General features: G+C 38.2%; 1 protein-coding gene across 2 annotated transcripts; it reads left to right on the forward strand.

Annotated features, from left to right (window-relative positions):
* The first annotated feature begins 36,606 nt into the window (after positions 1-36,606).
* On the forward strand, positions 36,607-57,441 carry LOC311072171 (uncharacterized protein). Of its 2 annotated transcripts, XM_084096961.1 has the most exons (11): positions 36,632-36,843; positions 43,196-43,670; positions 44,526-44,818; positions 45,422-45,629; positions 47,104-47,211; positions 47,291-47,424; positions 48,276-48,449; positions 50,868-51,100; positions 53,549-53,767; positions 55,841-56,377; positions 57,015-57,149. In XM_084096961.1, exons 1-10 carry the CDS (start codon positions 36,821-36,823, stop codon positions 56,371-56,373), a joined length of 2,400 nt encoding a protein of 799 aa, XP_083953087.1. In that variant the 5' UTR covers positions 36,632-36,820; the 3' UTR covers positions 56,374-56,377; positions 57,015-57,149. The 2 variants fall into 2 exon arrangements, with proteins under 2 accessions (XP_083953086.1, XP_083953087.1); XM_084096960.1 differs by having other exon boundaries at positions 36,607-36,843; positions 55,841-57,441.
* Positions 57,442-64,302: the final 6,861 nt, after the last annotated feature.

Raw genomic sequence — 64,302 nt, forward strand, 5'->3', positions numbered from 1 at the left:
GTCTTCCCCGATTTAAACATCGCAAGCGCAGCTCTTACTGGTTCATGTGAAGGCATGTTTCAGGTCCAACATATTAGTAATAATTTCAGCTGTGTTGCGTTTGTCTTTATGAAAATGTGCCTTTCCGCATCACAATGCTCTGTTCACTTTGATGTGTTCATGACCTGTTTAATCTTTGAAGGTATAAATGCAGTGAATTTTGGCTTTCACTTCTGTAACTAAAGCTGCATTTCTTTTCCCATGGCTCTCGCGCCAAACTCTCGCTATACGTTGAGCTATATATAAAACATCTTACATACTTCACCTTTAACTGTTTCTGTACATAGCCTTTGCTTTATGTGTGTGTTTATCAATGTTATCAATATTATTCACACACCTTTGGATAATTTTGGGTTCTGAAATGTAACTTTGGCTTGTGTGATTTCCGTTAAATTGCGAAAAGGAGAACATCCGTTCACCATCTCGTACAGCAACACTCCTAGAGACCAGACGTTTGCTGGGACGGCGTGGAATCGAGGTTCTGTCAAGACTTCAGGTGGGCAGTAATCGTCCATTCCTGTAAGAAAGACATTTGCACATTGTTGAGCTTTTTTTAAAAGCATCAAATAATTAGTAAGTCACTACATTCAGGTTTCCACACTCCCAGATGCTCACCCATGTATATTTCGCTGTCGTAGCCATTGCTACTAAAAAGCTGACCGCAGCCAAAGTCTATCAGCTTGAGCTGTACCGGGGATTTCTTCAACAGGAAATTCTGCGCATGAATGTCATTATGAAAAACACCACGATGGATGCATTGTTGCACTGCTAGCACAGCCTCTCTCATGATGAACTGTGCTGTTGCTTCAGACAAATGATGAAAACGTTTGATGAAGTAGAGCAAGTTCTCGTAGGGTTCAGGATACTCCATAACCAGAGTGAAATCTCTAGGATCTTCAAACCACTCGTATAGTCGTATGACGAAGGGGCTTATGGGTTCTCGCCTCATCATCATCAGCATCAGCGCCACTTCTGTAACGAGAGGTTCGGGATTCCCAGGCTAGAGAGAAGTAGCAGATGGAAGGTTAGCTGGGTAAAAATCTGAAGAAAACATATCATTTTGAAATGTACTTTTCTTTGATCTTTTTAGATGTGTTCAAAAGTTATTTTGGTGCCTCTAGGCTTATTTGTTGATCACATTTACACCTAATGCTTCCTACGGGCAGTGTTGTGCCTGAACGCGTTCATTGAACGATAGTTCATGAACTTGTTCATATTTTGGGCGAACGTGAACTGAACGTACTGTATTACTGCCTGATGAATGTTACTGTGAACTCGTTCATTCTGGTGTCTGTAAACCCCACGCTCTCTCAGTTTAACTTCGTTCAATAGAGTGCCAGATTTCTATAGAGCCTTCCAGGTGAAAACCCGGCTAAAACACACCGTAAACCGGCCTTAAAGGGTTAGTTCACCCAAAAATGAAAATTCTGTCAGTAATCACTCACCTTCATGTTGTTCCAACCCCGTAAGACTTTCGTTCATCTTCGGAGCACAAATTAAGATATTTTTGATTAAATCTGAGAGCTGGATCACTCCTCCATAGGCTTCTATGGGATTGAAACTTACAAACCCAGAAAGTTAGTAAAGACATCGCGAAAATCGTCCAAGTGACTACAGTGGCTCAACCATAAGTTTATCAAGCGACGAGAATACTTGTGCGCAAAAAAACAACAACAAAAATAACGACTTTATTCAAGTATTAATTTTCGTCTGTGTGGGCCTGAATGAATTCACGTAGTGTAACAGCACAGGGCGTCTGTGTTGTACGTCACACGCATCACACACATGACCAGCATCGGCCAATAGTGAGCCTACGTGTGACGTACAACCCAGATGCGCTGCGCTGTTACACTACGTGAATTCATTCAGGCCCACGCAGACGAAAATTAATACTTGAATAAAGTCGTTATTTTTGTTGTTTTTTTGCGCGCAAAAAGTATTCTCATCGCTTGATAAGCTTGTGGTTGAGCCACTGTAGTCATGTGGAATATTTTAACTTTTCTGGGCTGGCAAGTTTCGATCCCATAGAAGCCTATGGATGAGTGAGCCAGCTCTCAGATTTCATCAAAAATATCTTAATTTGTGTTCCGAAGATGAACGAAAGTCTTACGGGGTTGGAACAACATGAGGGAGAGTGATTACTGACAGAATTTTCATTTTTGGGTGAACTAACCCTTTAATATGTAGTGGAAAAAAACACCCAATCTGGCAACACCAGCCACCACTGTCTACTGACTCTCTTGTTCGATCTCGTTCATCAAAATGAACAAATCTTTTTTCGAGTCATTTCATTCATTTAATGGGCTTTAAATGTTATACTATTAACTGGCAAATTCCCAGAACACATCCACCTACGCAATCTTGATCATATTCTGAATTAAGAAATCATTATAATGCAGTCAAAAATCGTTTACAGGGAACATAAATAATTACTTTACCTTCTGAGTCTTTCGTTCATTTGTCACGTGACAAACACAATGAATGGATCGTTCATGAACGACTCATCACTTGCGTTGCAAATCAAAACAAAAAGCAGCAAGGATGCGTCGTATGATCATTTAAACAAGTTTTATGACAAGGTCGGTGAGGATGGGGAAAATCTGACGCATAGTTTCAGTGTTAAAACTGATAAAATAATTGTCTATGGTTCTATATGGGCTGTGGCAATCATTTTGAAAAATTATATCTCGCAGCAACATGGAAAAAAAGAACTATGAACTAGTTCATTTTTGGAACTGTGAACTCAGAGTAAAATTTTGAGTATGAACTATGAACTGAACTAGTTCATTTTAAAATTTGTGAACTGAACTTTGAACTAGTTCATGTAGAAAGTGAACTTTCCCAACACTGCCTACAGGTGTATTAACTACAGTAATCTGCACTTAAACAACTCAATACACATTCAGATTTTGGCCAACTTACAATATTAAGATAACGATCGTTGTCTAGCTTGCATATCCGCTTGATGGCAACCTGCAAAACAAAAACCCACTTTCAATAACAGTAACAGTATTCAAGCGCCTGATCTTGCACTAAGTATTAAACCATCTGTACATTGTTTTAAATGTGTTTTGCAAGAGCAAAATGTTTGTACAATTAAGTAAGATTGACCTTTTTGCCATCAAATCTGCGTGTTCCCAGGTACACCTTGCCAAATCCTCCGGATCCAATCATCTTTCCCACGTTATAGAGAGACTCAAAGGACTCTGAAAAACAAACAGAAAAATATGAGACAATTATTAGCTTGCTAGATCCATTGTTTGTTGTTTTTTTTTTTAAATATCAGTGCTGGTCGAGAAAACAATATTATAATGGGTGAAATGATTTTAATATTCTCTAAAAACAAGCCTTACTTTGAGTGGAAAACAAGATAATACTGTTTAAAATAATAGAAGAATAAGAAATAATGATTTGAAAAGAATTGAAAAGAAAAAACAATTGAAAACAACTATTAGACACATCTCTGATGTCAAATTAAGCAATGATATAATGACATAACTTACATTTTACTGTCTTATCTGTAATGATACAAATCTAAAGTAATGGGATTTTTCACACTATCCCCCTGACTTCTGCTTAATGCCTGCATAAATGTCCCAACATCTTATTTCACAATATTAATATTAATAGTCATTTTATTTCACAATTATCACGATTACGAGGGCGGAGCCTGGTGATTCCGTGTCAACGATAAAGTTATTTTTCTTATTTTATCTGATCTTTTATTAAAAAGAAAACATACATTCCCAGGCTTCATTTGGCCAACTCTGGCACATGTGGCTCAGTTCTGGTAATGGCAAAGATCATATGGGCCATATCTTAAAATATATTTATATTATATTAAGCATTGACTTTTATTAAATGCATAGCAATGTCTTATTTATGACATAACCGACTCTGTAATGCTCGGCACGACAGCCATTTTGACGATTTTGCATGTATTTGACAATTCAAGAGAAATAAGTGGTGAAATTGAATTATTTTCTGGATCGTATGCTGTCTGAGAAGCAGCTTTCTGTGCGTGTGTTTCTGGTGTGTGTCAGACAGCGCTAGTGCCATCAAGTTCATGCCTTATTGAGAGCGTTTCGCTAACATTTCCATTAAATTAAGAAAACTTTATTTCTAAATGTTCCCTGAACGTTCAAAACGTCCAGTTTTTTCAACGTTTCAAAAATGTTTTTTCTTGGTTAAAGGAACATTCTATTTTATAATTTTGCATTATGGGAACGTTACTTTTCAACATGCTCGGTATATTCTGAAGATTTTAGATGAACGTCCAATTAAAAATAAATAAATAAATAAATATAGGTTTCACTTTATTTTGATGGTCCCTTTAACACATTCTGTTGACTATAAGTGACATTGCACCTACAAGTCTACTAACTCTCATTAGAGTATTAGTAGAGTATTAGTAGACTGGTAGGGTTAGGGTTAGAATAAGTTGACATGTAGTTGTAAAGTTACTTGTAGTCAGTAGAGTGTCTGTTGGAGGAGCTGAGCATCACAATAAAGAGTTTGCAGATATTAAAGGGCACCTATTATGACTCTTTTCACAAGATGTAAAATAAATCTCTGATGTCCCCAGAGTATGTATGTGAAGTTTTAGCTCAAAATACCCAACAGATCATTTTTTACAGCATGTTTAAATTGTCATTTTTTGGGGGCTCAGAAAAACGCGCTGTTTTAGTGTGTGCCCTTTAAATGCAAATTAACTGCTGCTGCACGGCCCAGGGGGCGGAGCCTCACGAGCTCGCGCTAGTGGTGGAAAGTTTGATTCTTTTCAGAGACTCGTTCACTTTCAGTTCGTTCACCAAAATGATTCGTTCAGACTCGTTCACTGATTCGTTCAGTGATAATTTCTTCATATTAGATATATACTGCAGCAGGTGGCGAAAAAGAGTGTATTTTATGTTATGTTTTAATGAACGTATTTACTTGTTACAAAAAAAAGTGATTTGGCTTTGTTAAAATGTGTGCCTTATTTACTAAATTAATAACATAAGTCTAAATAAGTGGTTCAGATGACCAAACCAAGGTTTTCTTGCATAATATTAACATTTTAATTATTTAGTCAGACATACACATTCATAAATCTGGGATTATATTAAACGTTGATGTTCTGTATGTTGAATATGAATATAAACAATTATATGTGCACACCTATAACTGCGCTTTGAATGAGATTAAATCACATGCTAAATGACCGACCTACCCAGTACTCTCATTCACGAACGAAAGTACCAGTTCAATTCGTTCACGAACGAGATCTCTCTCTCGTTCAGACTCAAAACAGAGCGATCTCAGCAGTGATAGGCAAATTCGTTCAGTAGATCCAACCAAATACATGCCCCTTCACAGCCCGAACTGAAATGCTATTTGCTGACGTTATGAGACCTATAATACTGTCATATTTTTTTGGTTTGTTTTAGTTTTTAGAGAAGTGCATATGACATGAATAAAACGTAATGAATTCATTTTGATAATACAAAATGAACACAAGTAGTCAAGTAAATTGTCCAAAGTGCAAAATACCACAAAACTAAGACTAAAACACAACCAAAATATAAGAAAAGCAGGTAACGAGAAGTGTAAATTTAAATCAAGTAAACAGTCAAGTGCGCCCCCCTTAACTCAAGCCAAGTAAAAAATGACGATGTTAATTTGTCTTTGTTATATTTAACCAATATATTGCGTTATTAACCTGTTTTCATTACAATGGTAAAGTGTGAATTTGATTATTTGATGCAAACATGCTAACTACACAAACCTAGCTCTATCGGTTCGCCATCATTATCGTTCAAACAACTGGTTATTTTCGTTCATGAACGACATACCAGTTCGTTCAACTCGTACACAAACGATAAGATCTCTCTCTCGTTCAGACTCAAAAGCAACTCGGTCAGTCAGTGAAGGGCGTATTCGTTCACTACATCCAACAAATCACATGCTCCGTCACATCTCATACTCGAAGGCTATTGGCTCGAGGTTCATTCTTTGACAGGTTGAAAACACCGGTTCACTGAGCTGCGCATGCGCTACTAATAGCGCCGCGCTGCTGTGGAGGGAGGGATTTCAGTGAACGAGAAATATGAGTCAATTGATTACGTGAACGAGAACGATTCGTTCACCTAAAGGATTCGTTCAAAAAGAACGATTCGTTCACGAACGTAACATCACTAGCTCGCGCTCAGAAGAACCAGAAGGACAATCTCAACAGAAACTCTGAGTTGCGGTGTTCATTTCGACTCGGCGTCGGACAATAATGCCCACAGAGCCAGAGAATATATGCTGTATGAGATAGAACAGGTATAGTGTAGTTTAATTATGGTTATAACTTATTTGTCATCTGCTTTTATCCACTATTAATTCAAGCCTGCTGTAGCAAACCCCGTCCGAATGATGACCAAAATAACGTTATACTGATGAGTTCAGTGAAGTTTACTGTACATCACACAAAAGATGAGTGTTAGTTTTACTCCAGAGAATCACTGTAAGAGCTGAATAAACACAGTATAAGAAGTGTGTATTAAAGTCTTATCCATTAACTCTCGCTCTCTCTCCCTTTCATTATCAACAACATACACAGCGAAGTACACAAAACACTCGTTACAACTAACAGTAAACAAATATATACACACCTTTTCAGTGGGTGCTTAATAAACTGGTAAACCTTATATCCGTAAAATGACTCGATGAGCTGTCATAAAGTGCGCGCTCTCACTTTCATTTCTCCCGTGGTCAGTAACATTAGTCCTGTCGCTCTGGAGACCGTAAGCTGGATCACAAACAGTAGCCTACAGATCCATCCTCGAGTAACAACGAGAGTAAATGAAGACTGCTATGTTCATTCTTACATCCAACAACAGCACACCTCAATCGCTTAGGAGACATTCTTGTCTACAGCTGCTCCAGCTTCGAACAATGGCAGACTCTGTGTCCAGCTCACTCAGGGCGGGTCTATGCTCAAACTGCAGTGTCAATCAAGGAGTCGTGGGAGGGGCTTGCGCAATTCTACGTCACATTGCACCGAATCTGAGAACAGCTCATTCTGAGACAGTGCTTATGATTTATTGAGATTGTAAAAAAAGCACTGGGTGGATTTTTATCATTCTAGGGTGGTTTTGCTCACACACTGCCAACACGCATTTATGTTCAAACACCATGTAAAAGTGAATTTTGCATAATAGGTGCCCTTTAAGCAGAGAGTCTACTAATGCTCTAATTAGTGGTGCAGGAAAAAAATCGATGATTTTTCACGCAATTATATCGATACAGTAGCGCAAAGTATCGCAATATTTAATTATAAAATTATCTGTTTTACTTTCGGGTTTTCTCTGAGTTTACTCTGATCATTTACATTTGCGTATTACATCCACAATGAAGCGCTTGTTGCGGTGCTTTGTTGTCGTGCATTCAATTGGAAATTCAAATGAAAATGTAGATGCCAAGTATAAGTTTAGCATAGATATATTTCCACTCGCTGAACACTGACTGAGCACTTGAGAGTGTCGCTGAGAGTGTCGCTCCGTCAAGCGAGCATTCAGCTCAGCGTACCTGTGTGTGACAGGCGCGCGCTCGCCGTCGCGTTTCTCTCACGCACGCAAAGAGAGTGAGAGAGAGTCTTACATTATACCACGCAAAATCGTAAACGATATTCTTGTTTGTATTTTCCTGTCAAAATAACTGAGTTGATCTGGGATTATTCAGAAGAGATGCCGGTTTCTCCGGTAGTGGGCGGAACTAATGCGCAAACGGCAATCTTTTCATTTCAGCAAATCAGAGCGAACGAACGCTGTCAAGGTGATTAACATTCATGAACCCAGCAGCTCATGTGTTGTAGGCCTATACTATATATTTTTTTTATAGACTATGGTTGTATATTGTCATTATTAGTAGTAGAATTAGTAGTAGAATTATCTTTTAATAATAATTACTATTATTTTTTTATTTTTTTTACAGAAACACTGAATGACCAACAATATCTTAAGCACCACCAGTTGAGTTTAAGTATGTTTAAATATGCATTCATGCAAGATTATCAAGTTTTAGTTCTAATTACTGAAGTTATATCATTAAATAGACTAATGCTTGATTATCATAATATAATGCTTGATTTACTGATTTTAAGAGTGTACATTTAGATAAATAAAAAGCTGTGCCATTTTACAATGATAAGCTGATTTTGTGGAATTATATATATTAAAGTTTTTGCACTTCAGTTAATGTGTAGAAGATAATGTTCACAGAATTAAATGTGACATTTGAAGTGAGTTGAGCAGTCTTATTTTCCTCATTTTTTTCATGACAAATCAGCCATTGAAAATAGAAATAGAAACTAAGCCATTACTTCTTTATTAAAAGCCTATTCTGACCTCTGCGAGATGAAGTGGGCGGACGTCCACAATCTGGGCTCTGCTTCACCCTCGTCCCCTGAGCCAGGTGCGGATGCTGATCATGGTCATCAGACCTGGGTCTCGAAACCTCCACCGTCCTCTTAGAGAAAGCAGCTCTCCTGGATCTGGAGCGGTCTGAAGATGGAAAATTTCACACATTGAATAACAATAGCTTTAAAAGCATGTTAGTGGGCAGTAGCATCAATTATTTGTCAAGCAGATAACAGATTCTTAAACATGAGAATGAGGATAAATGTTGAAATGAATGATCCACACAACAAAATGGAAATGCTGAATGTTTCTGCTTATTGTTGACAATACACAATCACATATTCCAAACAGGAATGGCCTTAAATGAGAAATCTTTCAAGGATTATTTTGCATAGATGTTACATTTCAATCAAACACAAGTGCAATCTTTTTGTGTCCAGAGGCAAATGAGCAATTTATATATTAGCATTAAAGGAACACTCCACCGTTTTTTGAAATAGGGCTTATTCACTTTCTTTCCTACATTTAGATAGGTGGGCAAATTCATTTTTGTCTCAGTGCATGCATTTTTTTAGTTTGACAGGGTCGGCGCTAGCTTAGCTTAGCATAATGAATGGAATCCTTTGTTGCCAGCTAGCATGTCCTGAGTAAAAGTGATATAAAAAAAAAAAAAAACGAATTACTTCTTGTGGCCTGCGTATTCACAACAAGTACAAATAGCGATGCAGATTAACACTAGGTGATTTCCTAGGCAGATATTGACTTGGGACTATAGTAGGGGGAAGCACAGGCAAAGCACTGCTACTTGGGCGCAGAGATATCACGCCCAAGTAGCAGTGCTTCGCCTGTGCTTCCCCCTAATATAGTCCTTAATATATAAGTCAGTATCTGCCTAGGAAATCGCCTAGTGTTAATCTGCATCGCTATTTGTACTAGTTGTGAATACGCAGGCCACAAGAAGTAATTAGGTGGTTTTTTTTGTTTTTTTTTATATCACTTTTACTTAGGACATGCTAGCTGGCAACAAAGGATTCCATTCATTATGCTAAGCTAAGCTAGCGTCGACCCTGTCAAACTAAAACAATGCATGCACTGAGACAAAAATGCATTTGCCCACCTATCTAAATGTAGGAAAGAAAGTGAATAAGCCCTATTTCAAAAAACGGTGGAGTGTTCCTTTAAAGACTGGTTTCAGCAACTGGTTTCTTTCTTAAATTAATCAATGTTTTGGCACTAATCAGTTCAATTAAATTTCAATTGTTCACTCATAAAGACAGTCACTTGTCGCCACCTACTGGCTTAATGATACAAGTTGCGCAAACACAGACAAGCGGAGTGATACAAACAGTGAAAAGGCTGATACGGGTGAAATATTCCAACACATTCGAGGACCATACAAATATATATATATATATATTTATACATTTTAGAAATATATATTTATACTAAATATACCATCTGAAGTCTCTGTTGGCTCGGCAGGAACTTGACCCGGCAGCGGAGGACACAGAAACCCTTCAAGGTTGTCGGACCTGGACAAACCCTGTTGGTTTGGGCTCTCCAATCCATCGACGCTGTTCGAGCCTCGGCTGCTCAGACTCAACGAATCTCTACATCTCCTCTCGACATGGACCTCAGAGAGGAACGAACCTGAGGATGACGTGATGCCCAGAGAAGAATCTGTGGAAACAGTTCTCCAGGATCCTGAGGATGGAACATTTCAGACATCAAAAACTGTTTTTGTTTTATATATTTTTTATAATATTAATAATCAGTCAGTGGTCACATCAAATTGTTACTTTGGTTTCACTTTATTTTGGTCCCTTTAACACATTCGGTTGTCTATAAGTGACATTGCACCTACAAGTCTACTAACTCTCATTAGAGTATTAGTAGAGTATTAGTAGACTGGTAGGGTTAGGGTTAGAATAAGTTGACATGTAGTTGTAAAGTTACTTGTAGTCAGTAGAGTGTCTGTTGGAGGAGCATCACAATAAAGAGTTTGCCGATATTAAGCAGATAGTCTACTAATGCTCTAATGAGAGTTAGTTGACATGTAGTTGCAAAGTTATTTATAGTCGACAGAATGTTCAAAAGGGACCATCAAAATAAAATGTTGAAATGAATGATCCACACTACAAAATGGAAATGCAGAAAGTTTCTGCTTATTGTTGACAATACACAATCACATAGCCTATTCCAAACAGGAATGGCCTTAAATGAGAAATCTTTCAAGGATTATTTTGCATAGATGTAACATTTCAATCAAACACAAGTGCAATCTTTTTGTGTCCAGAGGCAAATGAGCAATTTATATATTAGCATTAAAGATTGGTTTCAGCAACTTGTTTCTTTCTTGAATTAATCAATGTTTTTGGCACTAATCAGTTCAATTAAAGGTGAACTAAGTAACTTTTTTACCTTAACCGAACAGCTTCGGAGTCATTGGAATAGTTATATGACTTTTTTCGGGTTGAATGGTGGTCGTCTTGTACCCCCCGAGCGCCTGTGAGCCGAAAAACCACCCTTGCAACTTTGAGCCGGCGAGCCGCCGGCCTCAGCGTCAGGAAGTATCGCGTGATGTCAGGTCTCGCGATGTAACGAATTGCTTTACGTTATTTAGTCAGACTCGAATAAATATCGTTCTTGTAAGATGGACTAGTAGACATCTTCAGAGGTTATCTGTGCCTGTTCGATGTCTGACGCTTTGTAACGCGTTGTGTCAGGAGGAGAAATAGGGATAGCTCACAGATGAAGTTATTACAGAGGCCAGACAGACTCACGGAGGCGATTGGCATCTCACAACTTGCACTTTATTCCCCAATCGAACTCATGTAACTGTCACCCGTTCTACCATCCACAGCTTTACTTGATGAACAAAAGTAGGATAAGAATGAGCATCAAACTGAAATAACCCGCATACATAGGGTGTTCGAGGTGCAAATACAATACAGACTGCCGACAGTTCAACAGGGCGCGCGCAGCTCTTAAAGGGGCCACACCTTATTTCCACTCATTACAGTTTCCATCCTACTGAACAGGTACCGGTATAGAGGGCGGAAGGGATCAGGCCGTGAGTGCAGAGACGGCTCTGCGCGAGTGGTATTTACGACAGTAATGTTAAATACAAGTACTCCACAGCGACTCTAGGGGTCACTGTTTGACAAAAACGGAAAGATGAATAGTGTGCCTTTAAATTTCAATTGTTCACTCATAAAGACAGTCACTTGTCGCCACCTACTGGCTTAATGATACAAGTTGCGCAAACACAGACAAGCGGAGTGATACAAACAGTGAAAAGGCTGATACGGGTGAAATATTCCAACACATTCGAGGACCATACAAATATATATATATATATATATATATATATATATATATATATATATATATATATATATATATTTATACATTTTAGAAATATATATTTATACTAAATATACCATCTGAAGTCTCTGTTGGCTCGACAGGAACTTGACCCGGCAGCGGAGGATACAGAAACCCTTCGAGGTTGTCGGACCTGGACAAACCCTGTTGGTTTGGGCTCTCCAATCCATCGACGCTGTTCGAGCCTCGGCTGCTCAGACTCAATGAATCTCTACATCTCCTCTCGACATGGACCTCAGAGAGGAACGAACCTGAGGATGACGTGATGCCCAGAGAAGAATGACTGGTGAAATACTCAACACATTCGAGGACCACACAAATATATATATACATACTGTATATAATTATACATTTTAAAAATATAAATTTATACTAAAGAATTTTGCTTATAGTTTCTGTAATTAGCAAAGAACATCTGTGTTATATAGGTATAAATTGTAATAATGTTAATCAAGCTGACTAAATCACACTCACAATAAAAATATAAGATAATTGAAAACAAAGACAAGCTCATTATACAAAGGAAATAATATTACAGATCTAGACAAATTGAGTTGCTTATAGTTAAAAGAATCTCATGAACGATGTATTTTTCACATTTTTGGTCACAAAATTACAATTACAATGATTACAATGAATTACAATGTTATCAGCGCGCCCCCTGCCTCGAATGTCATAAGCGCGACGCTTATGTTGCAGCACACCGAAGCCCCTCTGTTGCTAAGCGACCAGAGCGCGCTCCGCATTCAACCCCTAGCCATTCGTGCAGATGCATGGGCAAGGCTACCCGGGGTTTCGAAGTGGGTGCTAGACATTATAAAGAGAGGCTATTCGCTACAGTTTCGTCGACGCCCTCGTCGCTGTGCGACACGCGTCAAAACTACGGTAAAAACAGAAGTAGCACACCTACTTCGAGCAGAAATTTTTAAACTGTTGAGCAAAGGGGCCATAGAGCCTTTATCTCAAGGTCAGAGCGAAGGAGGGCTATACAGCAGATACTTCCTGGTACCGAAAAAAGATGGGGGTCTCAGACCCATACTAGATCTAAGGCAACTGAACAGAGTGCTTGCGAAGCGACAGTTCAGAATGCTCACGACCAGAAAAATCCTCGCGCAGATTCGCCGAGGAGACTGGTTTGTGTCAATAGATCTGAAAGACGCGTATTTTCAAATTCAGATGGCGTCACGTCACAGGCGATATTTGAGATTCGCCTTCGAGGGCCAGGCATATCAGTACACAGTCCTACCGTTCGGCTTGTCCCTAGCACCCCGTACATTTACAATGTGCATGGACGCAGCGCTCGCACCCCTCAGACTCCAGGGCATGCGAGTATTGAACTACTTGGACGATTGGCTGATTCTAGCTCAATCTCACTTGGAGCTCATAGGGCACAGGACCATTTTACTCGATCACCTCGAGAATCTAGGTCTCAGAGTCAATTGGGCGAAGAGTTCTCTGTCTCCCAGAAATTTCAGAGGATGCTAGGTCTCATGGTCTCAGCATCATCAGTACTTCAGCTGGGCTTGCTTCGCATGCGCCCGCTACAGTTCTGGCTGAAAGCGCGAGTACCGCGCCGAGCGTGGGCTTCCGGTCTGCTTCGTCTCAAGGTCAATCAGAAATGCATCGCAGCTCTGAAACCTTGGAAAGCAAACGACTGGTACCGATCAGGTGTAAGCCTGGGGACTTCCTCGAGTGTGAGGGTGGTGTCTACGGACGCATCCACCTCAGGATGGGGAGCGCTGCTCGAGGGCAGACCGTTCTTCGGCCAATGGTCAGAACGAGAGAAGCTTCTGCACATAAACTGCCTCGAAATGTTGGCAGTAGACAACGCGCTGACACGTTTTTGTCCCCAATTAAGAGGACACCACGTCCTGGTCCGCTCGGACAACACCTCCTGGTGTGGGCTCAGCGCAACCTGCTCTCGCTGAGAGCAGCGCACGTGCCAGGGCTCCTAAACGTAGGACCAGACAGACTGTCCAGGAACAATGTTCCGACAGGCGAGTGGTCTCTACACCCACAGACAGTCCAGCTGCTGTGGAAGAAATTCTGCAGAGCGGAAGTAGACCTGTTTGCGTCTCAAGAAAACGCTCACTGTCTGGAATTTTTCTCCAAGAGCGGGGACGCTCTGGCTCATATATGGCCCCGCTGCCCGCTCTATGCTTTTCCTCCTGTCTCTCTCCTGCCTCAGGTGATAGAACGGATCAGGAAAGAAGGATGCTCAGTGCTACTCGTAGCGCAGTTCTGGAAAAACCAACCCTGGTTCCCAGTTCTGATGCAGCTAGCGAGCACTGCCCCATGGCCAGTGCCAGTGAGGAGGGACCTCCTCTCTCAGGCCAGGGGCTCGATTTGGCATCCTCACCCAGAGCTGTGGTCCCTTCATGTTTGGGCCATCAACGGGTACCCGCTGACCTCCCAAGAGGAGTGTTAAACACAATCACGCAGGCTAGAGCCCCGTCTACGCGACGGCTCTACTCCTCGAAATAGTCAGTGTTCTCCAGCTGGTGCACAGCTCGTGGCATGTCACCCCCAGACTGTGGGGTGACGGAGGTTCTCTCCTTCCTACAAGAGCTGCTGGATAAGGGCAGGACCCCTTCCACGCTCAAAGTTTATGTGGCGGCCATAGCAGCATTCTCTAAAACAACGCTTGGTCAGTCAATAGGAAGGAACGATTTAGTCATCCGCTTCCTTAGAGGAGCTAAGAGACTGAATCCTCCCAGACCTCCCTCAGTCCCTGTATGGGACCTTTCTACGGTGCTGGAAGCCATGAAAGGTGACCCATTCGAGCCTATACAGACGATTGATCTTAAACACCTGTCTTTCAAGACAGTGTTTCTTCTGGCTCTCGCTTCAGTGAAGCGCATAGGGGACTTACACGCGCTCTCAGTCAGCGCGACGTGCATGGAGTTTGGGCCGAATGACTCAAGAGTTATACTCAAACCTAGGCACGGTTATGTTCCAAAATCCCTCAACACACCGTTTAGGGCGCAGGTCATTTCCCTGACAGCCCTACCGGTCTCTGACGAGGAAGGGGACACGAGCTTCCTTTGCCCAGTCAGGGCATTAAGAGCTTATGTGTCTCGCTCGTCTGCCTTCAGACAGACGGAGCAGCTCTTTGCTTCGTTCAGCGGGCGTTCCAAGGGACTAGCCGCGTCGAAACAGAGCCTATCCAGATGGATAGTTGACACCATTGCGCTGGCGTACACTTCCAAAGGCATGCAGTGCCCGTTGGGTGTCAGAGCGCACTCCACGAGAAGCATGGCTTCATCGTGGGCCTGGTCAAGTGGGATTGCCTTGCAAGATATATGTATGGCGGCAGGCTGGGCCTCCACGTCTACATTTATAAGGTTTTATAACCTTGAGGTTCCCGCCTTACAGGCCAGGCTGTTGTCGGTCTAAATAAACCAGTACTGTCTGTTCTGATGCTATCGGTTCAGAATACTGTGTCCGCTGAGCACTGTTCGCTGATCGAGCATAAAATGCTTATGGGCAAAGTGAATAAGACCCACAATTTTCCATCAGTTCAGGCCGAACTCCGCCCTGTCTGTATGATGTAATTTGCGTCTGAGGGACGCTGCTGTATGTGGAAGAGCGCGGCTCCGCCCCTCCCTCTTCCCGGACTCCCTGTGAGTTCCCTTGGTGATTGTGCACTATATGAACCCCAGGCTTTCGCCCTTGGGTCTTTGGTGTCAGATCCCAGCACGCACGGCGTTTTACATTAGGTCCCCTAGCGTAAGATACTTACGCAGTACGAGAGACCTCTCGTAAGAGAACGTACTCGGTTACTAACGTAACCTCGGTTCTCTCTAGAAGAGGGAACGAGTACTGCGTATCTTGCCGTGCATGCACACGCTCTGGTTCGCTTCGGCGATGAAAAACCAGATATCAGCTGCCTGCGAGCTGGATTTATATGCCTAAGCCACGCCCGTTTCAGCGGGACGTGACGCAGCGGGCGCGAAACACCCTCATTGGGTCTGACGTCACGCTAGGCCTCGCTCGATAGGCTGCTGCAGTTGCCGCAAAACAGCCAATAGGCACGCAAGCCGTCTCGCCTATGTCTGTATGCTGCCGCAACGCGTTTTACAATAATACAAAATTATGGTGTGGGGTTGTTTTACAGGGGTTGGGCTTGGCCCCTTAGTTCCAGTGAAAGGAACTCCTAATACTTCAGTATAAGAAAACATTTTGGACAATAAGTGTCAAACAATGAAGATAAATCTTTCTCATGCTATTTGTATATTATTAAGAGATTTTTTTTTTTTATATGCCATAAGACACATTTACAGTACAGTTCAGTAAAAATGTAACAAAAAGAAAAACAGAAAGAATTCTCAACCATCACACTTCACTACATAAATATATGGGTTTTTAAAATGGTGTTTAACAAAACAAACAAACAAAACATTTAAATGCATATTTGAGGAGCCAGCAGGAGTAGAGAAGGAAAAATGAAGACTAACACCAGAAACATCAGGCTGAAATGGCCATGAATCAGGGTGGTAATAACTGGAGACTCACCATCTAGCGGCTCTACGCTGGATGTGTATGGATGAACCTGTGATTCCTGCTCAGCCACAAGAGGAAACACTGTGGTTTTGAGGGTTTTGAAGGAACGTTTCACAGCCTTACATCCTCTCGAGAGAAAGTTACTCCCTTTTGTCTTTTTTTCTGCAAACAACAAATATTGATTAGAAACGTCTGTTTTATTAGCACAGATTACAGCTCAATGATTCACTAGTTCATGTTCTAAGAACACTAGAGAAATGGGCTCGTTGCAAATGGCCGCCATGTTGGATTTCTGATCTAGCGAGTTTGTGCAGACGCCAGTGCAGAGAGCCAGAGAAACCAGAGAATGATCTTTAATAGTTGTTTATAGATTATGATACATCACTTAAAATAATACTAAGATCTATATTACTATTCCATGAGTAAATGACATTTAAATGCACGCATGTTTAAATCAGGTGAATGAATACACTTTCATTAGATACACTTTGTCCATGAAGAGTAAATTGACTCATGGTGCATGAACATACACATGTGTGATTCCCCGACCAATTATGCCTACTGTAAATATACAAATATGCAAATATAACTACATTTAAAAATAAACTATAGCACAGAAATACATCAAATAAAAATAAAATATCCATTTAAAGAATCTTAAAAGAATTTCTGATCTTCTGCAAATCAAAGTTACTTTACGTGATGTCAGAGTATGAGAATTATAGTCTAGTAGAAAAGTAGAAAATAACAGATGTTTCTGGTGTGTGTCAGACAGCGCTAGTGCCATCAAGTTCATGCCTTATTGAGAGCGTTTCGCTAACCATTAAATTAAGAAAACTTTATTTCTAAATGTTCCCTAAACATTCAAAACGTCCAGTTTTTTCAACGTTTCAAAAATGTTTTTTCTTGGTTAAAGGAACATTCTATTTTATAATTTTGCATTATGGGAACGTTACTTTTCAACATGCTCGGTATATTCTGAAGATTTTAGATGAACGTCCAATTAAAACATAAAAAAATAAATAAAATAGGTTTCACTTTATTTTGATGGTCCCTTTAACACATTCTGTTGACTATAAGTGAAATTGCACCTACCAGTCTACTAACTCCCCTTAGAGTATTAGTAGTGTATTAGTAGACTGGTAGGGTTAGGGTTCGAATAAGCTGACATGTAGTTGTAAAGTTACTTGTAGTCAGTAGAGTGTCTGTTGGAGGAGCATCACAATTAAGAGTGTGCCGATATTAAGCAGAGAGTCTACTAATGCTCTAATGAGAGTTAGTCGACATGAAGTTGCAAAGTAGAGCCCGACCGATTTATCGGCCGGCTGATATTATCGGCCGATATTAGGCATTTTCCAAACTATCGGTATCGGCATTTGTAATGGCCGATAAATGAATATTTCAAAAATAAAATAAAAACGGACGAAACACCCTTCAACCATGTCATGAGTGTTGGCGTTGTATAGTTTGTCCACCAGAGGGCACTCTACACCGTCCCTGTTGGCAACACTCGTGTATAAACGCGCCACACATCCTGCAACCTGCTGATCCAGAGAGAGTCGGGCTCGGGCAGAGAGAACCAGTTATCCGCGAGTGAGATCATCGGTGAGGTGTGTTCATGGTAGGGGTGTACAATATGACGATTTTTGAATTTCCACGATCTGCTTTTGAAGAAATATCGTAGTATCACGCATTCTGTCAGTTGCTATTCTGGCGCCCATCATACTGAACAATGCGACGTATATTCACATAAAATGTTAATGCAGCGGAAAGGGACACTGCAGTTCATAAAAGTTCATAATTTGCATGTGCTTTGATGCCTTGTCGGTTAAACATTTAATTCGTGTGCTGATGCGCTGTTCTAACATGTGTTTCTCAGCGCGTACATCATGTGAAGCTCACATGCATTAAAAGCCTGTCTACCAGCGCTGGACTAAGTTATCTTTCGAGTCTTATTGTGCTAATACTGTCAAATACACACAAGGTTTACATAAACAAAGTCGGTGATGTCTAAAGTGAAAGCAAACTTGAGAAAATTGAGAGAAAATCTGCTTGTCAAATGCGTGTATATTAGACGCGTTGCGCGCAGCTCTTAAAGAGACAGTAGTAATAGTAAACACGTTGCAGACTGTCGTTCAGCCGCAGCATTAACGAGTCACATAACGGATTTAGATCGCTAAATAGTAGGTTTTAGAAGGCAGGCAGCAACTGATGATTGAAAATGATTCTCTAATTTTCACTTCATTGACATGGTTTTGTGGAATATTGAATTTGTTTGGCATAGCTCTTTTACTTTAACTTTAGTAATTATAATTTATTTACAGTACACAGACTGTTAAAACCAGATTCAACTGGAAGTAAGTAAAAGTGTTAAATGTTTAAAACCAGACTGTTTTTTGATCATTAAAAAATATATACTTTTGATGTGCAATTGTTTAGTCATTGAGACTGTAATCTAAGGCTTTTTTTTAACATAATCCCTTCTGGAAAATGGTTTATACAGCCCACATACATAGAACAGGCAGATATTTTGCTATTGAATGTTGTGTAAGTGCAGTTTATAGGAAATGGGTCTAATATCCAGTTTATTTTCAAAATCAAAATATCGGCTTATAAATCGGCTCTTTTCGAGTTAATATCGGCATCGGCATCGGCCCCCAAAAATCCATATCGGTCGGGCTCTATTGCAAAGTTACTTATAGTCGACAGAATGTTCAAAAGGGACCATCAAAATAAAGTGTTACCGTTACTTTAGTTGGTTGAACTTTCTATTTTCAATGACAAATCAGCCATTGAAAATAGAAATAGAAACTAAGCCATTACTTCTTTATTAAAAGCCTATTCTGACCTCTGCGAGATGAAGTGGACGGACGTCCACAATCTGGGCTCTGCTTCACCCTCGTCCCGTGAGCCAGGTGCGGATGCTGATCACGGTCATCAGACCTGGGTCTCGAAACCTCCACCGTCTTCTTAGAGAAAGCAGCTCTCCTGGATCTGGAGCGGTCTGAAGATGGAAAATTTCACACATTGAATAACAATAGCTTTAAAAGCATGTTAGTGGGCAGTAGCATCAATTATTTGTCAAGCAGATAACAGATTCTTAAACATGAGAATGAGGATAAATATTGAAATGAATGATCATGTGAAAATCACTAAATCACACTCACAATAAAAATGTAAGATAATTGAAAACAAAGACAAGCTCATTCTACAAAGGAAATAATATTACAGATCTAGACAAATTGAGTTGCTTATAGTTAAAATAATCTCATGAACGATCATTTAGGCTAGATGTATTTTTCACATTTTTGGTCACAAAATTATAATTTTTATGACATGAGTCAGTTTTGATGACTTTTCAATATTGATCAAATGTTAGAATATAAATAATGAAAAATGAGAAGGGCTACGCCAAAATGTGTAACATTTATGTAGTCTACAAATGAATACAAAAGCCCCGACATAGAGTTTTGACGCAGCTTTAATCTCCCTTTTGGTTATCTCAATACTTAATTGACGACAGAACACGACGTTACATGCTCGTAGTTTCTTTTGCGTGATACAGGGTGCGCCACATTTGCGCGTGATATTGAAGAGTGCGCGCCGCAAGCACACGGCTGACACGACAAGAAGTTCGTTTTTATTATTTTATTATTATTAAGAGATTTTTTTTTCTATATGCCATAAGACACATTTACAGTACAGTTCAGTAAAAATGTAACAAAAAGAAAAACAGAAAGAATTCTCAACCATCACACTTCACTACATAAATATATGGGTTTTTAAAATGGTGTTTAACAAAACAAACAAACAAAACATTTAAATGCATATTTGAGGAGCCAGCAGGAGTAGAGAAGGAAAAATGAAGACTAACACCAGAAACATCAGGCTGAAATGGCCATGAATCAGGGTGGTAATAACTGGAGACTCACCATCTAGCGGCTCTACGCTGGATGTGTATGGATGAACCTGTGATTCCTGCTCAGCCACAAGAGGAAACACTGTGGTTTTGAGGGTTTTGAAGGAACGTTTCACAGCCTTACATCCTCTCGAGAGGAAGTTACTCCCTTTTGTCTTTTTTTCTGCAAACAACAAATATTGATTAGAAACATCTGTTTTATTAGCACAGATTACAGCTCAATGATTCACTAGTTCATGTTCTAAGAACACTAGAGAAATGGGCTCGTTGCAAATGGCCGCCATGTTGGATTTCTGATCTAGCGAGTTTGTGCAGACGCCAGTGCAGAGAGCCAGAGAAACCAGAGAATGATCTTTAATAGTTGTTTATAGATTATGATACATCACTTAAAATAATACTAAGATCTATATTACTATTCCATGAGTAAATGACATTTAAATGCACTCATGTTTAAATCAGGTGAATGAAATACACTTTCATTAAATACACTTTGTCCATGAAGAGTAAATTGACTCATGGTGCATGAACATACACATGTGTGATTCCCCGACCAATTATGCCTACTGTAAATATACAAATATGCAAATATAACTACATTTAAAAATAAACTATAGCACAGAAATACATCAAATAAAAATAAAATATCCATTTAAAGAATCTTAAAAGAATTTCTGATCTTCTGCAAATCAAAGTTACATTTTACATTTACATTTATTCATTTAGCTGACGCTTTTATCCAAAGCGACTTACAATTGCTATATGTCAGAGGTCGCACGCCTCTGGAGCAACTAGGGGTTAAGTGTCTTGCTCAGGGACACATTGGTGTCACACAGTGGATTCGAACCCAGGTCTCTCACACCAAAGGCATGTGTCTTATCCATTGCGCCACACCACCCCCACACGTTACTTTACGTGATGTCAGAGTATGAGAATTATAGTCTAGTAGAAAAGTAGAAAATAACAGATGTTTCTGGTGTGTGTCAGACAGCGCTAGTGCCATCAAGTTCATGCCTTATTGAGAGCGTTTCGCTAACATTTCCATTAAATTAAGAACTTTATTTCTAAATGTTCCCTAAACATTCAAAACGTCCAGTTTTTTCAACGTTTCAAAAATGTTTTTTCTTGGTTAAAGGAACATTCTATTTTATAATTTTGCATTATGGGAACGTTACTTTTGAACATGCTCTGTATATTCTGAAGATTTTAGATGAACGTCCAATAAAAAAAAAAAAAAAAAAAAAATAGGTTTCACTTTATTTTGATGGTCCCTTTAACACATTCTGTTGACTATAAGTGAAATTGCACCTACAAGTCTACTAACTCCCCTTAGAGTATTAGTAGAGTATTAGTAGACTGGTAGGGTTAGGGTTCGAATAAGCTGACATGTAGTTGTAAAGTTACTTGTAGTCAGTAGAGTGTCTGTTGGAGGAGCATCACAATAAAGAGTGTGCAGATATTAAGCAGAGAGTCTACTAATGCTCTAATGAGAGTTAGTCGACATGAAGTTGCAAAGTTACTTATAGTCGAAAGAATGTTCAAAAGGGACCATCAAAATAAAGTGTTACCGTTACTTTAGTTGGTTGAACTTTCTATTTTCAATGACAAATCAGCCATTGAAAATAGAAATAGAAACTAAGCCATTACTTCTTTATTAAAAGCCTATTCTGACCTCTGCGAGATGAAGTGGACGGACGTCCACAATCTGGGCTCTGCTTCACCCTCGTCCCGTGAGCCAGGTGCGGATGCTGATCACGGTCATCAGACCTGGGTCTCGAAACCTCCACCGTCTTCTTAGAGAAAGCAGCTCTCCTGGATCTGGAGCGGTCTGAAGATGGAAAATTTCACACATTGAATAACAATAGCTTTAAAAGCATGTTAGTGGGCAGTAGCATCAATTATTTGTCAAGCAGATAACAGATTCTTAAACATGAGAATGAGGATAAATATTGAAATGAATGATCATGTGAAAATCACTAAATCACACTCACAATAAAAATGTAAGATAATTGAAAACAAAGACAAGCTCATTCTACAAAGGAAATAATATTACAGATCTAGACAAATTGAGTTGCTTATAGTTAAAATAATCTCATGAACGATCATTTAGGCTAGATGTATTTTTCACATTTTTGGTCACAAAATTATAATTTTTATGACATGAGTCAGTTTTGATGACTTTTCAATATTGATCAAATGTTAGAATATAAATAATGAAAAATGAGAAGGGCTACGCCAAAATGTGTAACATTTATGTAGTCTACAAATGAATACAAAAGCCCCGACATAGAGTTTTGACGCAGCTTTAATCTCCCTTTTGGTTATCTCAATACTTAATTGACGACAGAACACGACGTTACATGCTCGTAGTTTCTTTTGCGTGATACAGGGTGCGCCACATTTGCGCGTGATATTGAAGAGTGCGCGCCGCAAGCACACGGCTGACACGACAAGAAGTTCGTTTTTATTATTTTATTATTATTAAGAGATTTTTTTTTCTATATGCCATAAGACACATTTACAGTACAGTTCAGTAAAAATGTAACACAAAGAAAAACAGAAAGAATTCTCAACCATCACACTTCACTACATAAATATATGGGTTTTTAAAATGGTGTTTAACAAAACAAACAAACAAAACATTTAAATGCATATTTGAGGAGCCAGCAGGAGTAGAGAAGGAAAAATGAAGACTAACACCAGAAACATCAGGCTGAAATGGCCATGAATCAGGGTGGTAATAACTGGAGACTCACCATCTAGCGGCTCTACGCTGGATGTGTATGGATGAACCTGTGATTCCTGCTCAGCCACAAGAGGAAACACTGTGGTTTTGAGGGTTTTGAAGGAACGTTGCACAGCCTTACATCCTCTCGAGAGGAAGTTACTCCCTTTTGTCTTTTTTTCTGCAAACAACAAATATTGATTAGAAACATCTGTTTTATTAGCACAGATTACAGCTCAATGATTCACTAGTTCATGTTCTAAGAACACTAGAGAAATGGGCTCGTTGCAAATGGCCGCCATGTTGGATTTCTGATCTAGCGAGTTTGTGCAGATGCAAAAAATCGGCGAACTTGCCCTTAAAAAATGTTGAAGGACAGCTTAATTTTGTCTATTTAACTGAACATGACTTTAAAGTCCTGACTTGTATTATCTTAGAGCTATTTCCATATGGACATTTCTTTGTTTGTTATTAAAGGATATTTTATGATTGTAACCTTAAAGTGGCTTTGAAACTATATGTATTGTGAAAAGTACTAGATCTATGGTTTTACTATGGTAATAGTAAACATCCATGTTGTTATTTTTTTGTTCATACCATGGTTCAACTTAGTTTTATATTGCAGTAAACCTAAAATAAAATATGGTAACGTTAATCATAACTATAGTAACATAAGTTTTTAAATCATGGTTCAATTTGTAGTTACGGTTTTATTACAACAGTCATAGATAAACCATAATTGTTGTAGTAAAAAGATGGTTAACCAGAGCCGCTGGTCGTATGCTGCTGCACCATCTTCTCTATATTGTAAAAAGCATTCTTCATCTCTAGCCAAGTTTCAAGTATAAGTTTCTCCTTACAGTAAATAGGAATGTCGCTGGATGAGTCAGAAATAAACATGCACACTCGCGCATCGACGGAGCTCACTGGCGCCATCCTGTGCACCGAGAGCCCAAGCCCATTAACGTTATTACACAAGCACAGTTCTGCAGATATATGCTGTGCTACATACAAAGTCCTACCATTTAAGTCGGATTCATTATGTGTCAGTTCTGATGTGTATTTACTCGGTACCTGTAGTTTGGTCCTGCCAACCGACTCTCCGGTCCGTCGCTTCCACGGACAGAAATCCCTCCATCTTCACTGGGAATTTTGAAGACATAATATAACTTAGCTGAACTAAGTTACTGTTATGATCACCAAGTAACTCTATTTATATCGTAAATATATTAAATGACACCGTATTCTGTCAGATTCTGAATCTCAACGAGCTGTGTCACTTTTTTCTTGCTGTTTAAAGCGGTAACTTAGTTGCGTTTGTAACACCGTCTCTTAGTGAGTCTGAGTCTGTGGCGTCATATGGAACTCGACTGTGACGTCACATCTGCTGCTCTGCAGCGGTCAAACCATAAGAGGGTCAAACACGCATATTTAAAAGCAGTGGCGTAGACCTCCTGAAAGCTGATTGGCCCCCCAATGTGCCCCCACCCTTAATTGTCTGTCACTCAAAATTTCAAATTATATCTTTTGGCTTGCTTTTGCATAATTAACGGTTCGGCGATGCTAGTAGTTGTAGAGCACAGATTAGTGAGCTTCAGTTTTTCAACTAAAAAAAAAGCACATGGTAATTTGAGCTAATTTATATTCCTTTTTTATATTAGCGAGTTGTTGCAGCGCTAGGTTTTTGTACCGTCTTCAAAAAGTGAAGAACTGTTCGATGTCATTACAATGCTCTGTGGCTGAATGAATGTAGCCTAATTACACAATCAGGGTTTTCTTGTATAGCAGCTAGTGATTTTTTTTTTTCGGCCGATACGCAACTGATATTGCAAACTATATGCCGAAGCAAATCGTAGGCTATTATGTTTATCTCACGCTTTAAAAATATATCTTCCACAATTTAAAGCTGTAAATATCAGAGGTGCAGGTAAACTTGAGTTACGTGACTGCACACGAATTTAAAGATTTCTAATAAATTAAGAAAATTACTTGACTTTGAATTGAGAACGAATACTCTAAATTAAATCAGTGTCGTACCACATGACTCGATAATGACTTTATAAGAATTGTAATTAAACTTAAAAAAGTTAATAAAAAATGATTGCGACATTAAAATGATTGCGACATTAGCTATATACAAACTGCAAGCGACGGAAGAAGCGGCACCGGCACGAGATGACGCTGTGCAATCACAAAAAATACAGGAGCGGAGGAGAATCTACGAATATTGTTTGTTTGGATTTAAACACTTCGAAATGGACCATATTAATAAAAAGAATTTTGGTGTATGCACAATTTGCAACCCAGACATGGTATGTAACGGTCTCTTATGGATAATTTCTCATTTAGATTATGAAGATATTTGATGTTGAGTTTTCTTGATGTCTGAAACATAAAATAGATTGTGTTTTTCTTCAAATATCTTGTAGTTTTGCAATGTTGTGTGGCACAATCTGGCTATTTTTTTGTGTGTATGTCAAGCAAAGTGAACAATATATGAGTCTCAAATTAAGTGTGTAATGTTTGTTTTCTATGAAGATAGAATTCACAGAAGTTAGTGACAAAACGTCATGGCATCCAGAAACATTCTCAAATAAAAAAACAAATATAAATAGCAATGTAAATAAAATATTACTAAAAATGTATAATAGCCTATATAAATAAATAATACTAAAATAACACTGGACTAATTAAGTTATTTTAAACTGCTTTTATAAGATTAATTTAATTTGCATGTAGTTAAACTATACCCTTTTGAAAAAGCAGCTATACCTCTAACAGAAAGGATATATGATAGTATACAATCATATATGCACAAGGCTAATTAGCCCTGGCATATTTAGATTTTGTCTATTCATCAATGCAAATTTACTGCAAATGCTGCTATGCAAATTTAATAATGTGGATACAAGTTATTATTGTTGTATTTAATTATTAAAGTTATATTAATTAATTGTGTATTTATTATATGAATAATATACTTATGCATTTGTATAAATTAGGCTGTTCTATTTATTTATTTTTGCCCAAGCATTTAAGGTTGTGAGGATTTGTGTAAAGTTTGTATAACCTAATGCTGAGTTTTATTATTTTTGTGAGTTGGATTCTTGTATTTATTACAGTTTTTCACTTCTGAAAAGTGAAAAGTTAATACAAACTGAATTTGACTGTTCTTATTTACAGCATTGAATAAATGCCATAAATTAAAAAAAAAAAAAAAGCTATCACTGTTTATTGAGGATTTTAAAGCTTACTGAACTTTAAATGATTTGGATATCTACAGTTTTACATATAAACACAACATAAGATTGGCCCCTTGTATTAATTGTGGCCCCTTTTGTGCCCCCCAGTTGAACAAATCCTAGAATCGCCCCTGTTTAAAAGTGATAGTTCACCCAAAAAAAAAAACATTGTTATTAATTACTCAACCTCAAGTAGTTCCAAACCTGTAAGACTGTCAATCATCTTCGGAACAGAAATTAAGATATTTTAAACGAAATCTGAGATGTCTGTCCGTCCATTGAAACTCTATTCACCCAAATTCTCAGAAGAGAATTAATCGCTTTATATAATGAACAGATTGAATTTTGGGCTTTTATTTTTTTTTATTCTCTGCTGCAAATAAACCCTCTAAATTCGAACGGTTAAAGTTAATTGTATTGTTTTTATGGCCAAGAACGCACTGCATTCGTTTATTAATCTGCATTTATTCAGTGTTACACACACTTTTTACACACACACAGCCAATACATTTGGAATTTTTACCAATTATTTAACCATGTAACTGTAAGGTGTTTCCAAGTCACGAGTACAGAAAACTGAAGACATCAATTCATAAATTAAACAATATAATCAATGAATAAATACTGTAACCAATATACAATACATTGTTTCATTCTTTTTATTGAAAAAGAAAGTGCTCTCATAATTAGGGAGTTTATTAATGATTTTATCACTTATTGGTACTATACTCTCCATAATTTGGCATAAAGGCATGGAGATGAAGGAGATATGAAAAGATTCAGCAGTTCAACTGTTTCCTAAGTGTCCTGTATGTGTGCTTTCACACTGGCAGTTTAGTCTGGAACGGGACACGCAGGGGCGGCTGGCCAATAACACACCGAGAGAACTACAGCCGACTGCCATCTAGCATGCGAGTTCTGCGCCTGCGTCGCGGAGTGTAAATGAGACAACTGTTTTTCTGCAGATATTTATGCGCATGCGTCGTGGCGCTCTCGTGAACTCATGTCAGAGGCCCACACCGAAGAAACTGAATAGTTGAATAAAGTCGTTATTATTAGTTTTTTTTTTTTTTTTTAAACGGTTTTCCTTAAATAACAAAACATTATTGTGTCATTGACCAGGTTTTTGTTTCGTTTACCTCAAAATAGCAACGCGCCAACAATGCGCCTGAACACACCTAGTTTTCAGACCAGCAGCCCATGGGCGCACAGATGGGCGCAAATTAATTTGTTGTTTAAACAATGTGGTGCAGGACGTGAAAATGATAACTGCGTCAAGCTGAAACTAGCAAAAAACACACTTCTCATGCCTGGCGCTGCATTGCACCGGGTGTATGATAGGGGTGTATGATACTTGTTACATTGTAAGAATGTACCTGTGCCTAGACACGACCACAACAAGGCATGATGTAGTCAGCCGCTTCCGAGCCGTATTCAGATCAGATGGTGGATCTGTGCCTAGACACGACCACAACAAGGCATGATGTAGTCAGCCGCTTCCGAGCCGAATCCAGATCAGATGGTGGATCTGTGCCTAGACACGACCACAACAAGGCATGATGTAGTCAGCCGCTTCCGAGCCGAATCCAGATCAGATGGTGGATCTGTGCCTAGACACGACCACAACAAGGCATGATGTAGTCAGCCGCTTCCGAGCCGTATTCAGATCAGATGGTGGATCTGCGCCTAGACACGACCACAACAAGGCATGATGTAGTCAGCCGCTTCCGAGCCGAATCCAGATCAGATGGTGGATCTGTGCCTAGACACGACCACAACAAGGCATGATGTAGTCAGCCGCTTCCGAGCCGTATTCAGATCAGATGGTGGATCTGTGCCTAGACACGACCACAACGCATGATGTAGTCAGTAGTATTAACATATACTATGTGTCACTTTTGATTGATTTATGACCCTAGTGATTGACAGGGAATCCATGTGTCACTCAAACTGACTGGTCAGTGGGTGTCAAATGTTTTTACAGGGGGAACGTCTGTATGGGGGAAACTGTTGCTGATTGTATTTTCCTTTGATTGTTGGGGGTGAAATTCACCCAAGCAGGTATTACGTAATGTTGACACCCTGAGTGTCAAAATCGTTGTTGTTTGATCAATAGGGTAGCCTATATGTTAACTGAGTCAAAGTATTTGAGTCAAGACATTCAGGAATACCATTACCCCTACACCACACTGGCTATATTCATTAAAATAACATGTCTGGGGATGTTCTTTTAAGTCAAGTCAAGTCAAGTCATCTTCATTTATATAGCGCTTTTAACAATGTAGATTGTTTCAAAGCAGCTTTACAGAGATAAGCGTATAATTTAACGTAACAGAGATTGTTTTGGCTTTATAGCGGTTCTTTAATAAAGTTATTTTCCAGCTAAAGTTAGTTTTGATTGATTCGCTTCCGTCGCCATGATCATTTGTTATTAAATTAGGGGCCGCTAAGACGACACCATTCTCTCTACACAGACTTTAAACGCGAACCTGTGAGAAACGCTGATGGCGTTCACATACGCATTAAGAATTGGTTCTATAGTTATGTGCGTTTGAATATATGTGCGCAGGTTTGTAATTCCCTACAAACCAAGCCTAAACAAAGTACTGGTCTTTCCTTATAAATTTTGATACAGAATTTTATTTTATTTTATTTTGTCACTTCGGGGTAGGTACGCGAAACGAATTTTCCCGACAACGCTTTATCTGTAGAGTGGTAAATGTTATTTTAAGAACAACTAGTGGTCGACCGATATATCGCCAAGGCCGATATATCGGCCGATATTTGCCATTTTTGAAATATCGGCATTGGCCGATAAGTTTTTCTGATTGGCCGATGTGTTGGAAGCGGGACTTTTATTTTGACGGGCGGCGCTGAGAACACCAGAAGAGAACGGCAAAGGCAAACAGCGCTCACTCACATTCTCCGTCTTCATTAATTTACGATCTCTGTCAGTCATATCTAATACTTTGTTAGACAGAACTGGTAAACAAAGAAAGTAAATGGTATGCGAAGTAAGTAAAGTAAAGCGTTTGCTTTTATATTATTTGTAACAGAAAAGGCAAACAATTAGGCTAAAATACTTTCTCATTTGCCGTCAACATTCAGCAAATGCGCATCTACGTCATTTAAACAAATCTCTGAATATCTAATAAACATTTAATTTCACAAACCTTGCAGATTTAATTGAATCCAGCTGTGATATCTTGTGAAGTGTGCATTACTGTCTGCGAGTGACGGTCGGTCCGTGCGAAGTGAGTGAATGCGAACAGAAGATCAGCTTCACAGGAGACGCAATCGAAAAACTTTAAATCCTTCATTTTAAAATATGCTGATATATAACCAGTTGCCAACTGTGTCATATTCATATCTGTGATATATCCAGTTGCCAACTGTGTCATATTAATATCGTTTTCACTGTGCTGTATGTAAAATTAGCGTTACCTTGTCTTTATTTGAAAAAATATGATTACCAGCACGAAATTACCAGATTACTGAGTGCCCTGTTACAGTGTTTACTTTCTTTTTATTCACATATTCATATATTTCTAAACAATTACTTTGTGCTTTTTTAATCTGAATTGCAGATACAAGAAGTTGCCATCTAAAGTATAAAAGCATGTTTATTTTAAAGATTTGTTTTATAATTTATTTATAATTTATTAAATATTGATTAAAATAAATATATATATAAAATATCGGCCATCGGCCACCCTGCTCTCTAAGATATCGGCATCGGCATCGGCCATCAAAAAAACAATATCGGTCGACCACTAAGAACAACTGTGTGTGTGTGTGGTGTGTGTGTGTGTGTGTGTGTGTGTGTGTGTGTGTGCACCTCAGTAGGATCAGTAGCCTAGTACCTGAACTTTAGGTTTTATGTTAATGCCTAAGACAAAGAATCAGACACGTTCATCAAGCCAAAGAGTCCTAATTACCCACACACCCCGTGCTATATTCTTCTCAACATGAAAAGGTGTCGTTTTTTCTTGAACATCTGTATCTGTTTCCCGACGGCAATAGGATCAGTGTTAAAAAGACAAAGAATCAAAACATTTATCTAACTCACAGTGAAGGTGTTTGCGAGTGGAACTGGCGGGGGAAGAGTGCATCCTAAATGGGTTTGTTAATGGTTTTAGGACAGTTGCTTAGGCTAGCCTAGATGTTTAAAGAATGACACTTCATCAAAAGCTTCCTGGTGATTCTCTGGGCTCGCACACAAAAACATCTTTTTAGGCTATATAAATTTGGTTGTTACTTTTGTTATTTTAGTATTTTTTAAAGAAAATGTTTTCATTTTTAACCCAACCCATAGTGTGTGTGTGTGTGTGTGTGTGTGTGTGTGTGTGTGTGTTGCAAAACAACAAATTTACATATTTTACTACAAAATTCTGAGTAAAATAAGACACACAGGGATTTTAAATGTTCAAACATTTTATACATTTGTTTGCCATACAAAAAGCAAGAAAAGTTATTGTCTATTTCCTTTAAATAAAACTTACTTTATTTTATTCTTTAAAACAGACTGATGACCAGCATCTTTTATTAGTACTGTAGCCGAGCAGTTTCCTCACATGAGTAAAACACAATTTTCACTTAGAAAACTTTTTAAATGTATGCATGTACCTTTTTTTTTCTTTTGACAAACCTACGTTTCAAATTATACCTGTGTGTGTGTAACAACCACAAGGGATACATGTTGACGCCTAAGTTTCGGGTACAGTGCAAACATGCAATACTCAAGAAATCTCATCTTAGTGTAATCTTCGTGTGGTCAGAACACAAAACTTTGTGTTGAGTGATCCAGACAAAGCTTCATGCTAGAAAATATCATGGAAGTCCCTTTATTCAAACATAATATTTATACAGGAGTTAGTGTATGTGTGTCCAAAACACCTGTAAAATTCAAAAGACCAAATGAGTAAGAAAAGAGGGCACAGCATACATTGAAAAGTAACATTTATAATAAATACACAAAATCCATTCGTGAGCAATTGTGAAAGTTTGTTCATTTGGTGTTTTATCACTCCACTAGTGTCCATCTTATTCAGATAGCACTATTTTGTTTGTTGGACTCTCCTTTGAGAACTGTCAACATTCGGTGTTTATAGGAATACATGCAAATTAAGAATTTGAGTGATAGTCTTTCTGCTTGAGAGTGTTTGACTAAGTTGATATTTTTTAGTGCAACTTTACAGCTATCTATGATGTGGGATCACATGAAGCATCAGCACGAAAAGTAAGTTATTCTGTTTTACACTTAATCTGTTACAACTGAATCACATCTGACTATTGCACTGAGAGCTGCACATTCATTAACGTTTGAGGCTGGTAAACAAAGTGCCACACTCTGGTAAAACCTGCAGATAAAATAAAAAAATGACGTGTGAAGAAATCACCATGTAAAATTAAGACCCCAAATCACTAAGAAAATAAGTTAGGCCATACAAAAATTGTTTATGATCCATACAGAATATAGAAAACTCAAACGATGAGCAATTTGTACGTTTGTTACACGTTTGTAAGTATGGTTTCGCAAATGACTTTTTATTACTCCACTAGATTTAGTCATCTTGTTGAGATGACACTGTTCGCATTTCTTTGTTTGTTGGTCTGTGTTTAGTTTTAGGCGAAGACAAACCGATGTAAGTTCATGCTATTCCGCACATGGGAAAACGTGTGTGATAAACGCAGGCCTTTCATTTAAGAGGCGTTTTAAATATATGACTGAACTTTCTCTTTTTGACAAACCAGTTTTTCATATTATATTACATTATACTTAATATTATATTAAGTTGTTTAACGTCCACAGAATTGTTTATTTCAACGTCCCGCTTAACATTAAAGATTATAGTTTGTTTTCAATTGTTATCACCATTTTCTTTGACTCAAATAAAGGTACTATATGTGCTTAAAATCTTTGTACATTTTTTGCTCTTCTATCAGATTTGTTAGAGGAACTATGCCACACAGTTGTAATGCAAACTCATTAAGAACTATAAAGTTACATGTCCTTGAAAAGCCTATGAATAAAATTCAAACATATTCGTTATACAGGATTTATGTGTGCACAAAAGTAAATTCAAGAGGTCAATTTATTACGAAAGTGTGTAAGGCATATAGGAAAAGAGACAATTAGCCATAAAGAATACAGAAATCCTCTCTCCTGGTCTATTGTGAAAGTTTATGTCAATACAGTATGTAAAATGATATTTTCCCACTAATCGATGACCCGCTTTACATTTAGTTTCTTTGTTTTGTACAGTTTGTAAAAATACTCTCTGAGCTTGGTCAAACATGTTCATAGGAATAATGAAAACATGAACAAATACCGCATTTTGAGAATTAAACGTCAGTCCTTCTACATGACACTGCTTGAGACTAAACAAATGACATTTATTTTAGGACATCTTTCTGGTCTATCTACGCTGTGGGATCGCAAGACACAATGAACGGACATGAAAAGTGAGTTATGCCGTTTTTCTGTTACCTATTCAACCATTACACTTCAAACTTTTCGAACTATTACACTTAAAACTCTGCATTTCACCGCACAGTCATAGATACACAGTTCTTTTGTGTTTGTCTCTAAACAACTGTTAAGTAAATGAACTACAGTTGATAAGTAGTAATTTTAAGTGAAAGGTGCAATGTTTCTGTCCATGCCAATACTTTGACGCCAGTGTTTTAGGCGTCTGTCTTTTAGGTTTGATCCAGAAAACAGACGGTGTGTTTTATGTCTTAATATTTTGTTATATACATGCAGTTTTTGTTCACATCAGCAGAGTACCAAAATGTTTTAGTATATCGTAAATTTCAATAGTTAGCTAGCAAATGCAAGTGACCTGTTTATTACTGTGATAATTTACAGTTATATGTGAAACAAGCTCAGTCACATCAGAGGTGAATTGGAACAGTTATTGTCACGCATGTTTAACAGTGCTAGTGTTCTTGGCCTCATTAAAGTTCACACAAGGCACAACATTTTCACTGTGGTGCGTTTCCTTCTTCCAAAGTTCCATTGCTTCAAAGTTTAATTGTAGCATGTAACAGTTTGGAGACTTTTTTTATTTTTATTTTTATGGTACTTTGATTTTGTGTGCACTTTTCCAGAAACAAACTGTTTTAGAAACTGTTAACCGTGTGTGTGTGTGTGTGTGTGTGTGTCTGTCTTCTTTACACTTTGAAAAACAACTGTTTCCTCTAATCTGCTGTAATTTTAGTGAGCTCTAGGTGTTCTCGGCTTCTCTTTGTTTTAAATAAGACAATGCTCCCATGAATTTTGGGGTGGTATGTGGATATAGAATGCAGCACAAGGAACTCTTAAATATTTAATCTAATAAAACATCTATGTAGTGTTTTTAAAAACACCGTAAAACAAAGGTATGAAGACATCTTTCTATCAGAGACCTTCACAATCTATTTGTAAAACAAAATACAGTGCATTAGAGTACAACGATTTACCAGCAAATTACTGTAATCACTTTTGTTTGAAGAAAAAAACTGGTTAATCTCACTAATGTTTTATGACTACTGAAGCGCCACTGCCTTGGGGGTCAGCCTCTCAATAACGCTCTGTTCCCCTGGTTCAGGCTCCAGTGGTCCCGGTTCAGCCTCTCCCACCTGTGCGACGGCCCGCTTCCATACATTCTCTTTCCACAAGAGACATCCGTACATAAATACCCCAATAATTTACTAAAAGCAGTCCAATTTGTTCCCAAAATTAGCAGATGTCCCCCGTGCACACACCGTACCTGAACCATGCGGCTCTCGTCCAATGCCTCGGGCTGAATCAGGCTTTGATGGACCGAGGCTTGGTTACATCCTGAATCCACCAACGCCTGATAAGCACCCCCCTTTATCCTCACAGGTATTTGGTACAAGCCAGCTTGATCTGAGGCAGCTTGCGGGACGTCCATCACTGGACACCTAACAATAAAATGTCCCAAAACCCTGCAGTGCCAACAGACCGCCCCAACCCCCCAGTGTCAGGAAGTGGGTCAAGGGATTGGCATGGAGAGAGCGGGGGAAAAGGAGCTGATGCGGGCGCAGCGGCTATGAGCTGAGGCCGACCCGCTGAAGAAGGGCTCGTTTAGGTCCTCGTAGACTCTGAGGTTCTGGACCGGTAGTTGCTGTGCTGCTATTTGCGCCTCTCTCCTGAGGCGAATCGGCCAGTGGGTTTGGGGCCACTCACATGCTCCTACAGTCCCTCCAGGTCGTCCTGAGGACCCATCTTCATGAGAGGCACGGGAGTGGGTGGGGCTGATGTAGAGGGTGCATTTTGGGGTTTTTAATTCAACACAATCAAACAATTTTATGTTAAAATACTCAACAGATGTTTACTTCATCCCAATTACAAGCAATATAAACAGCATATATGGTTAATATTTTCTCTTTACCTTTGTTAGATCACATGGGAACTCACTCTTGCACTCACACTCTCTCACACTTACACACAATCTCTCTCTCACACACACACACTTGGATATGTGGTTTACGGGGACTCTCCATAGGCGTAATGGTTTTTCTAATGTACAAACTGTATAATCTATCCCCACTAACCCTACCCCTAAACCTGCCAATCACAGAAAACTTTTGGCCTTTTTGAATTTCAAAAAACACCATTTAGTATGTTTTTTAAGCCGTTTGGTTTATGAGGACACAGATGTCCTCATAAACCATGTTTACGTTGTAATACCCATGTCATTATACACATGTGTGTCCTCATAAACCATATACATGAACATAAACACACACACACACACACACTAACAGCAGGCCCTGACAGGAGGAGGACAGAGTAAAGGTACACAGGACCTACAATTTCCACACTTTTATTAGACCCGGGTCCAGTGGACCCGAACATCCTGTGTGTAATATAAATGTGTAGGGGGGGTGTACAGTGTGTGGTCATTGAAAATGTGTTCTGATATACTGTATATTATTCACAGAAAATGAGCCAAGGCCAATGAGTCTGAATTCGAAAAAATAAGTAATCGTATCATTTTTCTTTTGATAAAAAATGAAAACGGGTCCTACAGACCCGAACACCATAAGGGTTAAACAAAAAGGAACATAACCAAACTCGTGCTCTCTGCGCTCTCAACAGCTTCTCAGAGACAGTCCTCAACAGTTATTGCTTTCCTGCTTTCATCGGCGGTCACAGCACCAGCTCTTAGATTGATCTCTCTCCTCTCGCCGTATATCTACGCACTACACACTACACACCTTTGTTCTGCACCAGCATCTCAATGCCTCATTAAATCACTTTATGGTGATAATTTACAGCAATCAAAACTCCTCTGTAAACGACAGTGATCTGTGGCTCGTTGGATGGTGTTATGGGAGCCATACATTTCAGCATTAGCAAACTCACAAAGGTTTTTGTCATTTAAAATCAGTACAACTATGTGATCAACCATAACTAAAAATAATACAAAACTACTTAGTCAAACTAAATGGACATGCAAAATAAATGAAAAGGAAATACTGACAAAGCCTTGTGATAAAGTATTTAATGCAACCATTAAACTATATACATTAAACACATAACAGAATAATGTGTAGGCCTACACTTGATTACCAATTAGTTTTCTATGTGAATATATAGTAAACTGTAATTTATATCCTGTGATCAAAGCTGAATTTTCAGATCCTGATCCTTCAGAAATCATTCTAATATGATGATTTGAGCATTATCAATGTTGAACACAGTTGTGCTGCTTCATATTTCCGTGGAAACTGTGATACTTTTTCCAGGATTCTTTGATGAATAGAAAGTTCAGTGAACAGCCTTTATTTGCATTTATTAAATGTATGTACTAACATTATAAATGTCTTTACTGTCACTTTTGATCAATTTAATGCGTCCTCCTTGATGAATTAAAGTCTTAATTATTAATTTCTAATTATCTTACCATGCACATATGTTTGAATGCATTGCATTATTTCTACAAATAAGCATCAAAAACTCTTTCAACACTGATAAAAAAATCATAAATGTTTCTTGATCATCAAATCCTCATATTAGAGTGATTTCTGAAGGATCATGTGACACTGAAGACTGGAGTAATGATGCTGAAAATTCAGCTTTGATCACTGGAATAAATTACATTTTAATATATATTCACATAGAAAACAGTTTATTTTAAATGGTAATAATATTTCACATTATATTCTTTGGTGAGCACAAAAGACTCGTTGAAAGACATTAAAAAACCCTACTGACCCAATACAGCTTAATATTAGTAAGAGTGACACTTGTCTGGCCACGCCTTTGGTTCTTCTTATTGGTTCAGCTTCAGTGACATCATTACAGGTTAACTGAGCCCCGCCCACATTGGCACAAACTGACACAAATGCGAGAAGTGAGATCACAGATTTACCATAGACAGCAGGTTTACTCATTCCGGAGCAGAAGGAGGCGGTAATGTACATACAAGCTGGATGACACCTAATGAAAGAAGAAGAAGAAAAAGAAGAAGAAGAAGAAGAAGAAGGAAATATAACCAAAGAGTATAGAAGCCTAACTGCTAACAGCCTTTGATATAACTGCTCTAAACGTGTTCTTTCGTCAACAAACTCTTCTCCTGCATTAGATACTTTTCTTGCTGTAACTGTGAGAATGGCTGAACGAGATCAGAGCAGGTGAGGCTTGTGTTATTAGTATTTAATTCAGAGGATGTTTTGTTGTTTTTTTGCATTTTGAGAAGTCATTTATCCAATAATAAACTATTAAATGGATAATAAAATGAAAATGTTTTCGTTACTCACCCTTGTGTTGTTCCAAACCTGTATGGAGCTATTCTTGTGCCAATAAAAATGAACGTAGCTTTTCAAGAAACTAATGAAAATATAAATTGAAACTAAATAAATTATCTCTAAAACTGAAAAAGAATAAATCGCAGGCACATTTTTTGACTTAGTTTTTAATACACTGCATGTTTTGCTAACTATTTCTCATATTTCAATCGCTGATCTGAACTTACAAATGCGCTTCCAGAGTTTTCATTTACGCTTCTGAAGTTTTCGTTTACGCTCCCAGAGTTTTCGTTCGCCGTTCTGACACATTTCTCTCGTGGGGGCGGGGCTAGTGGCAGTGTGTTCTCATTGGTTACTGAGCTTTTGATTGATAGCTTCGTGACCTGGAAGTGAAGACGTCAGTGGTGTGTTTATGTGTGGATGTGAGCGTCTGTAATCGCAGCTTTCTATTTCATTTTAGTGATATTAAGTTTATATCTGTATTTATTTGCTGCTACACTATATTGTTGAGATGATATCTTATAGAAGGAATAGTAAGTTACAGACGAATGATATTTATCATTAGTCATCGTCGCTAATCAGGAGGATACTGGATAACGTTAGCCTACTCGTGGTAAGTCTGATTTTTTTTTTTTTTAATACAATACTAATACTATTTATAATACAGTACTGGCTTTTATCAGGTGGAGAGGCATTTTAGAGCTAAGTGAGAGCCCATAACATTATACAGCTGAGCTGTGTTGTCTTGATTTAACTGTTAGCCCAATCATTACATGACTTGTTTATCTACACTCGGTTACAGTCTTCGATTAGATCATATTTGCTTCGATTAGATCATATTTCCCCCCAGCCACCCCAAACAACATTGGGCTAGAGTACTGTACAGTATCTGTACTGTATCAGTCAATGACCGATGACATAGGACCAGAGTGCTGTCAATCACTGCCTGATTTAACTTTGGCAATGTAAAGCCTTTTTTACCATGCCAATAAAGCTATTTAAACATGAATTTCTCAATTGCTGATTAATTTGCGATGCAAAGTTTTTGAAAGAGGAGAGACACGACTTGACCACAGAACACGTCTCTGTTCGTAATATGAAAACGCTCAATTATTTTGAGGTATCGCCCTGGTTGCAATATTTATTCTGATTAATTTTGTGTGATAAAGATGACTGATAAAGCTATTATATGTATCTAGTATGAGTAACAAATTGCTTTTTCTGTGTCCATATTTGACTAATAATAATGAAAAAAAGTGCACTTCAAATGAACATTTCTTTGACAAATGTTAAATCTTTAATAGTCTTTAATAATAAATATATGTCCAAATTACAAACTTAATACATGCAAGTAATTATGATTGAAAACATCCAGCAACTAGGCTAGGGAATACACATCCATATGTTTATATATAGGGCAATACAGCCATCTACTGGTTACACAACAGTATTACAGATGATAAATGCTGCTTGACTCCGAGGTAAATATTTAGTACTGTAAAATCCCTTAAATATAAATATAATAAATATTTTAAGTCTGCAACTTGTTACTGTATGGGGAGTTCAAAGCAGTTTGTATTGCTAGATTATAATACATTTCCTCTCTCATTTTCCAGGGAGTGGAGCAACTTTTCCATAAACAAAATTCTGATGCTGACACAGAGTGATGCTGATGGAGTGATAGTCCCAGAGATCCACTGTCCCTGTCAGACAATAATCTTACTCTGTTCAGACACATCACCTTTGAATGACTGGGATCTTGATCTTCAGACACCTGATTTATTTTAATATAAACTAGAAAATATTTCAATTTCCTCTAGATTAAAACAAACATAGTTTACAAGTACACAAGAGGTTGCACTTTATTCTTATTAATCTATGCTGATCTTGGATTAGCATACCAACAGCATATGAATGTTGAGGGCATAGATCACCCAAAAATACAATTCTCTCTTATTTTACTCACCCTCAAGCTGTCCCAGGTGCATTTTACTTTCTTTCTACAGATAAACACGAATTAAGATTGTAAGGAAAGTAATTCATCTCTGCGAGTCCTAAAGACGCTTTAAAAACCACACACAGTGACCGTGACAGTAATCCATGCGACCTCAGTGGATGAGTCAATGCCTTCTGAAGTCAAACAATAGGCTAGATAAAAGAAATAATAATAATGTAAACTGCTTTAACTATTAAAAATCTTACGTACATGGGTTACAATACACTTGTATTATGGACTCACAGAGATGGATTATTTCCTTAAATATCTTTGTCTATGTTTATGTCAAGAAGAAAGTCATATACATCTGGGATGGCATGAAGGAGAGTAAATGATGAGAGAATTCTCATGTTTTGGGTGGACTATCCTTGTACTGCTTGTGTCCAGTCACTGCTTTGTTAATTGTACTGCAACAGGAACTGCTCAAAGAATCATTGCAACATTTAAAATGTATATGCATTTTTTAAATGTATTCTGTATTTGTAATTGTGCATTTTGTATAGTAATGTATATCATGAGAATACTGTGCATTACATGTATATTATGCAGTTAATGTTTTGTGGATTCTGGTCTTTCCTGTCACAACATAATTGCATCCAAGACCTTCACTTCGATACTTGTGTATATGCTTTAGTGACAATAAAGAATGTAAATTTATTTGAATTCATATTTTCAATTACATTAATTTAAGTGGTTGTATAAGTCACAATTGAAATGGTTGATGATTGTTAAAATATATTTACAATTTTAAATGTTAGAAGACAGTGTTAATTAAAAGAAATAACTAAATACAATTATCAATTTAAAAAAATGGCAACAAGAACATTCTTTCTGTGACATATGTAATGCAATGCCCTTTGAGGACTGTATCTAACAGCAGGCCACAACTGTAATTTTCATTTTGTTTAAATTCCTCTTATTTAAGTGATCATTAATTTTGATGGTGTAAACGTATATCATGCTAACAATGAGTAGTGTGATGGCCATGGTTGCCAACCTTGATTACCTGGTTGAAGTTTGACTTTCTTGACGGCTGAATATACACACGTTTGCTAGTATTCTCTTTAAATTGTAACAGCTGAACCTAATCAGAGCCTAACATGCAAAATAATCATCAGTAATAAACAAATATTCTCCGAAAACATTGGACACTACAATATTTTAAGTATTATATACAGACAGTACTTTAATGTGCAATTACACCTGAATAGACTGAATAGATCTCTTGTGCTCCTAAAAAGCTTCTGCCAACTAAGTAGTAGCAGGAGGTAAATACAGATCAAATTAAAAAACAAACATAACTTAATATCACTAAAATGAAATAGAAAGCTGCGATTACAGACGCTCACATCCACACATAAACACACCACTGACGTCTTCACTTCCAGGTCACGAAGCTATCAATCAAAAGCTCAGTAACCAATGAGAACACACTGCCACTAGCCCCGCCCCCACGAGAGAAATGTGTCAGAACGGCGAACGAAAACTCTGGGAGCGTAAACGAAAACTTCAGAAGCGTAAATGAAAACTCTGGAAGCGCATTTGTAAGTTCAGATCAGCGATTGAAATATGAGAAATAGTTAGCAAAACATGCAGTGTATTAAAAACTAAGTCAAAAAATGTGGCTGCGATTTATTCTTTTTCAGTTTTAGAGATAATTTATTTAGTTTCAATTTATATTTTCATTAGTTTCTTGAAAAGCTACGTTCATTTTTATTGGCACAAGAATAGCTCCATAAACCTGTATGAGTTTCTTTCTTCTGTTGAACATAAAAGAAGATATTTTGAAGGCTGTTGGTAACCAGACAGTTTCTACTTCCCATTGACTTCCTTAGTATTTTTCTTTCCTACTATGGAAGTCAATGGGTGCCATCAACTGGTTACCAACAATTTTTTTTAAAATATCTTCTTTTGTGTTCAACAGAAAAAAATAAACTAATTTAGGTTTAGAACAAATACAGTGTGAGAAAGTGGCGACAACATTTTCATTTTTGGGTGAACTATCTAAAAGGTCAGAGAGCAGAGGTTATGTTGGTTGCATCTGAATTAGGGTTTTAATTTGATCTGATGTTACTGTATGCAGAGATGGGCATAAATACACGGAAACGTATTTAACATACAAAATACTGTGTGGAAAAATTTATTTATTTAAATATACAGTATTTTGAAAATACACAAAATACATGTGAAATTGGCCATCCAGTGTATAGGTCACAGTGAACGAAGAACCTACATAGACCTACTGACTTTACATTCAACCTCATCTCTTTCTTTCTTTCTTTCTTTCTTTCTTTCTTTCTTTCTTTCTGGCAATTACAAATAAACTTATGCAAAATAGCAGCCATTTATATACTTATTTCTGGTTACAATGTAGTCTATTACTTGTGGTGAACACTATTAAAACATTCATACTGTATGTAAAACTGTGAGAACCTTTTCTGCTATCTAGCAAAGAATATGGATGGGCGATATCCAAAATCTCAATTTTACTTCACAGTAACAATATCATGGTTCCACAATTCTCAATATCAGTTTTGATTCCTTGGCATAAACTGAATTTAAAACTCTTGAATTTTGTTTTGTTGTTGCAGGTAGTCCAATGATTTTTAAGTAATTTTATATTTATTTTATGTAAAGTTTATTTGTTTCTTTAAGTTTATTAAAATTAGAAAGTGTATCTAAAATTTTTAATTAGAATTAATTTAGATTCATTTGCCACTATATACCCCTTTTTGATTATTATTGAAACTAAAAGCTGAAGATGTTTGTGGAGTATCATTCATCAGTGCTTCTTTTCCCACTCCAACGTTACAATAATTCCTGCCCACTAAAAGCTGCACGGATAAATTTGCTTACCCCACAAATAGGCCCATCTATGTAAACGATTTAGAAAAAGTTCCATCGATTCACACTTTATATCATCGCTATGATATGTAGAGTCATATCACCCAGCCCTAACATGCAGTAATGCTTTACACACATTTGACAAGCTAGTTGAAAAAAAATAAAAAAAACGGTCAAGACTGATTGGCTAACGCTATTTTCCCACTTGTCTGTGCTCTTTTATTCTTTCATGTTAACTGAAGTGAATAATGCACTATTTTAACTTTAATCAACAAGTAGAATTGATCATGACATTCTCACCTTATATAAACATTTTTTTGCAGACCCAACGCTGAGCTAGTGAATGTCTGAACTAGTTGATGCACAAAATCAGTACCCTGATAAAGAGGTTGACTGGCAAAAAGTATTTTATGTATTTTGAAAATACAAAAATACTCATCTTAAATGTATTTAAATACAAATTACATTAGATTTTTTCCAAAGGCTTTAAAATACAAAATAGTATTTTGCATTTTTAAATACGTATTTTAAATACATGTATCTGAAATACTGCCCATCCCTGACTGTATGTAGAGTTTAAGATAAACCATAGGTTAACAATGTTTTAAATCAAAGCAATTTAGATTTTAAAGTTTCAAAAGTCAAAACCATGGTTCATTTGGGACTTTAACTATATTAACCATGGGTTTTTGGTTTTATTCAAAGACCATGGCTAATTTTCATAAGATTATTAAAGACCGTGTGGGGGTTTACTAATTGACCATAGTCTGTGCACTTTCACACCCCTCAACAATAGGGTTGTCACAATATATCGCACTACAAAAATGTATCAATATGTAGCCTATTGTGTATTAAAAAAAATCACGTTTTCAGAGTTTTAGTGTCAGTACTACATTAAACTGCTATATGTAATGTTGAATATAATGTATAATAATGCAATGGGGGAATATTTGTGGGTCCTGATAATGGCAAATATCTGATGTTACCAGTAAAAGTGGCCTATACATTATTTTAAATATATCTAGTCAGTGACAGAGATCAAGCATATTCATCTACAATAATTCTGTGGTTTCAGCTTCAGAATCATGAATATTGTTATTCTGGTGTCTCTATTGTCCTGTGCTTTGGGTTTCAGCACCAAGTCCAAGTCTATTCATTTACACACACAATGTAAAACCAAATTTAGCATTTAAATCAACAGTACATTTTTTGTTAACCTTTTATCATATATCTTGGAGTATCGCAATAATATCGAATTGTGACATGAGGGCATCGTTAATACACTCCTTAACAATCATTCCAGCCAGTCACAATATAAATGCTAATAGCTCTGTTCTGCTGCTTCCCATTTACTTTCTTTCAGTCACATTTCTTTATATCATATCTTTTCTCTCGAAGATCTGCTGACCGTAATATCGTGCACTGCTTGCGGTGCCACAAGCCGCAGGAGAACCTCCCCGTTCACCTGGCCAGGGTTTGCATGAGAACCGGCAGCACACCTGAAGAGCGAGTGGAGGAGGTTCAGAAGGCCAGGGCTTCCAGTCGAGAGTGGATCCTCAACAGCAGGACCTGGGATTACAGGCGTCTCCGTGAGATCCTGCCCGACACACACTCCCGGGCCGCCATGGTGAAGGAGCTTCTGCGCCGGGGTTTCTTCATCACGAACCAGCCTCAGGAGTCTGACACGGTCCTGGATCCTGACAGTGACTCGGACACGACCGATAGAGATCCTCCTTCAACCCAAACCTCTTCCGTGAGGATAAAGATGAAGGAGGCGGGTCTGTATGGCAAGTTCCCGACGGATGCCAAGCTCCTGGTGGACTTTAAGAAGCACCTGATGAAGTCACTCAGGGTCTCCCACTGGCAGACGAAGGTGAGATCTCATCACCCGTTTCACTTCACACGTTTTCCTGACAGATTTGCTCAAATCTTTTGCGATAAATGTCATTAAAAAAAACTATTGCGAAATGCCGGCTTTTCCATTAATCGATGTGACTAAAATGTAATTTTTTTTTCCTCTCGCGATAAAAAATTATTGGTTTGAAATTAACTTGGTCACTCACCGGTCAATTTGGCTACTAAATTTTTAAGTTAGCGGCCATTCAGAAGTTCTACTAGCCCAAAAAACAAAAAGTTTCATATATATACAGGACTGTGCAAAAGTCTTAGGCATGTTAATACATTTCCAAACATTCTTTTTGCCATTAATTGTAATAATCCAGTGAGATTTGTGTATGCACAAGGAGTCTGACAACAGCCGGTATGATCTGATCTCACCATCATCGAGTCCGTCTGTGATTACATGAAGAAACAGAAAAAACTGAGACAGATTAAATCCAGAAGAACTGCGGGAACGTCTCCGAGACGCTTGAAGAAACCCCCGCCCGTCAAAATAAAAGCTAATTTATGAGTTTAATGAAGAAATCTGTCTCGTATTCTGTCCAAACACACCGCGTCGTCTACGTCAGCTGACCTGTAAATGCTCAAAAACTGTTTCCATTGCAGTTTTGTGAAATATTCCTTTTTCGAACTGCCTGAAAAACCTCCTCATGCGAGCGTTTTTTGGGAGTTTTTTGCGAAATTGACACGTTTCCATTGGGCGTATTTTGAATTCGCTATTTCAATTTGCATATTTTGAAGGGTAATGGAAATGCGACTAATGTTCTGTAGCTCTTCTTTCTTTTAATGATCTTAATGCTGAACTGCTTTCTCACATCCTTCTTCACAGGTTGATAATGTGTCCCGTTTCCTCCGGTACGTGCAGCCCACCGCGAGTGAGCCGTCTCTGGACTTCTTGTCTAAGAGCACAGAGACCCGGGACTTTCTGACGGCCCTGCAGCGCACCCACATGGGCACAGCCACCTTCCATAGATACATCAAGAGCATTATACGGTTCCTGGAATACCTGACGACAAGGCTGGATCTGTGCAGAGCCGACCCAGAGCTCCGGTCCAAATGCCAGAGTTACACTGACATGCTGAAGACTGTATCCAAGACACATGACAAGACCTGGGATACGAGGTTACATGTTCATTTTGCAATGAGCTTTTTATTTATTTTACTAATGTTATAGATACATGCATGCGTATATACGTGCATAGATAGACAGATAGATACTTTATTAATCCTTTTCAGGAAACTAGATTTGTTACAATAGCAGTAACCACATTTAATCCTCGCACACAGACAACATCAATCTATCTACCTTACTACATTTATAAAACAAAAACTCTCACTAAAGCATTCTATACCCTATAATATTATAATGTTTCTTCTATTCTATATCTATTTAAAAAGAAAAACTGCGTTAGACTTAACTGGGATGGGACACAGCACTTGCATATTGTTGTCCTATTGTTAGTTTAACTGCTTCTATTGCTCTCCTCATTTGTAAGTCGCTTTGGATAAAAGAGTCTGCTAAATGATTAAATGTAATTGAAATAATATATTAACTAAAACATGCTATATCCTGTAATGATGATACTAAAAACAGATACACAAACAAAATTAACTAAAGCATTCAATCCCTATTTTAATAATACTAAGAACATAGGTTATGGTTGCTTCCTCACATAATCACAAGGGTGGTGTAATAACCTTTCTTGTTTGTTATGTTTAATCCAGTCACAGCCGGTTCGGTGAGAGAGCTCCCAGCATTAAAGATTACCAGAGGGTTTTGCAAGTTGCAAAGTCAGACTTTCTCAGGATCCACGGGGATCTGCTGACGGGCACAGCGGTCTCAAGCCCCGACAAGACGCTGTACCGCTATTACCTCCAAGCGCTCTTGGTCCTCCGGCACATGCAGCGTCCAGGAGCTGTGACAGGATTGACCGTAAGTTCATCTACTTTAACCCTTGTGCGTCAATTAAAAAAAAGTTACACATAGGTCCATATAGTGCAGTGGTCCCCAACCTTTTTTGCGCCACGAACCGGTTTAATATCAGACAATATTTTCACAGACCAGCCTTTAAGGTGTGGCGGATAAATACAACAAAATAAAATGATACGACCGGCATAAAAACTGGGGTATTTTTTAAATATAATAATAAACATGAATCCAATGTTTAGGCCTACTCGCAACTTAATTAGCAGGGTCCTCGTAACATTGTGCCTAAAGACAACTGAGAAAGCCTGAACACAAACAAAATGCCCCCAAAAGAAAAAAATCTCCATGTTTTCGGTGCTGATGCGTTTATGTAACATGTAAGGGTGGCGCTGCCAATAAAGCACCTAAAAGCTGTCACAACGAACCGGCAAAATGAATGATTATGAATATGTAAAATATAGCAGGAGACATTTTAATTGTTTACTAATAAACCAGTTTTTTTTATGTCAGTGTCGGCTGCTAAGATGAAGTTGACGATGCTGACTCGCGATCTTCAGTGAATGCACCAGAGAGAAATGCACATTTCATACGGATTACACAAGCAGAGAACAGTCTGTTTTCTTTTCGTTTTGAATTGTTCTGTTCAAAAGTAGACATTTCAAGCTTTCTATATAAAGGCCGGCGCCTCCGTGTCGTGATTATCTATTTTCTAATATATTTACTTCTTATTTATTAAATCCAGACAATTGGTTGATGAAACATTGATTAAAATTAAGATACAATTAATGCAAAACGAAATAAAATTTAAAGACAGGCTTTGTGCTTTCTGTTTGAGGTTTCTGTGAAAGTTTTAAAGCAGTCTTTTAGTGCCGCTTTCAGACCGCTCACGTCTGTAATGAAGAACTGTCCCATCCGTAACATTTTTATTTTTTTTGTGAAATAAATTTCCAAATAAATGCGACTTATAGTCCAGTGCGACTTAGGCTATATATGTTTTTTCTTCTTCATGGCGCATTTTTTGACTGATGCGACTTATAGTCTGGAAAATATGGTAAGTTATTTATTCTTTCTGTGCGGCCCGGTACCAAATGTTGTTGATATAGAGGACAAAAATGTCAGAAAAAACTGTCATAAAAATTTGAAGCACACACTTAATTTTGGCCTCATTTTAAAGAAGACCCCTTAGATTATTGTTAAAGTAAAAGTTTAAAAAGTGCAACAAAAAAAGTTATAGAGGTTTAAGTTTATGAACAATATTTTATATAAAATATATATTTTATGAAACGTGTTGAACTCTGAAACGGCTAGAAAATCAAAGTTGTGAAAATTATCAAAAAAACAGGAAAAATTATCAAAAAAAAAACAAAACTGAAAAAAGACACAAAATCTCCATACGGTTGCACAAGAGTTAATGAGTTTGTACTCAGGATATGCTGGACACGTTTGCAATATTAAACTAAACCTTTTCGATGTTCCCCAGGACGAGGACTGGGTGGAGCGGATCGCTCACGGTGGCAGGGTGGTGATCGGCGTAAGGAAGGAGAAAACTGCAAGCATACAAATAGCCTTGACACAGGAGGAGGAAGCTGTAAGTGTTAGCGTGATACAAACAGCAGATTGCGCAGCACCAGTGTTTTACATTCAATAACTGTGGTGTTTCTCCACAGTGTTTTCAGCTGTACTACAAGCAGATCAGGCCTGGGAACATCAGGCTCGAAACATTCTGCCAGGGTTTTTTCGTGTCGTCGTCCGGCAAAGCTGTTTCCAATGTGACACATGACGTGTTCCACCTCCATGAAATGTACGTACTGTACCTACACAGATCCACGTGTAAATGGAGACCCTTTACTATATCCTGTCAGTCATGGTTAGAGTTGGGTATCGTTTGAATCGTTTGAACAATTCCAATTCTGCTTATCGATTCCAATAAGGTAAAAAAAAAAAAAAACATACTTGGATATCATTCACATTTAGTCTTATTGCAAAACATTTAGTTGTAGCTGAATATCTTGAACAAAAATCAACAGGCTAAAAATACCATAGCAAAAACAACTAGCCTAACTAATACAAATTTCAAGCATTATTAAAGACTAGTAAAAAAACACAGTAATTAAAAAATAACTAATAAAATACTAGCAATCACAACAAATAGATACAACTGAACAAAGATACGATTGAAACGGTGTTTTAAGATTTTCAGGTATTCAGGTACAGAAACTGTAATCAAAAGTAAAATTTCACTGCACTTTATAAATAAAATATACATTAAATATAGTTACAAAAGTTATCCAGTCAAGAATGAGTGAATTTTTTTCTTTGTCTTTTGTTGTTTGATTAGTGTTATTATAGATTGCTGTCACTTTAAGAGTTGCCCAATCTACAGTAGAGAAACAACGATCTCCTATATCTTGAATGTGGACTGCAGTGCCTATTCCCACCACTAGCTGTCATTCTTACAGACTGCACCTTTAATGTTTTAAAGTCATATCGAAATGCTCTCAAAGGAATCGATAAGAGGAATCGAAATGTACATTTTATAACAAGTATCCGATTCCTGACCAAGTATTCGATTTCATTCAATTCAAATCGATTTTCGATTCCCAACCCTAGTCACAGTCATATCACATTTGATGTGTTGTTTTCTTCCTGCAGGTATAAACTGGCCTGTGTGAAGAGTCAGGACGTGCGGAGGGCTGTTAGATCGGCTTCACAAAGCCTCCCGGTGCACAAACAGAGGGCCGTAAACCTTTACCTGTCCAGTGACACTGGAAATCCAACGCCTCAGGACATCGTGGACGCCGCTGAGCTCCTCGACTCCTTGTCCGGGTCAGTCTCCACTTAACAAGGACTCAACACATCACCTGGGGGCGGTTGCGTAAGACCATAAGACTAGTCTTACAAGTTAGACATACTTTTTTTTTCTTTAAAGGGATAGTTCACCCAAAGATAAAATTTACCCCATGATTTACTCACCCTGAAGTCATCCTAGGTGTATACACTCACCTAAAGGATTATTAGGAACACCATACTAATACTGTGTTTGACCCCCTTTCGCATTCAGAGCTGCCTTAATTCTACGTGGCATTGATTCAACAAGGTGCTGAAAGCATTCTTTAGAAATGTTGGCCCATATTGATAGGATAGCATCTTGCAGTTGATGGAGATTTGTGGGATGCACATCCAGGGCACGAAGCTCCCGTTCCACCACATCCCAAAGATGCTCTATTGGGTTGAGATCTGGTGACTGTGGGGGCCATTTTAGTACAGTGAACTCATTGTCATGTTCAAGAAACCAATTTGAAATGATTCGAGCTTTGTGACATGGTGCATTATCCTGCTGGAAGTAGCCATCAGAGGATGGGTACATGGTGGTCATAAAGGGATGGACATGGTCAGAAACAATGCTCAGGTAGGCCGTGGCATTTAAACGATGCCCAATTGGCACTAAAGGGGCCTAAAGTGTGCCAAGAAAACATCCCCCACACCATTACACCACCACCACCAGCCTGCACAGTGGTAACAAGGCATGATGGATCCATGTTCTCATTCTGTTTACGCCAAATTCTGACTCTACCATCTGAATGTCTCAACAGAAATTGAGACTCATCAGACCAGGCAACATTTTTCCAGTCTTCAACTGTCCAATTTTGGTGAGCTCATGCAAATTGTAGCCTCTTTTTCCTATTTGTAGTGGAGATGAGTGGTACCCGGTGGGGTCTTCTGCTGTTGTAGCCCATCCGCCTCAAGGTTGTGCGTGTTGTGGCTTCACAAATGCTTTGCTGCATACCTCGGTTGTAACGAGTGGTTATTTCAGTCAAAGTTGCTCTTCTATCAGCTTGAATCAGTCGGCCTATTCTCCTCTAACCTCTAGCATCAACAAGGCATTTTCGCCCACAGGACTGCCGCATACTGGATGTTTTTCCCTTTTCACACCATTCTTTGTAAACCCTAGAAATGGTTGTGCGTGAAAATCCCAGTAACTGAGCAGATTGTGAAATACTCAGACCGGCCCGTCTGGCACCAACAACCATGCCACGCTCAAAATTGCTTAAATCACCTTTCTTTCCCATTCTGACATTCAGTTTGGAGTTCAGGAGATTGTCTTGACCAGGACCACACCCCTAAATGCATTGAAGCAACTGCCATGTGATTGGTTGATTAGATAATTGCATTAATGAGAAATTGAACAGGTGTTTCTAATAATCCTTTAGGTGAGTGTATGACAATCTTCCTTCAGACGAATACAATCGGGAGTTATATCTCTTCCAAGCTTTATAATGGCAGTGAATGGCTGTTTATGTTTTGAAGTCCATCAAAAAAGCATCTATCCATCATAAAAGTGTCCCACACGACTCTGCGGGGGTTAATAAAGGCCTTCTGAAGTGAAGTGATGTGTTAGTGTAAGACTTTATCGACTAAAATAACTAGCTTCCAGCAGACGGCCGTACGCAAGTCGACTTGCGCCGCAAGAGTAACACTTGATGATGTATGACGTAGATGTAGGAGTAGCGTAAGCTTTGATGCCTCGCGTGGTTCAAACAAACAGGGCTGGGCAACAAACTCAAGCTCCTCCCACATTCAAAAAATAATAATGTCGTTTTAGACGTCTAATTCGTGACTGGTGTTTTGCTCTATCCTCTGCGCTTCAGCGTTCATCATTACGTCATGCATCGGGTCAGAGGTCACTCTTCTACCGTAAGTCCACTTGCGTACAGCCGTCTGCCGGAAACTAGTTATTTTTGTCAATAAAGTTTTAAATCTGGATATTTTTCTTATACTGACACATCACTTCACTTCAGAAGGCCTTTATTAACCCCCGCAGAGCCGTGTGGGACACTTTTATCTTGGATAGATGCTTTTTTTATGTGCTTCAAAACATAAACAGCCATTCACTGCCATTATAAAGTTTGAAAGAGCCGGGACATTTTTTAATATAACTCTGATTGTGTTCGTCTGAAAGAAGAATGTCATATACACCTAGGATGACTTCAGGGTGAGTAAATCATGGGCTAATTTTCATTTTTGGGTGAACTATCCCTTTAAGACTGTTTTTTTTTTTTAATCGGTTACATTAAAACGTAGATTAGCCTAATTTGAGACCGAAAATTAAAATGGACTGCCCTTGACTAACTGCTAGTTGGTCACACTAGAACTTAAGATAATGTCCTAACATAATGGCTATGTTTATACAACTGGTCCTTTTATACAAGTGGTTTTTCTTATATTTATTCATCACTTATACAGCGCTTCCTCGGACGACGACTCCTCATTGGCTGAACTGAGTTCTGCTGGATCCAGCATTGAGGAACACGCTTCACGAAAAGACTTCTCTGCCTTCATAACCAGATTCCCGGTTTCTCTGGAGGGTCAGCCACCCTCGAAAAAGCAGCGGGTCGACTCAGGTTTTCCAGAAGACCGTGTGCTCTATGATAAGTGGCGAGCCTCCCAGTACAAACAGAGAGAGGAATATCTGCTGTGTGAGTCTCAAAATACACCAATACAGCATTGACACGACACAAACTAGGCCATTCTTCTAGATACTTCACCCCAAAATTAAAAATACCCCTTGATTTACTCACCCTCAAGTCATCCTAGGTGTATGACTATCTTCTTTCAGATGAACACAATCAGAGTTATATAAAAAAAATATCCTGGCTAATCCAAGATTTATAATGGCATCATTATAAAAATCATTAAATATCATTTATAATGATTGGGAGCCCAAAATTTGAAGTCCAAAAAAGCGCATCCATCCATTATAGAAGTAATCCATACGACTACAGGGGTTATTAAAGGCTTTCTGAAGCAAAGCCATCCGTATGTGTAAGGACAATATCTATATTTATTACTTTATAAACTATGATCACTGGCTTCCGGCAGACGGCCGTATGCATCGTTTAACGCCGTAAGAGTGACCTCTGACCCGACACATGACACATTGATGAACGCTGAAGCGCAGAGGATAGAGCAAAACAGAATGGCAGTCATGAATTAGACGTGAATTAAATGAGGATTTTTACAGAGAAATGTGGGAGGAGCTTGAGTTTGTTGCCCAGCCCTGTTTGTTTGAACAGCGCTACTCCTGCATCTACATCATACATGCGTCACGGGTTACTCTTGTGGCGTAAGTCGATACGTTCGGCCGTCTGCCGGAAGATAGTTATTTTAGTTGATTAAGTTTTAAATATGGATATTTTTCTTACACAAACACATCGCTTCTCTTGAGAAGGCCTTGATCAACCCATGGAGTCGTGTGGAGCACTTTTATGATGGATGGACAGGGTTGGGAATAGAAAATCGATTCCAATTCTGCAATTGAATACTTGAGGTCAGGAATCAGATACTTGTTAAAATTTTTTATTTCGATTCATCTTATCGATTCCTTTGTGAACATTTCAATATGACTTTAAACCATTCAAGCGCAAGACGACTTGCTTTTATGTGCTGCGTGCATGTGTAACTATATTGGGCAACTGTGTATAGTGACAGCAGCCTAATATTCCTGCCGCCGTCTCTATAATAACCAGTGCCCGAAGTGGGGCGGTACTCACCGGTACGCAGTACCGGCACTTCTACATTTACTCTTAAGCGTACCTGCACTTTTTCTTGCGTACCGCTACTTCTTGCATGTACCACTGAGTTACCACTCTACCACTGACAGAAAAAGCGTCAGTGTCACGACCGTTTCATATACTCTGTTTGCAGTGCGTATGCAGTGCTTATTTTTTTCGACACCCATGTTAACAGGTTAGAGCTTTCACACTGCACGCGCATGCGGTCCGGTGATCCGTTCCAGACTGCGTATACAGCAGTGCAGAGATCGTTTCCGCACCGAGTCTATTTCTGCTGTGCTGCACGCGCTGAATTAAAGTGGCAGCGCATGGTTCGTGGTCAAAATTAACACAGAATGACATGAAAATATAATAATATCACCATAAATGCATTTAATTAAATAAAATGTAGTAATCTCGATTCTCACCATAATTGTATTTTTGGACTTGCAGACTTGGAGGAGCTCCGTTTGCACGCACGCACGACTTGTTTAAATACATTTATGCTGTTAATAAATAACAATAAATTGTTGTTGTACCTGCAATATCTCCAAGGTTTGTTTTTCACTGTAGAAATTTCAAATGTCATGATTTGCCAATGCAAGAGAGTACCGGCACCTTTTTTCCCCCACTTCAAGCACTGATAATAACACTACTCAAACAACACAAGACAAAGAGAAAATTCGCTCGTTTTTGACTGAATAACTTTTGTAATGTATATTTTACTTCTAAAGTTCAGTGTTATTTTACTTTTGATTACAGTTTCTGTTCCTGAATACCTGAAAATCTTAAAACACTGTTTATTTCAATCGTATCTTTGTTCAGTTGTTACTTTTTTTTGCGATTTGCTAATTTTTTACTTGTTCTTTTTTAATTACTGAGTGTTTAATAATGTTTCAAATTTATATTAGTTCGGCTAGTTGTTTTTCTATGGTGTTTTTAACCCACAGGCAAAATTCCTTGTGTAAGTGTTCTTTAGCCTGTTGATTTGTTCATGATATTCAGCTACAATTAAATGGTTTACAATAAGACTAAATGTGAATTATATCTACGTTTTTTTTTTTTTTTTACCTTATTGGAATCGAAATTAGGAATCGGAATTGTTAAAATTAAAACGAAACCCAACCCTACGGATGGATGCACTTTTTTTGGGGCTTCAAATTTTGGGCTCCCATTCCCTGCTATTATAAAGCTTGGAAGAGCCAGGATATTGTTTAATATAACTCAGATTGTATTCGTCTGATAGGAGAATGTCATATACACCTAGGATGACTAGATGGTGAGTAAATTATGAGGTTATTACCATTTTTGGGTGAACTAACCCATTAATTCACCGTGACCCGCATGAGTAAAGTTATGTAACTCTTTCTTCAGCACGCTTCACACACAGCAAGGCTTCAGCTGGAAAGGTGGCGAGGCTGATTGCGCAGGAGGGGTGGAAGACCAACTCCCCGAAGCCAGAAGAGATCGAGAGGTTGTGGAAACCAGCTCCTACAGACAGCATTGAGGCAAATCAGGTTATAATAAAGTGTGTGTCTGAGCAGACCTGGACCGGGCTGGCCGTCAAGAACTTCGGTGACGAGCACGGTCTAGGTAAGAAGAGCTTTCATTTGTATTTGAGAGAAAATACCATCACATAAATGTACATTTGAGCAGCTGTTACAAGGTGGCCACGGGTCCTTAATGGCCCTGAAATCTGAAATGTTTTTTTCTTTAGCTTTTAGTATAAATATGTTAGCCTTAAGGTTATGAATAAGCTGGTGTGTTCCAAAACAGTGACAAAATTCGCATTTTGGAGATATATATTTTTGGTCACATTACCGCTAAAATTTCTCCAGTCCGACGAACCCAATGTCCGTCAAATAACCAGTGAAGCATCGAAGCGCGAGTGATTCTGATTTTATTACATAAACAGCGATTGATAATGGATAGTGTTTCTGAGGCTCGCGAGAGAGAGAGAGAGAGAGAGAGAGAGAGAGAGAGAGAGAGAGAGACTTTAGTGGAGAAATCAAAACAAATGAGCGTAACGTAACGGCACACATAAAGAAACTCACAGAAGAAATGTCCTGAGGTAAAACGTTTTTTTTATTTATAACATATGATATAGTTAACATAATGGGACAAGGGATTTTAGTTCAATTAACAAGTAGTTATTATTAAATTACTTGCATTTTAGACACAATATTGAATATTTTTGTTCTGTTTTACCAATGAAAAAAGTTCCAAACAAGGATCAGAGCAGAACTATTGCGTATCTCAAAGCAGAGGCGCTGTCCTCTTACTACGCGATTCAGCGTTTTGAAGGAATGACTCAAAGACTCGCTCAGTAAGTTCTTATGTGTATATTCAAAAATGTCAAATATTAATCTCATAGCATTATTTATTGCTGTTGTAATTTTGCAGTATACATTATTTTATTTTATTGGTAACAGCTCTATAGTGCATATTGAATTCATTTATCAAATGTAAGAATTTGACATGAAAGATACATTTAATAAAGTAAAAAAAAAAAAAGTATATAAAAGCTTATAGAACGCTGATGAAAATATTTCTTCGGAATAAACTGTTTACACAACCAGAAATCTTGGGGATACGATGCTTTTGTGGGATCTTTTTATATATCGGATATTGTCTGCTTACATGAAAAGTTCACTGTATATCATACTAATAAATAGCATTTATGACAGCAATGATATTTTTTCTTTTTACATATACGTATGTAATTATGTGTATTTCCATCACAGGTGTGGTTTAAGTTTCATTAACCCTTTAGAACCTGAAGCTAAAATAGGTGTTTTTCACATAATTTGATTTTTTTGACTGTAAAATTCTAAAACGATGTGCTATCTTAATGTGCAAGGTGTCATCTTTTTCAGAAAAATAGCTTTCAACAAATTACACTTATTGACCATTATTGTGTGTGGTGAGTTTGTAAATAGAATTTAAATAGACAAAAATAAAAAAAGCGAGAATAAATTTACTGATTTTTATTTAGAAAAAAAACACAAAAAAATCATGAACGAAAGAAATGAACACTTTAAAGTTGAAAAATGAACTATAATACATATATACAAGTCTTTTTTGTGACATTGGGTTGCACAGTTTTCATTTAGGACACTTTTATTCATACACATGCTTAGATACGTGAAAGAGTAACGGCCATCCGCCTCCCAAGTTTCATTAAAAATCACCCCAATCCCCTCTTCTGCTGTCTAACACTTCTTTCGCCATGTATTTGTTCGTTTCTTTTATTATTTTATGCAATCCAAAACACTCTAACCTGCCGCGCTTCATATCTCTCTGTTCAAATCCTTCCTTCCCGCGCTGCTGTCATTTGCAGACGGAAAGCATGACCGTAATAATACCGTAATAAGCCGTATATTGCAGAAAAGCGCATGTTGTCTACTGTCAGGGGCAATTTGAATGGTTTTGATAGTGCAAATGGTTGAAGAGTTATGGTCAAATGAATACAGCTTGCTGGTATGTATCGGCGACGACACAGCCGGTTCTAAAGGGTTAAAAGGTCTTAAAGTCTTGAATTGAACTTGTTTATATGAGTTAACACTCTGTGTCCGCTGCACAAGGAACTAAAACACTGAATAGTTTTCCTGCATGTGTATTCAGTTGTTGTTTTGATCTTAAAATGTAACGTCCTCTTGATTTCAGGAGTGGTTGCGACCCGTCCGTTCTCTAAAGGAGACGTTGTGTGTGATTTCCACGGGAAGGTGATCCCGGCAGCCGAAGGGAGAGCAATGATGATGAAGGGTCTTCGGGACCTGTTGTTCTTCAGGGCGGGACAGCGAGACCTGTGTGTGGACGCCCAGACCCCCTGCGAGTGCCACCCCGACACACACACCGTCGGCAGGAGGATCACACACTCTCAGAGCCCCAACCTGGAGCCGCTTCACTGCGTGCTGAAGCTCCACGGGCGGCACCAGGACGTCATCATCTTTAAAGCGCTCGTGGACATCGGCATCGACACACAGCTGAAGTTTTACTCACTCACTCTCACACACTCACACACTCTCACACTCACTCTCTCACACTCTCTCATACTCACACACACACACACACACACACACACACACACACACACACACACACACACTAACTCTCTCACACATACTCACTCTCTCTCTGTCTCAGAGCATTTGTATAAAACTTGGCAAGCAAAAAAAAAAAAAAAAATGCAGATATGAAGAGGTGAAACCTAATACACACACATGCACAAACACACAACTTATCTTCTGCTTATTGCTATTTGTTTTTTGTGGCATTTTTGCATATTTAATGGAATTATTGCAAAAACTTCAAAACTTCCCAAACAACAAAAACTAATTCTAAACTTAGAACTTACTATATATATATATTCACAAAATGTATCAAAGTTGGGATAGGAGCAGTTGGTCACAGAATATTAATGATCTCTGCTGGATATATATGGTTACAACACATTATTTTATTTTTTTTCATAAAATTGTAATTTCACGTGCAAGCTAATGGTTATACGGATAGTTTCTAAATAAAGGCTGTACACGGCTCCATATGCATAAACTGTGTTCTCACTCAGTAAATACTTTGATCTGAACATTTTGAAGATTAGTTTAAATTAGTCTTTTAAATGTGTTTGCTTAGAGAGTATGATATGGGCATAAACGGTAAATAATCAGATGTTGCATATTTTATATGCATTAGTCTTCCTCGTGTTCAAACTCAGATTGTACAAACAAATTTACATCACTTTCCTGTACCTGTGTGACGTGTGTGTATGTGTGTGTATATATACATTATATAATATAATGTGATTTAATGACTTTATTGTTGCGTTTGTCTATTGCAGTTGATGCTGCTGACAGATTTCTCTCTGCATGACAAAAGTGAGGAGCAACGGCTTGATGCTTTTCTTCATCAAACTCTTCATGCGTGTCTTCCTGAGATCTGGAGTTTCTTCAGCTCCTCCTGCTGTTATCATGGCCAAACTCTGGTAGAGAGAGACTTGCAACATAAAATCAGAAACCGTTGAAGCCCAGAGACTCGTCTGAGACTGAAAAATAGGATTGAAAAATGTTGAGTCTGAGTTGAAACTAAAAGGGAGTGAATTAAGGCACATGCATTCTCTTATTTACAAAGTTACAACTGTTCAATTTCTTTAGCACTTGAATTTTACAGATTAAGTTTCAGCCTTTAAAAGTTCAGAGTTTTTTTAGTTCAGGCTGATTGAATTTGACATTTTTATGTCTGCAAATAAAAGTTGACTTTTTAAGCTGTCCTGTCTCCTGAGCCGTTTCTAACTCATCATCCTCAAACTGAATGGTTACAATTCATTACCATTACCATTTACCATTTATAGTAGGGGTGCAATGGTAGGTACATGTATTCGTCCCGAAACGTACGGTACGGACGTCACTGTTCGGTGCATACAGTCACACGACGAATACTTCAAAGCTACTAGATGGCTATAAGTGTATGGCATTAAAAATGGCATTTAAAGCATTAAATTAGATTTGAAGATAGCTGCAGAAACCCTGTTTGTACTTAGATTTAAAACACAAGCACTGATGTTTTACAATAAAAAGTGATTTAATGTTAACTAATTTGTGTCAGGATTGCACATTAATCAGAAATAAAGTGGTATTTACTGTTATTTCACAAAAAAGAGACGACAAATGGGCTTATTCATTTGCGTATGTTTGTTTATTTGTAATCACACAGAACATCACTGGGGTTGAAAGTATGCACATTAAAAAAAGAGATACATTTTTATGTGTACATTACATTTGATCATTCAATGATCATTTCTTTAATTTTTCCACCAAGTTATATGATCTGAGGAGCTTTGAGCGCCCTCTCCAGTCCCAATATAGTCAGCCAGGGGTGCGTTTCCCGAAAGCATCGTTGGCCAACTATGGTCGCAAGTTCATCGCAATGTCCATTGAACTCTATTGGTAACGACGGAACTTGCGACCATAGTTGGCCAACGATGCTTTCGGGAAACGCACCCCAGAGCAACCGATGGATCTCCCAAACCCTGCTAGAGTTTCTCTCTCATGATGATGATGATGATGATGATGTAGAGTCTGAAGCTCACGTGCATGAATCAGTGACAGAAGTAGAGTTGTTTCTGGAGGGATGTATGATTCTGTCTTCAACTTTGAAACAAAGTCTGTCCACAGTGGTGGATTAAGACTCTTTGGTGGCCCTGACACTGACTCCTAGAGTGCCATAAAGTCTTTGTTACAGCGTTATAAGCCATGAACCGAAGCTGAAAAAACAAACAAGTCACAAATGTCCGGATATTAAATCTGTGACGCTCAGAGTTTTGTGTTGAAGTGGTTGGAATCACTCATGCTTCATAAACTCTACTGGAAGCCTAAAACTACACTCAATAATGTAATGTTTTTGATTTACGCATTTCAAATAATAGTAAAATTCCAAATTGAATTGAATAATCCTTACATATAGAGTTGTAAATGAGTAAAAAAAAAAAAAAAAAAGATGCAGAAAGGGAAGAGGTAAATGAATATAAAGGAAGGCAATGATCAAACTGCTGATTACAGGAAGTACTCATATAATATTAGCATATTACCTGAGTTGTGTATGAAGTGCTTGTGTTGAAACAGGAGAGAGGCTGTTTACTGATAGATCAAATGATGGTTTGTGTGACTGGTTTTAGGGGAATTCATGAATATACCTGTATCACAGGTTCTCAGTGGGACACACACCTGTTTGTCATGAGTTATATAGCGCTTGTACTGAATGTGTTTATATTTGTTTTGTTGGATAATGGTTTGAATCTTATACTGTGGACAGTGAGAAGAACTGATTATGGGATACGTGAGGGTCTTTATGCACTGATTTCAGTGTTTCAAGTACTTTATAATGTGAGATACTGTTGATGTTGAAGTCAAACTCGTGCTGGTAGAAATCTAGAGAGAACTGATGAACTCTTCAATCAAATGCTCCAGAAGCTCCTCAATGTCAGCTAGAAAACACACACAAATCTCACAGAGTAAACCAAATAACACTGATTATCTCTCTCAGGGGTTTAGTTAAGGTCTCTGCCGATCTTCCTCCAGATTAAACCTCTTCAAGATGTTTTGTGACGTTTCTGGTCGATGCTCCCATCAATAATGTGCATCGTCACTGAAGAAGAAATAAAGACACACACACACACCTCATTCATACATGCTGAGAAACACATTATGTGCCAAATGTTCATTAAAGTAAACAGAATACTGCTGTTGAAATGATTGTTCTTCCCCGAGAGAACGAGTGATGGATCTGGATTTGCTGAATGGGGTCTTTTGTTCCACAGAAGAAAGTTGCAAACTGGATAAAATCATCTTACCTTCTTCTTCTACTCACCATCATATCATCTGTTCTCTGAATGTATTTAACCTACCTTTTACAAAGTTTTCCATAAATATTCAGACTTAACACTGGATTAAGCACAAAAGAAACTGCAGACTGACTGAATGTGTCATTAAGAAGGTCAGAATAAGAGCCATTGTGAGGGAATGAAATATTTGCAGTGAAATACAGTTTCTTTTCCCTTTTCCGTTCACACCAATGAAATCGATCAGCATTAGGCAAACCACATCAGACTGATGCTGTCCAGACGTGTTCTGAGTTACAGACTGAATCAACCATTACAAGGAGTTTTCCAACTGTAGATTTCTCAAAAACTGACACAACGCAGGATAGGTTTAACAACCGAACGTCCTTTTTTATTTTGTTTCTCCTGTTCTACACTCCCGCCGGTCCAACCGTACCACATCCACCTTCCCATGTAACCCCAACCTTAAAGGGCTAGCAACATTTATCAACTCTATATCCCTTCCCTTAAGCTAACATTCACCAACTGAACATGTGAATAAGGATAGTATAACATGTAATATATAGAAAGGGTATCCTTAACCAGTGAGATAGTCCTGATAACACGGGTTAGGACGGCTAACTCTCCCTGAACGAGTCACTACAGGCTGGGCAGTTGCAGCAACATCACCAGTGGCAGGTGCTTCGCTCTGAGATGGTAACACTGTAGATGACAGGAGGGTTGTAAGAGGTGGTGGAGGTGGTCTATAATCATCTTCTGAACATTCAGTGGGCGCAGGCTCTTGAACACGGAGGAGGAGACGTTGATTTCTTATGTACTGTCTGCCCTGAGAGGTCACCACATAGCTGTTACAGTAGGTTGAGCAGCATGGCCCTGTACAACTGCCAGTTTGTCAAAACCACGAGCCGTCTGCATCCTAACTGTCTGACCCTGTTGTAAGGGTGGAAGGGTGTGGGCATTGCGGTCATAGTATGCTTTGCTTTCCTTTCTCCTCCTGGTAAGCACTGCCTTGACGTTGCAGCATGCAGAGGACATCAGTCTGTCTTTCAGCTCAGGAAGAAAGGTTCTCGTACGCCTGGAGAGGAGCAGTTGGGCAGGTGATGGCAGGTCAGCGCGTGGAAGGTTACGCAGGTGGAGTAAAGCAGCCTGAATCTATGGCACTTCTCGAGCAGATGCTTGGCGGATCGCACTGCATGCTCTGCCATGACTTTCCCCTTCATTGCTATGGGCACTTTCTTGGGTGCACATACTTCAGCCTCGTGTTTCAGTTCTTTTGTACTCTTTTCAGATTGCTCATATAACAAGCATACATTGGCAGCTGTTTCCGCACACCGTCACTTTCAATCCCGCAAACTATGCGGTCACGTATTAGCTCGTCATTTAAAATTCCAGTCACATTTTTTTGCGAGTAATTTGAGTGTGGAAACATACGACTGAATGGACTCACCAGGTTTTTGATTAGTCGTGTTGAAGACGTGTCTGTCCATTATAATGTTCTTTGTAGGCAAGCAGAGTTCAGCAAACTTCTGCAGTAATACGTCGGGATCTTCTCTGTCCTCTCCCTCGGCAAATGTGAAAGCCTCGGATTTCTCCACCGCTAAATTCAGCACAGTGTACGCCTGCACCATCTTCGATTTGTCTGATAGACCAGCATTGCAATATATGCACCATTAATTTTCAAATTTGCTCCAGTTGTCAGCAATGTGCTCGTCGAAAATTAACGGATCAATACGGCGGAGACCTTGTGCCATGTTTGATCACTTCTGTCACCATGTAGATTTCTCAATAACTGACACAACGCAGGATAGGTTTAACAACCGAACGTGTTCCGTCTTTTTTATTTATTTTATTCTCCTGTTCTACACTTCCACCGGTCCAACCGGACCACACCATGTAACCCCAACCTTAAAGGGCTAGCAACATTTATCAACTCTACACCAACCTAACAGCTCGATCTCAAGAACCAGGGGCGTAGCACCAAATGTTGGGCCCCAGTCACAGAACCAAGAGGTGGGCCCCTCACAACACCAATATATATCAATATATCTTTGTGGGGCCCCCCCTTCGCCAAGGGCCCCTGTTACTCAGTTCCACTATTACCCCCTGTCAAGAACTGTCAGGAACTTTCTGGAAAACAGTCCCATCACATTCGCTCTTGAAGATGATAGATGAAAGACGACGATGCAGACTGAAGGATCTTCTGTTGAACTTCAGTGATACTGAAGTTTGTTCAAGCGGCTGTAGTTTCTGAAGCCAGTTTATACAGACATACTGGACCAGAGAAGTGTCACATTCAGTCATTTGAGTACAACATTAAAAAAAAAAAAAAAAAAAAAAAAAAAAATTCTTTTCATTCGTTATTGATTAGTGATTATTCATTTCCATCTTTCCTCAGTTTCCTCGACTGCCTGGATCTCAGTGCATTATATTATGTTGTCATCGGCTTGTTGAGGTGCTCTGCTCAAACGCTGAAATCCTCTGAACTCCCGAATCACACCACATCCAATCTGGTTCACAGCTGAAATCAGGTTCATCCAGCTAAACTCAGCTGAGAACACTTCAACCAAGTGAAGTACACCTGAACCGATCATGTTTGCTGTCGAAAAGAGCTGTGCGACGAGCCGTAGCTTTGGAGAAGACGAGCATTGAAATCCAGCTGAAACCAAACCACTGACACAAGCAAACCACTGCAGTATCTGTGAAAAAGACAAAGCTGACCGGGTTACAGGTGTTTCAGGTGTAGAGTCCAGTAAAGGCATATTGAGCTCAGTGTTATTATCGAGGAGAGATCGCTGGATCGGCTGTCTGATGCTTCAGTTCTCGGAGAGTCTCAGTGAAGAGAAGGAGATCGTCGGTGAAGGAGAATGAGTTCCAGTGGCAGAAGTCGCTTTATAAAGCGTTTACCTCGGCTTCTGCTACCGGCTTTCATTGCGCAGACAGTATGGCAAGCCGTTTTAACATTTAATCATTTCAACCGACTAGTATCTATTTTCATGCTAGTAGTACTTATTTTTTAGATACTAGTATCTATTCCATTAAGTACTAGTACTTATTCATTAGCTACTAGTGCTTATTCTTTAGGTACTAGTACTTATTCATTAGATACTAGTACTTATTCATTAGATACTAGTTCTTATTTATTAGATAATAGTACCTATTAATTAGATACTAGTACTTATTCATTAGCTACTAGTGCTTATTCTTTAGGTACTAGTACTTATTCATTATACTAGTACTTATTCATTAGATACTAGTTCTTATTTATTAGATAATAGTACCTATTAATTAGATACTAGTACTTATTCATTAGTTACTAGTACTTATTTCAGTAGTGACTAGTAACTATTCTTTTGTTACTAGTAACAAATAATTTTTTTTGCCATTGACTTCTATGGGGATCTGTCATTCAGATATCAACTATTCGGTTCTGACTAGTGTGTATTCCAATTGTGACTAGTACATATATATTAGATACTAGTAGTTATTTATTAGGTACTAGTACTTATTTTTTACATACTAGTACTTATTCATTTGATACTAGTACCTATTAAATAGATACTAGTACCTATTCATTAGCTACTAGTACTTATTCATTACATACTAGTACTTATTCATTAGCTACCTATTCATCAGCTACTAGTACTTATTCATTACATACTAGTACTTATTCATTAGCTACCTATTCATCAGCTACTAGTACTTATTCATTACATACTAGTACCTATTTATTAGCTACTAGTACTTATTCATTACATACTAGTACTTATTCATTAGATACTAGTACCTATTAATTAGATACTAGTACTTATTAATTAGCTACTAGTACTTATTCAATAGATACTAGTACTTTTTTATTAGACACTAGTATCTTTTGTAATTGTTACTAGTAACTATTCTTATTTTACTAGTCACAACTGCTATTTTACTAGTCTTATGTTTTGACTAGTCAGAATGGCCACTGTAGAGTTCAATTAAAAATCCTACTAGAAAAATAAAAAATCTTACTAGTAACATTTTGGAATAAATACTAGTATCTAATAAATAGGTACTAGTATCTATTGAACAAGTACTAGCAGCTAATTATTAAGTACTAGTATCTAATTAATAGGCACTAGTATCTATTGAATAAGTACTAGTAGCTAATAAATAAGTACTAGTATCTATTTAATAGGTACTAGTTTCTATTTAATAGGTACTAGTATCTAATGACTTAGTACTAGTATTTATTGAATACATACTAGTATCTAGTAATAGTATCTAAAAAATAAGTACTAGTACCTAATTAATAACTACTAGTTTCTAATATACATGTACTAGTCATACACTAGTCAGACCTGAATAGTTGATATCTGAATGACAGATCCCCATAGAAGTCAATGGCAAATTTTTTTATTTGTTACTACTAACAAAAGAATAATTACTAGTCACTATTGGAATAAGTACTGGTATCTAATGAATAAGTACTAACTAATGAATAAGTACTAGAATCTAATAAATAAGAACCAGTATCTAATGAATAAGTAGGGGAGCGCGGGGCACAACGTAACACGGGGCTAGTTGTAACACGCTTGTTTTAAATACTTCCGCACATGCTTGGATGAGGAAACTTTGTGTATTTACTAGTTGCCATATCAACACTATATAGAAAAAAAAATTCCGCCAAAATTATTATTTTTTTTGAAGATATCCATAGACATTTATTAAACCATAGCAAAAGTAAATTTCTTACTTAAGTTAATTTTTCATCTCTATTTTTTGTGTTTATTTAAAATAAGACAAAAATGATATTATT

Source organism: Abramis brama, assembly GCF_963993115.1.
Source record: "Abramis brama genome assembly, chromosome: 21".
In the NCBI taxonomy this organism is placed as follows: domain Eukaryota; kingdom Metazoa; phylum Chordata; class Actinopteri; order Cypriniformes; family Leuciscidae; genus Abramis; species Abramis brama.

Coding starts and splice junctions, on each gene's coding strand:
- LOC311072171 (XM_084096960.1), top strand. CDS start 36,821: ATGGCTGAACGAGATCAGAGCAG. Junction 36,844..43,195: donor GCTGAACGAGATCAGAGCAG/GTGAGGCTTGTG, acceptor TTTCTCTCGAAG/ATCTGCTGACCGTAATATCG. Junction 44,819..45,421: donor GACAAGACCTGGGATACGAG/GTTACATGTTCA, acceptor TGTTTAATCCAG/TCACAGCCGGTTCGGTGAGA.